This window comes from Trachypithecus francoisi, unplaced genomic scaffold (genome assembly GCF_009764315.1).
Source record: "Trachypithecus francoisi isolate TF-2019V2 unplaced genomic scaffold, Tfra_2.0 Lachesis_group1, whole genome shotgun sequence".
NCBI lineage: Eukaryota > Metazoa > Chordata > Mammalia > Primates > Cercopithecidae > Trachypithecus > Trachypithecus francoisi.
The window spans coordinates 175,135,189-175,207,277 of NW_022681454.1; positions in this window are offsets into that span (position 1 = coordinate 175,135,189).

Consider the following 72,089-nt stretch of genomic DNA (forward strand, 5'->3'; position numbering starts at 1 on the left):
TTCTGTGTCGCTCACGCTGGGAGTTGGAGACTGGAGCTGTTCCTATTCGGCCATCTTGCTCCGCCCATTAACTGAACTTTTTACTCACCTTTAAAGGATGAGAGTGTCAACTTATTGAGTCCCACCCTTTAACCATGTCATTGCATATAGTTCATTGGTTGTCACGGTTGAGTACTCTTCCATTATATAGTTCAACTTATTTATTCATGTATCTGTTATTGGACATCTGAGATGTTTCCAGTTTTTGGCTATTATGAATAAAGCTGCTGTGAAAATTCTATAACAAGCATTTCTTTGGGTATAGGTGAATTCACTCTAGGGTGAATACGACGAGAGGAATTGCTTGGTCATGTGATAGATGTCCATTTAACTTTGTAAGAACTGCCAGTTTTCCAATGTGGTTGTTGCATTTTACTTCTGCACTACAGCTAGGATATATATTGACCAAGGTGTGTATAGGTGTGTGTGTATGTGTATACACAAATATTTATATTTATATAAAACATAAATTGGATATATGTTATGTAGATTCGCCAAAGGTACGGAATAAAAAGTTATCACTGTCAACATTTTCAGAAAGTTATTCTCAACTGAGTATCGTTACCTTTTACTCTTTGAAACTTAGTCCAAACATGTTTGAAACATATTACCATCACTTAAAAAGAGAGAGAAATTTATATAATCCAAAACTCTATATTGGTTTGGCTAAAATGGAAGCATCTTCAAAATGATTTTTCCAATGGAGGATTAAATTAGCTTAGGCACAGTATTTTTTTACCCAGTAAGAATTTCATGTCTTTCTCTGTTGTAGGGAGAATACTGGAAAGAAATAGAGCCTGTCTCTAATTATATTTCTCTCTTGTCTATATGACTTTTGATTAAGTGACGTAACTTATCAGGCATTTGTTTCATTATTGTTGAACAAAGACAATGTCCAATCATTTAGCCTCTCTGCCCTTCAGTACCAAAGTACAGGATAAGAGTACCTCTTTAACTGTGTTAAGATACAGGGTTCTCCTTAAATACATTTGTTTTAATTTTTTATAGATTCCAAGTTTCTTTCTTCTCTAATTCAGATTAGTTATTTATTTTTTATTTTTTTGAAACTGAGTCTCGTTCTGTCCCCAGGCTGGTGTGCAGTGGCGCGATCTCGGCTCACTGCAAGCTCCGCCTCCCGAATTCACACCATTCTCCTGCCTCACCCTGGGAAGTAGCTGGGACTACAGGCGCCGCCACCACGCCTAGCTCATTTTTTGTATTTTTAGTAGAGACACGGTTTCACCGTGTTAACCAGGATAATCTCGATCTCCTGACTTCGTGACCCTCCCACCTCAGCCTCCCAAAGTGCTGGGATTACAGGCGTGAGCCACCGTGCCCGGCCCAGATTAGTTATTTTTAATTGACTCTTATTTTTATTGCTTGAGAAGAAAAATCAAATGGAGTTTCAAACAAATATATCCTTTTAGTAATCTCATGCCCCAAGTAGAAGACCGCGCAAACAAACAACTGAGTGAGATCATGCATATTTGTAAATTTCGGTTTCCAATTTGTACAAGTAAAGCAGAAATCACAGCATAAACTTCTGAACAGTATTTTTCTTAGGTTTTCTATCTTTTTCTAACAAACTTTGAGACTGTTTTTCTCCTTTCAGTTATTTGAAACTAGCAAGTAGAACAATATAAGTTGCAATATGCTCATAAAAACATACAGAAAAATTAGCCTTCTCTGATTTGATTTCTGCTATTGTGTAGTTCTTCTGGGTCTAAGAATGGTGCTATAAATAATCTGTATAAATTTGATGATGGATTTTCCATTAGCTCCTATGTCTTTCTTTGTATTTCTTGGAAATGTCTGTCTTTCACTTTAGAGGCTAAGGACACTAGAACCATAATTAACATACAGACACAAAGATGCATCCAAGATAACAGTCCCATTTACCACTACTAAGTTAGTAAGTGGATTGTGAATAAAGAATCAAAAAAGTAAACTAATGAAAAATTTGTTTAGATGGAAGGAAAGAATAGTGGAAGATTAAAATAGGTTTCCTATAAATAATATAAACCAAGAGAGAAACATTGTTTTATGCATTTTTGTATTTTCTGTATGAATTCAGACAATTACCTACTCTGCATTTCTGGTGTTCTACTTATAAATAGATTTATTATACTTCATACATAAAGATGCTCTAATGATTAACATGTGATGATATAATTATAGTATCTAATAAAGTACCTAGAGTAATTATAGGAACGGTATGAAATTTAGGTCCCATGCATTGTAGTCCAACTGTGTATCTGTTGCTGGGAATCCCTCTCACCTGTCACACTGATGTGGTTCTATTATCCAAGGCTAACATACTCCTCGAGAGAATAGTCAGGCCCTCCAGAGGTCTACCTGTTTAATTTTAAGATAGGATTTGCTTTGTGTTTAATAGCAAAGGGATACAAAAGAATTGTTAAAGTCTGAGGTACTGTCAAATTTCTTACCATCTGCTTGAGGATACAAGAGTAACACACATGGAGGAAGTAGAAAATATCAGATTATAGAAGTAAACAGATGCTACATCTTCTGGTAAAACACTAGACATAGTAAGAATTTAAGAGGGGATAGTATGAGGGTCAAATCAGGAGGCTTTGCAAGGGAGGTAGGCAGGAGGCATGCCATAAAGGAAGCTGAAAGAAAAGTTAGAGAGGCAGAGATTAGCAGGGTAAATACAGTAAAAAATATCAAGAATATTGACTGAAATATTCTTGGTATTTTTATGTTGGCAAAAAGATGAAAATCAAGTTGCATGGTTAGAGCGGGACTAAACTGGAACCCTGGAAAATATGTCGACAGGTGCTTTCAGCCCTTAAGAATTCTTAAGCCAATGGGCGTTTCCCAGCCAGAGGGAATTTCTTCAGGCTTAGCAACTCTAAGACTTGTTTAAATGGCCTATCGCAAGGTATAGCATCTATCTTCCAAAGGTTACTCTGTTCAAAATAGTCTTAAGGGTGAATACTGCCTGTTTTTCATAGTACATATGAATCTTCATCTTTTTAATAAAGCCTTCCCAAAAGATAGCAATATTTATGCCATGCTATCATTTATTTCTATACACACAAAGTGAATATTTTTATAAAATGAAAGGCTGCAGAATAAGCCATTCAACGAGATTACATTCAAACTGATATATATGGTTAAGGAGTGATGAATCACCCTAAACAAGAACTTCTGTAGAATGATAAAGCTCCGAAGCTTCAGAGTGGTCAGTGTATTAAACATTCAAGAAGAACGTAAGGTGGGTAGATACGTGTTATAAGAGAACAAGAATGTCAAGGTGATTTTTTTCCCTTGTTTTTCTTGGTTTGTTTTCGTGGATATATGTTGGTAACTAACTGGAGACAGAGCCAAACAACTCCAATTAATTCAGCACAGTTTGGCACAATTGGCACCCCCTGCTGAGAAGAGGCAATATCTGAGCTAAGCAAAAGGTGTGAATCTTCCTACTTAAAAAGCTGCCCCTCCCCAGATGAGTATTAGCAAGGTTACCTGCAGTGTTTTCTCGGGGCAGCTAACACTGCAGGTCGCTGGTGTCATACCCAGCTAGGCAGTGAGAAAAGACCAATGTGCACCCTTGCCCCTAAATTTGAGAAGAATCTGGCCATCCTGGAGTTGAGATTGCTGTGAGTGTTTGTGTGTGTAATCGTGTGTACATGTGTGTTTAGGTATGAGGTTGATTTGCTAAAGTTGCTGAATCTGGTAAAGAAAAAATTCCATGAATCTTCAGTTTTACTTTTGAGTGGGAATGTGCACACTCTTAAATGTTTGTGGCCAAGGGCAGGGTTTTTCACCATCCATTTGTATTAAAATCTATCAAGTTTGCCATCACATCTCTTAAAGTCTTTCTCCCTATCTTTTGTCAACACAGTGTCAATTATTTTGAAACCAAACCTATGAGGAATTTTTGGAAAAAAACTCTTGCATTTTATTCAAAGAAAAGCAAATTTATTAATGAGAATCTGAGAAGTCAGTGGGTCTGGATCCTATTTGAAGATGAGGATAACAGCTCATTTTGTTTGTACTATCATAGGGAAATAATGACATGATGGAATAGATAGTAAAAACTGGATTTTCATTAGTAATTAGGATTCCTAATAGATTGCTCTTCTTGGTGGGACATTCAACAAGCTTTGCAAGCTCTTCATCTTTTTGTCACTAGAGGTAACTTACAAACAATATTTGTAAGTTGTTTAAGAAGTTTTCGGTAAAAAGGTAAAGAAGTTTTAGAGTAAATGAGGTTTTTGTAGAGAATGAGGAAAAATTGTCTTTAACTAAATTCTAGCACTACATGCTTTAGTAATCTTAAGAATTATTGTGTACCTGGGAAGTGTTAGAACTTTACCTGAATTATTTTTAGTGCTATAAAATGGAGTGCTCCATTTTCCAATTCCTACAATTGAATGTTGGATTGGATGATGCTTCCTCAGCTCTTCCATCACCCTCCAGGCAACATATGTTATTAAACCACAGACAGTCACCAGGGAGAGCTGTGAGCATGTGGGAAATTAGGGTTCCTAAGTAGAGAGAAGTTGGTAAATCTATAAAACTGTGGATAATCTCTCTCATGGGCCATCTCTCTGCTTTAAATTATCCCTGTAAACCAAAATAAACTCAAGGAATCATTCCATGGTTAATGTGCTTTGATATATTTTGCTCAGTTGTGGACAGGAGGCCTGTCTTACATTTCTAGAACAAATGTTTTCTCTAGGTACTCAATGCTATTGATTTTGTGGCCACAGGGACGTGATCAATGACGTGACAGTTGCGGTCTAAAAATGATTGGGGCAGGAAACTTAGTAATGATGAGCTAACCTCAAAAGGCTTCACATCGAGATGCTTATCTGGACCTCTTGCCTTCTCAAAATTAGGAAGGAATCCTGAGAGAGCTACTTTTTGCAAGGGTTCTGTTGACACATACTTCATGTCAGGTCAAAAACACCATAAGAGAATCTTCCCGACTGTATTTTAGCTGAAAGGCAGTAAACCCATAGAAGGCACCATTAAAAAAATAAAGTTGTGTTTGTTATATAATAGAGGTGACAGTGAGAGTTTATGACTTTGACTTCTGTAAAAAGGATCAAGTTATATTCCTTATTCATTTTCAAGCACAAATGAGGTCATCCAAAAATTAAATTTTCTCTTCTTGCAGAAACATCGGTTGAAAAATATACTTCATCTGTACCTATACTTATAAAATGCTTTTACAGGATCCATCTTATGCTCACAGAATTCTTTACTATGTCTGCTTTATGTTCATAGAATTCTTAAACTATGATATTATTCATCTAGCAGGTACTGACATGTTACTATGCCGTAGGTACCATGCTAGAGGCTGAGGATTAAAAGATAATGCTTTATGTGTAATCCTTTCCTTTAAGATATCCTACAGTCTATTTATCCGTACATGTTACATTGCAATGTGTTAATCACAACAAGTGTAAGCCATGCAAGAAGAGGGAGAACAAATGTATATACATGAAGAGGGCCGTTAGGAAAGCCTTCTGGAAGAAGCACTGAGATTAGCATGAAAATTTGCACAGAAACTTGTTAGAGATAAAATACAAAGGCAGCACCTTATGCAAAGACCTAAGGAAGAGAAATCTCATGGCCATTTTACCATATGGAGTTTAAATAATCCTAGATCATGGAGGGTGGCTTGAGAAAGAAAAAGCAGAGAGAAATTAGGCTAAAACTGGGCCCAAGTAAACTCATGAATGGCAATAAATAACCTGCTAAGGAACTCGACTTTACCTGTAGGCAATGAACCATCACTGAAAGGTTTTAAGCAGAGAAGAAAGACAGAGCTAGACTTATAACGGTAGGTGAGCTGACCGAGTATATATAATGCACTTGTCAACCAAAGAGGCAAGGATGGTCCTGATTGTGTATCTCTCTCTGTACCAGTTTGCCCAAAAGTATAACTGCAATAGTTCCAAGAGGTGATACACTTCCAAGGGAACTGAAATAGTAATAACAATCTTCCTTCTAGTGATATTTTTGCATATTTTGTGAAAAATGTGAGCAATTTGGCAAATTATACATATGCCCCCTAAGCATGCCCACTGAATTAAAAATGATATCATGAAAAAGTTTACATATTTTTCACACTAGTCTTGTTTACTTGTTTTAAAAATAGTGGACGTTTGCATTTTTAAGATGATACCATGATGCCATGAAAAGATACTACATAGCATATTACCAGAGTGCGTTGAATGCACTGGAGAGTTAGGCTTGTTATAGACAAAGGGATATGTACATGGTCTCTATTTTACAGCATTAAAAGATACAGTAGAAAAGAAGGAATATTTGAATCTAATACATGTAGTTAATACTATGAAATGTTCCTCTGGATAGGTGTCTTACAAACTGACTTTTCTCGTAAATAAAATATAGTAGCACTTTTTAAAAACAGCCTATTGATTAATTTAAAAGAAACTTCCACTCATAAACTGAGTGTCTGATACCTTGTTTCAAAACTAAGGATTTTTTTAGTATTATTTAGATATTTCATTGATATGAAAACGGAACACTTGAGACTACAGACAGCAGAATGCCTGAGGCAACCAAGCATACCAGAATATACTGCACAGAGAGACTTTTACTACTCCTGCTATTTAAAGACCTATTTTCATGAGCTTATTAGCTACTAGTGATCCCGAAGGAGAAATACAATTAAAACTTAATCATACCAAAAGCTGGGATTCTTCTGATTCAGCGAACTTGTAATCTATTATATTTAGTAGTTTACTTGTAAATGTCTGAAGGCTGAGAATGAGAATCATATAAATGGACTTCATTCCGCAGTGATACAACTGCTTTGAACTCACACCACAGGACTTGCCTTTTCTGCATGTACTTCACTGTATTGGGCCCTCCCTTTTTCTGTACACTTTTCAGGTTTTCTAGTGTGGCATCTCTCTTTTCTTTTGTGAAAGCACAATAGCTCCCATTCCCTTTAACTATCATATTACACCATTCCCAGATTTCAGATATGAAATTAAATCCTTACAAAACAGATGATGCTGAAGAATTTGAGCCCACATTAGCAAGTCAAGTTAAGAGTTGAGAGATATAGAGAAACCACGCTCAGGTGATCCTATATTTGCCCAGGAGCTCGGGTGAACTGGGGGATTCTATTACTGAGAATACTAAGAGGACAATGCTGTTTCATTTACAAATATTGATTCTCATGCGTATCCCTATCCTCACCCCTACCATCACCACCGCCTTCTGTTATGGGATAGTGTGAGCTTCCTTAAGGCCACGTCAAACAGAAAGAAGCGATGAGAGAAGAAGGGAGGGTGGACGTTGCTTTCCATGAAGTTTTCACTCCAGATATCATTCAGGGGCCACTCCACGTGGTTGTTGCAGAAGGCAGCCTGGTAAGAGTGTAACAGGCACAGCAGGAGACACTGGGAAACCAGGGATTCTGCTGGTCTTGCAGCCACTTGCCAAGTCAAGTCTTCTCTGTGCAACTTCTGTGGGGACATTGACAATCAGCTTTGCCGCAGCTGGTGCCACAGAGGTGATCTTCTTATCCAGCAGAGGATCAAAGGCTTTCAGAAGGAAATGGAAGAATTGAAATGGTTTGTGTGTCACTTGGGAGCAGAACTTGATACGCTAATGGGTACTTTCGTTCCATATTTCTTTAGAGTCTACTAGTTTTAGAAACTGAATTTATTTCAAAATAAGGCTATGCAAGTGTTTTTAACTTTGACTCAAATTGTAATTATTTCCGCATTCATTTCTGTCTTTCTAAGGGGGAAAAGCACAAAGAACACTGTACTCGAGGTTCTCACTATCAAATTAAGGTTCACTTATAATTTTGACTAAATTAAACGAAAGAACAAAGATAGCAGCCCCAAAAGAAGAATTATAGATGACTATAGGCCGGGTATGGTGACTCACGCCTGTAATCCTAGCACTTTGGGAGGCCGAGGCGGACGGATTACCTGAGGTCAGGAGTTCAAAACCACTCTGGTCAACATGGCGAAACCCTGATTCTACTAAAAATGCAGAAGAATTAGCAGGCATGGTGGCAGGTGCCTGTAATCCCAGCTACGTTGGAGGCTGAGGCAGGAGAATCGCTTGAACCCGGGAGACGGAGGTTGCAGTGAGCGGAGATTACACCACTGCACTCCAGCCTGCGCGACAGAGTGAGACTCCATCTCAAATAAATAAATAAATAAAAATAAAGAAAGACTATATAGGCCACATTATTAATGGCCTAAAGGATCTCATTAGTACTTGGGTTTTGGGTAGGGTCTACCAGTAGCTCTCCTGTTAAGGAGGTTTTCTTAGGGAGAATCCAGTACCAATATCTTTACTAGGATTCTCTTGCTTTAGTCTTGCGCCTAATTTCCACTTCCCTATGACGTTTTTATTCTTTTTCTTTTTTTTTAAGACAGAGTCTCAAAAAACCATACTGGCTCACTGCAACCTCTGTCTCCTGGGTTCAAGCAATTCTCCTGCCTCAGCCTCCTGAGTAGCCCACTACCATGCCTGGTTAATTATTTTATATTTTAGTAGAGACGGGGTTTCACTGTGTTGGCCAGGCTGGTCTCGAAGCATTGAAGTTAAACTGCATGTTCTCGATAACAGAAATTACTATTTTCTCTTTCTCATATTTAAAACGAGACTATTTTCCTCCTTATGAGGACCAAGTGAAATTCCTTATTTACATGAACTGACATTGCCTGAACCATGATTTTTGTCCTCCCAAATTCATTCCCTTTATCCCTTTCTGGAATATTCGGGTTACGTGAGAGAATTCGACTTCTTTTTCTTCTGTGCTTATTGATAACAAATTCCAGTTTATCTTGCATGTAATTTTATTCCAACTTCCCTTAATTAATGATCCAGGAAACAATACTCCGGTTTATGTAATATAAAAAATAATAGCAAATATTCACACAGCATTTCCTATATTTTAAGTTCTTTTTAAAAATGTTTACCTATATTAACTCACCTTAATCTTTTTGACAGGCAATATTATTATCATCCCCATTATGCAGACAAGGAAACTGAGGCACAGAAGAATCAGATACTTTGACTGGGATCCACATGTGATGAATGTGGAGTCCAGATTCAAATGGAGACATCTGGGTCCGAGGGCTTCTGCTCCTAAGTCCTGCACGGACATGCTTGTACATATTTATACCATTGAAAGAGTCAGTTTCAAAAACCGAGTTTCATTATGGGGAAAATTTGAAGATCTATTCCATAGCTTTGGATATTTGGGCTTTTTAGACATTCAAACAACACTGAGGTCAGGAATCAGTGTCAGACACTCAAAGATAAATCTCTCTTTATGGGCTAACACTTCCTTCCAATCCAAAATGCTGACCACTGGGTGCCTTTCTGTCTGGTGTCACGTTTTCACCAGCCACATGTCAAGAATTGCCTTATAATCTCTCAAGTTGGCAGGGTCACAGTCCCGCAAACATGCTAATTAGCAGCATTTCAGCTCCAACGCCTGCAAAGCTAAGCACAAATTATAAACCTATTTGTGTGTGTGTGTGTGTGTGTGTGTGTGTGTGTGTGTTTTATAAACCAAACCCAACTAGCTAAATCATATTAACTTTGTGAAAAATTTAATCCCAGGTTATGATTTGTGACATACTATGAATTTGAAAATCACACCAAACTGCTTCTGGAAAGAAGAAGTATAATTAAAAGGCTTGGAAACCCTTTTGACTTTTAGTAATTTTAATCAGTGATACGTTTCTAGCAGCACATTTTTTTCCTACAAGCTGTTTACAAAGGAATTGTACTGCGACGCACTTCATTCTGTTTGTTTTTCTCTTTTAATGCTGTTGAAACAGAATTTGTTCTCAGCCAGTGAAGGATAATCTAACATTAGGCTTTTACAGATATAAAAGATTGGCTATCATCTCTTTTTGCCTTCAGACACTTAAAAGGTACATCAATATTGAAAATGTTCAAGTACCCATTTGTATATTATTACTGAAAACTAAGTATTGGCAGGTATTTCATGCACTGTATCTTGCATTTCGCAAAATTCTTAAATTTCAAATTTGCCGGTAATCTTGGAAGATGGAGGAGAAGTTGGCATTTTTCTCAGCTTGCCTCATTTTAAGTGAAAATCATAAGGGGAAATGATATGCCCAGGAGTTTTATTAACCACCACAAATATAGAACCTAACGCTTATTTGTAAGATTTATCTATTCTAAAAGTATCAATACTACCTGAAAGCAAATTATGATGAAAAATGGTTGCTATTTTAGCTATCTGCTCATCTTTTCTCTTGGAATCTTTGTTCAGAGCCATGGATATAACATTCCAGAAAATAACAACAGATATTTCTTGCTAATCTTTCATGGACCTTGGTTATCCTCCGCCATCATCAGAGCTTTTCGTTGACCTTGACATCAGATCTACCTACGGACATTGTTGTTCGGAGCAATGATCATAAAGCTGTTTACTGAGTGCCTAATATGTCCCAGGCATTTTGGTAAGCACCATACAAATGTTGTCTCAATCCTGTCAACAAACATATAAAATAAATACTATTCATATCCTCATTTTAAAAGTGCGGAAACTGCCAGGTGGCTCATGCCTGTAATCCCAGCACTTTGGGAGGCCGAGGCAGTGGATCACCTGAGATTATGAGTTCAAGACAGGCCTGGTCAGCATGGTGAAACCCTGTCCCTACAAAGACACAAAATTTAGCCGGGCATGGTGGAGGGTGCCTGTAATCCCAGCTACTAGGGAGGCTGAGGCGGGAGAATCACTTGAACCCATGAGGCAGAGGTTACAGTGAGCCAAGATTGTGCCACTGCACTCCAGTCTGGGTGACAAAGTGAGACTCCATTTCACAAAAAAAAGAAAAAAGAAAAAAAAAAAAGTAAGTGAACTAAGATTTAGAGAGGCAAGGAACATTTGCCAAGGTCACATGGCAAATGTCACCTGTGAATATAATTTTAGTTGATTTGACTTCAGAAGCTGCGTCTTAACCCACTAGGCTATTTTGATGAGAATGTTCTTAAAGCCATCAAGGTTATGCGTTCGCGGGCTTATTTCTGTAGTGCCACTTATATAAAATGATCGCTGAGAAATCTCCCAATTTTTATTTTCTTGAAAGTTGAAATAAAATTAGAGACATATTTCTAATCAATCACAAAAAGTAACTTCAGTAGATTGTGTTTCCATGAAGTAATTAGAGGTCTTTGATAAATTAGCTAGTGAGCTATATTTTGTTTATTGTTTTCTCTCTAAAGTTTGTTACCTCTGCTCCAATATGGTATGAGCTATTGTACACAAGAGCCTATCTGAGAATAATAGCCTAAACCATACTGGGAATATGTATATCTCATTGCAAACTAGATTGATTTACTGATTGGCTGCTAGTAGTGGGCAGAAGTTATTCATTCCTTCGGCTGTCCTGATACATCACTAAAAGCCTGCCGGCTTAAAACAACAGAATAGTCTCTCCCACCTTTGGAGACCAAAAGTTTGAAATCAGTGTACCAGTAGGGCCACACTTCCTCCAAAGACTGTGGGAAGGAATCCTTTGCCACTTTCAGACTCTGGTGGCTGCAGGAGTTTCCTTGGCTTGTGGCCACATTACTTCACTTCCTGCCTCCATTTTCACATGGCCGCCTTCTTCTTCTTTGCGTCTTATCTTCTTCTCTGTATGCCTCTAGTAACAACACTTACCATGGGCTTTAGAACACACTCCAGTGGTCTCATCTTGAGATCCTTAAATTAGTTACATCTACGGAGACCTTTTCTCCTAAGTCACATCCACAGGTTTTGGGAACTAGAACATGTATGTTAGAACACATAAATATATTGTGGTGTGGTGGGGGCTATTATTTTCCAACAGCAGTGGAACATGAAATATGAAATGATTCTTAGATTTCTGTAGACTGCAGACTAGACGTTGAGTTGGACCATTAGTTGAAGTAAGGCAAACGTAAAGAACGAAGTGCAGAGAGATGAAGAAAGAGAGGATATAATGTATTTTGTTGTGGACCTATTAAGACTGGAATACTAGTGTTTAGTTTGTAGCTTCCGAAAGAGGTCAGGATTGGGAAGAGAGATTTTTGTAACTCCTTAACATTCATCGAAAGTAAAGGCAGGAGACTGTTTAAATTTGACTAAGGAGAGATAATAAGTAAGCAAAGTGGGATAAGAAAGAAATGAAAAAGAATATCACAGGTCATTGCTTTCATTTGATATGATGCATTATGGCAGAAGAGGAGCTATCAAGAGAGACTGAAAAAGAGTGTTCAGTTTGGGGCAGCCAGAAATAATGTATTATGTTAAGTACATGGATCATACAAGAGGAGAATCCAGGAAATGCAACAGAGGAAAGGTGAATTCAGGAAGATGCCAAACAAACAGCCTATTTCATAATGGTATCAGAAATCACATCTGTGTGTTGCTAACACCTCACTTCTATCTTCTTGACCCAGTGGTTATTCATTGAATATTAACTGTCAGATGGATTCCATACCTTTTAATTTCTCTCTATCTGTTGATTTGGCTCCAAGCATGTGGACCAGAATGCAGTATAATTTTACTCTGTAGCAAACTGACCAGTATGATAAATATCTGTGGTTGTCACTGTTAGACCTGACCCATGGTCCCCGTAGACCAGAAAGTTCTGAGTGACTGATTTTCCTCTCCCTTTGTGCACATGAGGATAGTTAGTGATTCTGTCTATTAGACTAAGCAAGTCAACAACCTTGGCCCTTTGAGCCACAAGGATGACGGTGGCAGTAGGCTCAAGTTGCCTCCTGTCATTTTGTCGGCTTTTTTCTTCCCACCTATTGTTTTGTTTGGTTTTGATGAAAACACAACTTTGAATTCATAGCTTAAGAAAACTTATGTGTATGAAGCGTGCACCTAAACCTAGTATTGGCAGGGGTTTCTCGAACTTGTATCATTTTATGGTCCCCCAGATGAGCCTTTTTAGATATCTCCTATTCTTCATTACCACATACCCGTTAGATTTTCACACGAAAGATACATGTGCTATTTGGAGAAACAAAAACCATGGTAATATACGTTTTTTTTTTTTTTTTTTTTTTTGGTAACCTTCCCCTTCCAAACCAATGTTTTGCCCCTATAAGCAATACTTATAAGCTTCTTGCTCCCAAGAAGGCCCGGATGAGGGTCTTCCTGTTAAAGTTTGTTTTAGTCCCTGCAATGGTGAATGACGTTCTAGTCCTCAGAAGCATTATTTTGTTTCAAATTAGGGATCACTTTATGTCAGGGAGAGCATATTTTACTTGCTTTTCCTCCACTGTAGACGTGGGCACATTATTAATAAAGCTAATGAAAATTTAACTTCATAGATACTTATTGCTGAAATTAAATTTTTATCACTATTACTTATGATTTAATTTTAATCAAGTGCCACACTGCAGTGGGTACCTCCTTCCGTCCATGCCTTGACAAAATGTATTGCTCTGGAATGACCTGTGTTAGTCACCTACTGAAATTAGTCACACAGAAAGGAAATTCAAAAGCATTCCCACCTCTTAATATCAATCTTTACTTTTTTAGCTGCAATCATGGAACCCCATTTGGGACTATATTCTCAGTACATTAATTGAAGATTATGTACCAATTTTCCACCCCATAAACTTGCTTCTTCAGAAGTATTCAGTAAATAAAAACTACTTTTTTGTGTGGTAGCTCAGGTCAAAATCTTTGGAGTTATTCTGTCAGCCTAACTCAGTCTGTACAACGAATTACCAGTAAACCCTGTAACTCTGCCTTCAAAGCAAAGCCAGAATCTTGCCACTTCTCACCCTCATCATAGCCCAAGCCACAACTGTCTCCCACCTCAATGATCATAAAGTTCTCTTTTCTGTAACCCTGATTCCATCCTTGCTCTTTACAATCTGATTGCAGTAGCAGCCAGAGACTCTGTTAAAACTGACTTTGTATCATGTCGTCCCTCTGCTCACAACCATCCAATAACTCCCATCTCGTTCAGTGTAAAAGCCGAGTCCTTACCGTGGCCTCTGAGGCCCTGGGTGATAGGTCTTCACTGCATCTTCTTCCCTCCTCCTGCTTACTCGGCTCTGGCCACATGGATCTCTTGATTCTTTCTTGCATGGTCTAAAACCATTCCCACCTCACGGCCTCTGTATTATTATTTAATCCTCTTGTGTCCTCATGGTTTGCTTCCTCACCTTCTTCTTACCCCAATTCAAATATCTGCACATTAGTGAGGTCTTCCCTGGCCACCACATTTGTAAACATCCAAAATGAAAATAGAAACCTTTTGGGGATGCCTTATACTCTGCTTTATTTTTCTCTCAACATTTGAACTAACAACATGTTACAAATTTGTAAAATATTCATCTATCTCCACCCACCATAAAGTCCAGCTAGGGCACAAATTTTATCTTCTTGTTCATTTCTAGATGTCTAATGTCCAGCAAATAGTAGGTGCTCAGAAATATTTATTGAGTGCAAATCTTCAATTACATTTTCTCATGGATTCTATCTACTACTTAATTGATATGAATTAAATATTGTTTTCAATGAACTTCAAATCACTCTATCATATAGGATCTAGTGTTAGCTCTCTTTTATTCAAACCCAAATAGCTGTTGCCGGGAGCTGTTGTAGTCAAAAGATAGGAGAGTGAGGAAAACAGACAAGGTCTCTGCCCTGTAGCTTACAGTCTTTTGTTCTGTTTGCCTCTGTCCCTCTTGTATTTTATTAACATTTTTAGTCATTAAGTCTCAACGTATGTACATCTAATTATCTTATATGGACTAATATCCCAGCATAAATAAAAATATGAATTTTCTTATTAAATATTACTTAGTAAACATGTTATATTCAAATGATCAGTAATGACTATTTTGTTTTATAATAATATATCCCTATTTGACATGATAAAATGCACTGGATTATGGAGGAAACATGCACTTGCGTAATTGGGGTCAATTGTGTTTTTCAAGCATTGTTAACTAACCTTTCGAAACTTGAACACTGAAGTGGTAAAGGTTCAGATCAGAGTAATATTTTTATCCTCTCTTGCTATTTATTTCTGATACCTAAACACAGAGAATCATTGCCTGAGCCTAGGGTTTTCAGAAGTATGATTTATTGAAAACACAAGCATATGAATTACTCACTTTTCTATTAAATATAGAGCTTGATTATAAGTGTACAGGCAGTGTCTTCATTTTTTATTTTTGGTACTATGATATAAGCATTACAAGTAAAGTTTCCAGGTTAAGTGAATTTTTCTTTCAAATCAACTGTTTCTGTATAATTATCTCTGAAATCATGAGACAACAGATCATATATGAAATGCATAGAAGAGTAATATCCAAAAAAGTCAGGTAGCGTTCCACCTTCACTCATTCCACCACAACCCACTATGTGTGGCTCAGTTTTTTTTGTCTCGTGTCTTCTTGTGAATGTGAATCAAATTCCCAATTATACAAACAGTTATTCATTTTATTTCTGCAAAGCAAATGTGGAACATAATAGAAAGTATAGTTGGCACTACTTTCAGAGGTACCTGTCCATTACTGGATTTCTGTAACAGTAAAACAGTGTTTTTCATATTTGCATTGAAGATCTGGGTTAAACCTGCCTTTCCATAACTTGTGTTCACTGTGATGCTTATTTTCTTGCTATTATAATCATATAGCTTCTTTGTCTCTTCTTTTACTCTTAAAACAAAATAAGAAGCAAATATTAAATAATTGAAAGTATCCCTGAACAAATGGTATCACCTATAATAATCTGCCATAATAAAAAGAGATTTTTAGAAAAATAAAAATTGATATTTTAAAAATATGCTATTTGAGAGAAACATCCCACCAAGAATTTAACAAATATATTTATTCTCAGAAAACTTAAACATGTTAAAGTACAACCACAAGATGATATAATCATTTACATAGAAATGACTGCATTCATTTAGAAAACCCCAAGCAAGAAAATACAAAAATTAATTAGACCCACACTAATTTTTTTCTATTGTTTTATATGCACATCTTATTTTGCCCAAATCTGGTCATTTAATATAGTAAATGTACTGTTTACATGTTAGAGACTGGGGGCTAAGAAACCTGAATTACTTCTCTAAAGGTTCTTTTCATGTTGACAGCATAATACAAGAAATGATCCTATTGGTATAATTGATGTAATTAATTTTTAAAGCATTAAAGATTTAAAATTACTCAAGTAAAATAACACAAGAAATGCACTTCCTTTTCCCAGAGTTAAGTCCTGTATTCCTGATTGTAATTTTGTGTTGAATTTAGAAATGTTAACTTACCTTGTTAATTACCTCTCCAATGACCACTGATTTGGCTAACCTTAAATGCAATATTAATTACCTGATCTAATATCTTGCAGGTGCATATTATTAAAGAAGGCTATCACCGTGCTCTACCTTATCTTTTCTGTAGCAAGTATCTTACTATTTTGTGTGATATTAAAATGGAGATTTTGCAGTTTTGAAGTTTGTGTCTGAGCAAATATTAATAATGACATGCTGCTAGAAGCTCTCATGAAATGCACACAAATCTAGAAGCTCTCATGAAGTGCACACAAATTGTGACTGCTAATCTTTCTGAGATATTACACCACAAGCAGCAAGGCAGATATTGTCTATTTCTTCATTTTAAGGCACATTTAAAGGATGTATGTCAGTTTTACTGGGAACTGCCCTTGTTTAGGCTCCAGATCAAAGAAAACCTGTTCTCATCCTTAGGCCATTAGGAAAGATTGCTAGAGAAAGTTAAATGTGAATGAGGAATCAACGTTTGAGCCAGGACTATAGAGATATTTCAAATGTTAAAAAAAAAAAATGATTTAGAAGATGCAGGACTTTGAGACCAGAAGTTTTAAAAATATTAAGTGAAGATAAATTTATTGGTATGACAGATTAGTTAGTAGGAAATAAAAAGAAAACATAAGCAATAACTGAAAGTAAACAAAAATAGCTCAAATATGTGTACAATTGATTTCATGTAACCTTCTTGATGAACTACATACTAGAATTAATTTGGGGAAGTTTTCAAATAATGCATAAACACAAACAGAGGCTGACTGGGTCAATGCATACATATACTCAGATACATATGAGTCAGATTATTTGGGGGAAAAAAACATCCAAAGAGATGACACAACAATGATTTAAAAAAAAAAAATACATAGCCAGGATTTGGAGTCTTCGTGGGAACCACCTGGGCAGTTTGGGATGAAGGTTAAAGGGCTTATTTTACTCTTCTTTTAGTCTTATCTAAACTTTACTGAAAAGGACATTTACAGTGACATTGGAGGCCAATCCCTTTTATCCCTTTGAACCACTTGAACAGTGGCTGTAACTTCTAGAATCATTCTTAGTGTAGTGATGACACTGGAGATCATGGGCCCCCTGCACAGTGGCCATGGGGTTGGCTGCAGCACTTTTTATCAGCCAGGGGGTCCAGCTGAGGATCAGAGACAGCGTTCCAGAAACCAATATCCAGGGCCACGCATCACAGGCGAAGGCATAACCCTTTGCAGTTACCTACCGAGGGCTTCCTCAGAGCCATCTGCTGAAGCTGGGTGCTCTCTGCATCTCATTGTTCCAAATGCTTACTCTATTAATAGCATCTAGTGTAGCTCTTTGTTGGAATAAGTTATTGTGAAGCATCTAAAGTAGTATGAAATTGATGAATAAAAGTTTTCCAGGTTTTGAATTTTATTCCCTATAATGCTAAATAAGAGAGATGCTAGCTCCCCTAAGATTACAGAGTGGGATAGGAGTATCTGGAAAAGCTATAGATAGGATTTTCAATGAAAGATATTTAACTACAATTAAATAGATACGTTGGTCAGGGAATGGCAAGGCAGACTATACTATAACAGAAGCTATGTGCATCGTCTTCACCTCACCCTTGGGACCTGCTTGGCATGTGATGTAATCACCTTCTTAGCCCCAGTATCTTATTTGTTTAAATGTAGGGATCAGAATCAGGTGATATGTTTAGCTCAACTTGTGAAGATTTTATAATCCTGTTTCCTAGATTATGATCCTATGATCTTATCAGGACTACCAAATAGTTTCTGCCTTCAAAGAATTACCATCTAGTTAGGGAACAAAATTATTACAATAATCAAGAACTACACTGGATGGCAAATACATTTAGAACGATGAAAATTTCAATGTTAATTGATGTAAAATTGAAGATGTCAGAATCGGGAAAGTTGAGCTAAGGAGAGAGAAAAGTGTCCTAGACAGGGGAACGGACACAGGAAGGTTTTTGAAGAGAATGTTAGAACTCGGAGGAAACAGGCCAGATTACAAATAAACTGAAATAAAGGAGTTTAGATTTTAGGAAGCAACCTAAAAGAGAAGTTTCTTAAACAAAAAGTAACACATGGAATGCAATATTTAAAAAATAGTAGTCTGATAGTGGCTAAGGATTCATTCATTCAACAAATATTTATTGGATGCAAATTATGTATCATGCACCCTGCCAAGCACTGGAAATTCAAATATGAAACAAGCAGACACCCATTTTTCACCATAAGGAAGGCCCACAGCCCAGCAGTGATAAGGAAGAGATGTAATAACCCTGTGTTTTGGAATGGCACCTAACCTAGCCTGGAAGGCAGAGTAAGAGAAGGCTTCCAGGAGTTAGTGATCTTTGCTTTGAAAGCAGAAAAGTTGGAATCAGCCAAGAAAGGCAGGTGATATGCATAGGATGGTTGATACGGGAGTGTTCCAGAGAGAACAACTATAAGTGATACATTTCCAAGGAGAAAGGGAGTCAGTGCAGGAAGATAAACTAGAGCACTGTTATAATTATTCAAGCCTGGGCGGATAATAGTCTAGGGCAAACTGGTAGCAATACAAAGCAAAAGTAAGACACAAATATGAGAGGTATTTCATTATAATAACAGGTTCCAAATATAGAGAGAGTCAGATACTAAAATTTAAGTAGTGTAAATTATGAAATGTAAATTTCATCATTTTGTTATCCAAATATACCAATAAAAGACATGCAAAATGCCTTTTCTTTTGCCTTTACTTAGTTAATTATTATTATTTTTTTTAGAGACACAGTCTTGCTATGTTGCCCAGGCTCCTCTCAAACTCCTGGTCTAAAGTGATCCTCCCTCTTCAGTCTCCTGGGTAGCTAGGATTACAGGTGCAAGCCACTGAGCCTAGCTTTGCCTTTATTTTAATAAGCACACCAGGATGAATTGTAGATTACACAATTCTTGCCATCTTGAAGATACAGAAAAAGCTTTTAATTTGGGCCACTGAATGGGTAGAATTTTAGAAATATAATATCCAAATTACTTTGTTAACTTATATCTTAGGTCATTGTTGAAATGCCATTTGCCAGAGTTGGAAAATTCATTATGGTTTTCTGTATATTTATCTCTTAGGTAATTATTTGAAATCACTGATTTCACTTTTGTTATACTTTGCCTTTCTCATGTCCATGTAGCAGATATAATACAGTTGGCCCTCAGTATCTGCAAGTTCCTCATCCCCGCAGTTAATCAACTATGGACCAAAAATATTGCAAAAAAAATAAAATAACCACAATAAAAATACTTCCAATTTTAAAACAACACATATGATAATTATTTACATAGCATTTACACTGTATTTGACATTATAAATAATCCAGAGATAATTTAAAGTATACAGGATGATGTGCATAGGTTTTATAAAAGGGACTTACCTAGGGTATGGATTTTGGTATGCAGGGGAGATGTTCTGTAACCAGTTCCCCTGAGGACACTGTGGGGCAACTATATACGTAAATGGGTCCTTTCACATCCTAGGATGAATGCCCCAAGTAAAATGTCCTAGATCTTATACATGCCTCTGTTATCTATGTATCAAATGACTACTTCCTAAATCTGGAAAAAGTTTAGTTTAACTCATGAGTTAAAAAAAAAAAAAAAAAAAAAGTTCATTTATGGACTTCTGCAGTGAGTTCAAAAACAAAGAAGTTAATTTTAAAAGCTCATTATATTGAGTTAACAGTGAATTTAAAAAAACCAATGAAATTAATTTTAGAGCCATTTAATTTAGTTCAGGAAAGAGTGAGACTCTTTTATTAACTTAATTATTTTGGAATTCACTGTTTTAAAGTCCAATAAATGTTGTGTATTTTATTTCCAATTAACTTCATTTGTGCTTGGAATCATATTTACTTTCTCCATGTGGCTAAATTTCACCTCTCATTTTGCATATAGGCCGACTGTTCACAAACGGGCTTGTCTCCCTTTCTTAGATATAAGTATATTGCATCTTGAAAGTGACAGTAGAAACCGAATTTAGCATTTTGTTGACTATTACTTTAGTTACCAGAATTGACTTATTCGTGTACAACAGAAGGGTAGCAAACCAGCAATTTTCTAACTGTGCCTTTTGTCAACGATATAAACTACTGTGTGGTCTTTATCAGTGATCCTCTACCTGATCCATTTGCCAAAGTATAGACATTAGTGTAAAATAAAAAATTTAGGAAATTGGGTTGTACAAAGGGAGTCATACGTCAGTCCTTTTAATCAGATTTTAACAAATGAAACTCCAAATGAGACACAATAATTTGAGTAAAAAATTGTGTTTAACTTTGAATTGTATAAATCCAAAAGGGAGTTTCTACCTTTACTTTTAGAGAAATTTTGGAGAGGATTAAAAGGAACTGCTAAGTGCCTCAGAATGTGCAGATCTTAAATTTTACATTTTCCCATTTCCCATTTCTTCATCTGTTATATTAAAACGGGGGGAGAATTCTCTATACTATGTCCAGTGAAAGAAATAATCTGTTAGCTGACATTTATTCAAAGATTAGCTAAACCTCAAAATCCACATATTATTTTCTTATTTTTGGTCACGTGTTATGTTGTGTCATGTTGTTTTGGGTGAGCAATCGTCTGAAAAAACTCAACATCTTTTATCTGCTGATTTGACTTCTGTGTAAAATGAAAAAAAAATAAAGTTTTACCTCCCTGGTTGAGGCTGAGAATGGAGCTGTCAGACAGGAAGCCTGGTTAGGGCAGCAGCCATGGAAAACTTCTCCACTAATTGGCTGACATTCAGAGCTTGAGGATCAGCAGCTGTTGAAGCAAATTTAGTCTGGATATAAGGCAGATTTTTCATTTATTTCAATTAATTACCACACACATCAAAACTTCTTCTAAAAAATTCTCAAATGAATACCTATAAGGAAGAAAGAATGCTTAGGTATGCACAGACTTACTTACTCTTTCAGAGCTTTCAAGATATGACCAACTTGATTTTACTCATCTAGAAACGTGACCTTTTGTAGAAGTATGGAAATAATGTATCTGTACATCAAAAAGAATTTCAATTTGATTCAAAGGACCAATTGCTAATGGTGAAATATAGGTATTGTAAAGCACGTCAAGTATGCGGACAATTGCATGCATTTAGTGTATACGTCTCTGTATGTGGAAATAATGCTACTATAAAACAATGGAAAATTGTCACTGCTGCATGCTGATAATAGCTATAAAGCATACAGCATGCATATTGCAATATCTGTGCACTTTACGAAAAGTTCTTTATCTGGAAGTAATGTAATTCTGCATGATGCAGTGCTCTAATTAGAATAGTGTTTTATTGGACAGAAAATAGGCCACCCAAACCTACACACTGGAACGGGTGACTATAGAATGTGTGATGTGTATCACATGTGCCTAAAATGTATATGCTTTTTCATTTTACTCTAACACTGTTCTTTGTATATATTTCTTTGTAGATATGAATTCAAGGCACTCACTTATTGTGTGCCTAACAGATGCTTTGAAAGAATATGAGAGGGACATGTTAATGAAATACAAAAACATTTGTATGTACAAAGTTTAGTTTAAGAAAATGTGACTACATTATTATTGCAATTAGGTCATTATTTACTGTTGCAACTCATAAATCAACCTACATCACATTCTTGTCCAGGCTACCTTTGTGGATTACAAAATAGCTTTATATCATGAAGGGATGAAGAAAATGAATTCCATAATATATGCAAATAAAACACTCAGGGTGTATATGTATGTTACCATATATTTTAGGCAAAGAAAAATAGAACACTCAAACATTTACCCATATAATCCAGAATATCTTTGTTCTCTGTTTGAATCCCAGAAAATTCTAAATTACTTCAGTAAGGGAGAAAATTAGGATATTAACAATTACCCCCACCCCCCCAAAATTTTTCTCTTCATAACACTTTTTACTATAGCCCGTTAAACATTTTAAAATTTTAATATTATACGGCATTTTGGACATACAAAAAATAAAGTGCAATGATGCTCATATACCTATTTCTCTGCTTAGAAAATCAAATTTTGCCGATAATTCTATCCCCTTTTGAACCCCTTCTATTCATTTCCTCTATTCTCCACCATGGAACTGAAGTAGTTACTATAAAAACATGTTTAAATGACTAAATTTCATTTTCTTTGAAAATAATGATCTAATTAGCTACATTAAATGGCTAATAAGAAATCCAGATATTTTCAAATAAGCAAAGTTGAACCATCTCAGTTCCAGAATGTTTTACTTGTACAACTACAACGCAGTAGAAGTCTAACAAAACCCAGCCTCCGGCAATTATTTGTTTATTTATTTATTTTAAGAAGGGAAAGGAGGGGAGAAATATCCCAAGGGTGGCCTGAATTACCTAGGAATATGCTTTCAGTTCCCTCCCCTCAAGTCTTCACAGGGGGATTTTTGCAAGTGTAGTTCTTTGAAACAATGTTTAGCTAATGACTCAAGAGGACTACTCAGAACCATTGAAGAGCACCTCAAAAACAGATGCTAAATGGACTTTTGTCAGGTTGCACTAGCAGAGCCATCAGCAGCACATCAAGTTGGAATAAATTGAATTGAGATCAACAAAGGAGCATGCTGTTTACGGATGGTATCAAATCAACTTTCCCTTCCCGCTGGAATTCAGAGACAGCATGCATATCATAGGATAGTGAGTATTCCTGGAAATCCAGTGCATTTCCTAAGCTAAAGGAGTGTTTAAGCATTACACGGTGCAGGTTTTTTATTCCTTTTAAAATTTTATTTCTTGAATATAACACAATCATTGTTTTAGTGGATTAATCCTCATCATGATCTCATAATTTGCATTGCCTAAACCAATAATTTATGTTCTATGAAACAAATCTATAAACAGAGATGTTTTTATTGGGGGTGGTGGTGATGAAACGTGAGCATCTGGCAACTACACCTTGATTCATTTTAGCCCCTAGAGTCGTGGTATGGCGCATTAATTTCTCAGTTTGTAATTTACCAGCTGCATTTAATGGAACCAATTTTCATTACATCTGTTCTATGGTTCAAAGAGCTCTTTTAGTTGCCAAAGGGGGCCAGCGTCACACAGATTCTGAGAGGGGCTAATACGCTGTTTCTTGAAGTGTTAGAGAACCAAGGATGATTCCTAGTTTTACAGCAAACAAATTATTTTGACAGAGGCAAGTTTTATATTCATGACTTAGCCACTGGTAGATTTCAAATTAAAAGTATAGTATGCCCTTTTCCCAGGAATTACGTATTGATTTTCATGTCATTTTCTTCATAATACCCACTGATCGCCTGTCTTTACAATCAGTGGTAGATTTATTGTTTACTAGTTAAAGGAAACATAATTATGCTTAAGTAAACCCTCTTTGTAAATTGCAGGTGGTTAGAAGATGGGTATTTCTTAGGCAAATATGGATTTTATAAATGATTCTTACATTTATTATAGTAAGCATTATTTATGGCCAAGAAAAGGTCATAGCTCTTCACAGTGTATAGTGGGAACATTTTTAATAGTAGAAATGGTTTTGCTTGAGCAACTTTACATTCTTGGTGTGTAATTTTAATCTCGTAAAAATATGTCACTGTTATGTAATTCCAACTGTAGGATTCCAGTTGAAAGCAACTTTCAATGCAAAGGGTTTTCTCATGGGCAGGAGAGAAATTTGAAATGTTCTACAGTGCTTTGAAGTTCTAAAGCTGCAGCTGGGAGAATTATAAAGCATTAAACCTGAAAAGTTTTCACCTGATGGTCATGAAATAGCATGCCAATATGAAAACTGACTGTTTTACTTCCTCAGGCAATCTTTTTTTCCTTTTCAAGAGTTTCAAAAATATCATGGATCATGTTACATTGAGAAGATCATCTTAGAAATACTTTATTCTTTTGAAATCATTAAAGTGCATAACATAATTGTATTTACACATGAAGGTTCAATGACATAATCTGTTTGTACTGGAGTTTCACCACAGTTGGAGAAGTCAAGTTTGTACCAAAATTAGAGGTAACTTTACATTTTGTAACCACGTTCAAATTATCATTTTTATACCTAAGAGAAAAATAAGCAGTTTGCCACTATTAAATCCAAATATATAGTTGTGTGTTACAACTTACAGCTTACCTAACAAATTTACATGCATCTCACTTGAGTCTCATGACAAGTTGAATGACCTGGTCCATGTCACAACGGGAGAAGGTGATGAAAATCAAACTCAAGATTTGTGACCCCAAATAAAAAACCTTTTATCCCTAAACTATCCTCTGTTATTACTGACTTATGGTTAGGTTATAATTTCAAATTGTTTAATTCTAGCATTGGAAAACACAGGTAAGGCCATATGAATAATTTTCCAACACAGTCATTTGGCATTACAAGAATATATTCCTTCCATCAAGCTGAAAATATAATTATGACAACTAGTATTACTAAAGACTATTTACTGGCCCCTGAAAATCGAGCAGGCTTTCACAGTATGGCTACACAAAATGTTGAAGACAAAGCCACTGCTTCCTAGGAAACCAGATAAAAAGAAGACATTCAGCATTATTTCAGGGGGATGCTTAGGCAATGCTTGATATCATGTCTGGCTCTCAGTAGACACAGAGGCATATTCTAAAGTCAAAATCATTTATTCATCCACAAAAAAACCCCACTTATTGTGTTTCTCTAATCACCAAGTGTTGCATTTATCTGAGTAAATAAATATCAATAGGATCTGGGGTCTGTCACCAAATTCAAGTCTAGGAAGAAATATCAATTGTCTCATGTATGGTACAATGTTTAATAAATTCAAATAAGCAAAAACAAAAACACCAACATGAGACAATTGAATCACTGTTAAACGACTATAATTTTAGTGACTATGAAGATACTTTCATAAACCAATTAAAATATGTATGGAATGTCTACTATAAATTAAGTGTAGGTGCTGAATGATAGAGATGTTATATAGCAATTTGTGATAAGATCCTTGCCCTTAAAGAATTTACTTCTACTTGGGAGAATGAAGTAAGCAAATGTGTGACCCGATTAACATCGTAGTGGGATTGAACCATTTCTATAAAAATTACAATATAATCATGTACACTTTTTAATATTTTAGACATAAAACAGAACACGTCTTCATGTAGAACTTTAATAAGAACTCAATGTCAACTATATGTTAAAATGTATGCTACATATAATTTAAAATAAGAACTCTAGAACTCTATATGTAATCATTTTAAGATGCATGCTTTTCAAATTCCAGCACTTTTGAAATTTGGATTTATCTTACAAATGGTGGCATCTGAGTATTTTGTCATAGTTTGAATGACAGTTATTATTTTTCTTAGTGATATAAAAAATAACAGTGCATCATTAAATCAATGATAACTTAGATGTGATAAAATAAGAGTATATAATATAAGAATACACCCCAGGTCACCTAATGTAGGATGAATGTATAATTTTAACTGTTTGTAAAATTACACATACAGTATTAAAATACTTATCACCTGCTTTTATCACTCTGCTGACCACTTTGTAGACACCATTTTAATTAATCTTCCAAACATTTCTACAAAACAAATCTTGTTGTTGCTTTATAGATAAGGAAACTGAGGTCAGAGAGCTTAAATTACTTGCCCAAGATTATGGAGGAGACAGGATATATTAAAACTCATGGGTTTTGTTTTTTTTTTTCTATTTAAAATAAAATATTTCAACACATCAACCATAATGAGATGGTTAATTTCATGATTTATTTACCTTCTTAAAATTTAGAGCTTTTTGGAAATGATTTAGATGATATAGGTCTCTTTAAAAAGGTTTTTAAGGTGAGTGTGAAATCCTGCTTTCTTTTTCTCTATCTCATGGAATTTCTTGTAGTAGGCAGGAATACTCAAAATCACCCCACTGACTTCTGATGTCATGAACTTCAGTTACAATAGAGCTGAAAGGTCCTCAAAAATCATCTACTCCACCACCATTAAAGAGCTGATGCTCAACACGTTTCCATCAAGGTGAACAATGGTTACAGTCACGGCTGGAGCCGTGCCTGAACTCTGCTTATGGGTGCTGCTCTATTTCACGTGCACGTTGATTGGCACTGGAGTGGGTTATCTCAACTGTCTTTCAAGAAAGAGGTCTTTGGTCAGTACTTGTCACCAATGAAACAATGCTGTTACTCCTTCTCATTCAAAATTACATTTACAACAACAGTGTATATGGATACTGCCTTTGTTTCTTTTGTCTTCTAATTCCTCCTTAGTTCCTTCAAACCAACAAAGCCGCACAGCATTCATCCTGCAAAACGACACCAAGAAAGAAAAAAAAATTCCTTTTAGTCTCCTTGTCCATCTCTCATAGCCATAGCCATGGTTCTTCCAGCCACTATTCAATCTGGCTTCTTGTCCCAGAGTTTTGCGTGGACCTGATGGATTCCCAGTATATAAGATGCTAGACTAGGACCTTTATGAAAAACTTATCCTAGGAAATCTCCCTTCCACCCCTTCATTTTACCATAAATTTTCATTCAAAACTCTATTTAAAACCATTTATAACAGTTCTTGTTTATACCAAAAGTGCCTCCTACAACCTACCTTTTCATACAGTAACCCTAATTCTTGTTGTGCAAAACCAGAGACGCAAGGCACAGAGTCTACCACAGTACTCAAATGGCACTTGACAGTGTGTTGACATGCTTTGAGTACTTCACCCTTCATTGAGAAGTCAGGTCAATTATAAGGTCATTAGCACCAACATTGCAAAATACACAGAAAAGCAAGCCCAACTGTGCCCCAAGCACCCTGGACACACATATGCCATTGCCTTTGTAGACACAGACAGAAGCAGCCTGGGGAGTCAAGGAGATGATACATCACAGAGAATGGAAAGGCAAGGACCATCACTCGGACAGGCAGAGGGGGAGGACAGCTGAGGAGCAGGAGGGGAACCTGGGAGCTCCTGGCCCTCATTGCACTGACCCACTTTTCAGTGGGCATTTGTTCTTTTGTTCCTAGTTTCCATTAGGCTTGCCTGGTTTCGTTGAGCATCAGAACTGTGATCCCTTACTAATTTGCTTTGCTGAGGTAAAGCTACCTGTATGATTGGAGCCCAAGCAGGAAGCCAGATGCTAGCACACTGATTGCACCTGTCTCCAGCCAGCCCTGCACATTTATCTGTGGAGAAGACCTAGAAATGCCACACACACACATAAGGAGAAACTTGGACCATATGCTTAAATCTGCACAAATCACTATAAAACATTTTTCCTCCTTTATAATAAGCCTCCTCAAGATTTGCTGAAGGACAAAAGAATGCAGGTATTGACCTGTATATATCCACTCTCATGCTGCTAATGAAGACATACGCAAGACTGGGTCATTTATAAAGGAAAGAGGTTTAATTGACTCATGGTTCAGCATGGCTGAGGAGGCCGCAGGAAACTTAGAACCATGGCAGAAGGGGAAGCAAACACATCCTTCTTCACCTGACGGCAGGAAGGAGAAGTGCTAAGCAAAATGGGGGAAAGCCCCTTATAAAACCATCAGATCTCGTGAGAACTCACTATCATGAGAACAGTATGAGAGTAACTGCCCCCATGATTCAGTGACCTCCCACTGCGTCCCTCCCATGACACATGGGGATTATGGAAACTACAATTCAAGATGGGATTTGGGTGGGGACACAGCCAAACCATATCAGACCCCTTTACCCTTAACATATACATCCCCGTATTCTTTTAAATCATGATGATGTGAGGGAACTTTTCTAGAAACTAGAAAACAATGCAGCAGTTCAACCACCTAAGGAAACCCCAAAACGACAAAAGTAACTTTTCACCCTAGTCTCCAGAGAATTTAGTTTGCCTCCTAAACAAAAACCAGCAAGATAATTCATCTAATTCCTCTTCACATCAGAAAACAAGGTAGAACACCACTCTGAAGTAATTGCATGAATATGAACAGAGAGAAGTTCTGCTTATGCATTTTTAGCACCATTCTTAGAGCAGCCTGAAGTTTTCCCTAGTATGAGCAAGATCAATCCCGGGGCTGCAGGGGAGCCTCCCTCTGGGCTTTAAGTTGGTCATTTTATTCATAATGAACTGGGGTCCATATTGTCAGCTTTCTAATCTGTCAGTTTGGGTGCAAGAAATGTAGCTCCTTCTCCCAAAAAAGCAGAGAGAGAGAGAGAAAAAAGCATATCACAATCCTCTGAGTCTTCTAATGTCTTGGCCTTTTTCATTACAAGGAATCTATAGAAGAAAGGAGACTCTAGAAGTTTCTAAACATTTGGCAGGACACTCATGGGCTGGGTTGTTTGTTTGGTTTTTTTTTTTTTTTGGATTACTATTTATGGTAAGCTAATGATTACATTTATATTTTTTCCAGGAGTAAAAATACATAAATTAACAGGAGAAATAGTCTCTTAAACTATTTTTCTACGGTAATTTTAAACAAGATATAATGTCCCAAAAGGAGCAATGCTTGGAGACTGGTATTCAGGTTTAGTAATTCCCTTTGTTTGATTTTAAGACCCAGGAACACAAGCTAAGACAATGGGGTTTTTCAAATGATTTTGAAATGTACAAGTGTCATAAAAGGAACAAATGGAAATGCATAATAAGCAACAAACTGTAGGAATCTGAAACAGAAAGGAAAAGCATCAGTTTCACGATTAGTTGGTTTAAAGCTGTAATTGTTCCAGGGAACAATGGAATCCTAGAACTGCCCTTTTGAAAGGTAACTACATTGTCTTGCTTAAACAATTCTGAATAGTTTGTAGCCCTCAATGTTGATTTCTAAGACAGTACTCAAATTCTGCCTCCCAATATCTTATATAATGTTAGTATTTTTATAACTAATAATTAATGTTGAGTTATGTTAAGTAAGTGTTCATATAAAAATTAGAGCACTTTCACTAATATTCTAGAATAATAGAGAAAAAAATTTTAGAATCTTCAGGGCATGACTCATGAGAGAATAATATTTCCCTTGACATCACTATATTGTAACACAGTATGTTTACCTTGCAATAAGATGTTTTAATTCACTCAACTTACTTCAATTAAACCTGTTGTATGTACTGTACTATTTTAGGTACTGCACATTATGTAAAAGTATTATGAAACATGACACCTGCTCTTAGGTAACTGACCACCTGCTCAGTAGAAAAAAATCATATATAGGAAGCATTTAATATAACACAGTAAATCTTAGATTGTCTGTAATATACTGTAAAAAATGTTTAAATGGGAGTCAGAAGCTAAAGTTTTTTAGGCCCAGCTCCACTACAACTCTGTAAATAACGTACATTCTCTTGGACTCAATTTAATTATTGGTAAAATGAAGAAGGTGGATTTGAATGATAGCTAAATGTCCTTCAGTGACGGCATTTTAAAAATGCCAAAAACCAAAGTATCTAAAAATTTTCATAAAGAGGAGAAAAAGATGAATGCAAAAAAAGAGGACATCAATTGGGGCTGGGATGCTGGAGAGGACTTTATGGAAGAAGGGAGTCAATCTGACTTCTTGAAACAGTGGGGTTCATATTATTGCATCCTTTTTCACTGACTCACTGACCATGTGCCCTTGTAGCAGGCGAAGTGGCTGCTGCAATATCTAGAGAGTTGAAGGTGTTTCTAAAAGTTTAAGTAGAAAGTAATTAAAGATGAAAGGTTTTCATGTTTTTAAAAAAGGTGTCCATCTTAGTACTTTGCTTTATTTCCATGACATCATCAAAAGGTGTATGTAAAAACTGACAATGTTAGGTAAAGATAGGCTGATAGACAACATGTGGAGAAATGTCAGGGCAGAAACACATTTATACTACTAAAAAATATTGTTCTTATAAAGTTCATTCATGTGTGTGCTCATTTCTTTAAGCCTCTTCTTATCATTTTTATTTAATGTTTTTTTTTTGCTTTGTTTTTTTTTGTCATGAGTTCCCCAGTATATATTATTCCTACTATATAAGTATAATGTCTTGGAAAATTTCTATGACGTTCTAACCATCAAAACACTGTATGATAAACTACCATCCAAAGTGGATATAGAGTTATACATACTAGTGGACAGGTAAAGTTAACAGTGTATTTCTTTGCTCCAGAAGAATAGCCTAAATACTAAGAAACTTTGACAAATTAGTCAACCCCACCAACCGGTGTGACTGTTGCCAAGACATTTCATGATTTCTTGGGCAAGTCCCTCAAGTCATGACTGGAGCACTTGGTAACTTTATGTTGTTTTTACCATCCTCCTTGAGGCTCAATGACCTCAGTATCTGGGAGAAAAAGTTTTAAAAAGGCTGCCATCAACAAGTGTCCAGCATCTCCCAAGAACGTATTATTATCCTAGAGATATACTTTCCTACTTTCTTTAGTCTTTTTACCTTCATAGTACCAAAGTGAGGAATATAGTCAAGACACCTGAGGAAATGCATTGCCTAAAAGAGTATCAGTTTAAACACACATGCTTGGAAAACCCAAACATACAGGAATAAATATAAGACCTTAGACATACATATATTTTAAAATATTAATAACCATTTCTACCTTATCAAGAATATTTTATCAAAACTCCAAGGGCTATCAGTGGATTTGATACTTCCGTTGATATCTCCAATTCTTTGAGAAACATTGCATTATGCTCTGCAAAGACAAGGGTGTTTCAAGTATGAAAGTATGAAGGTATACTTTTTTTTTTTTGGGGGGGGGGAGGGGGACAGAGTCTCACTATGTCGCCCAGGCTGGAGTGCAGTGGCGCGATCTCAGCTCACTGCAAGCTCGGCCTCCCGGGTTCCCGCCATTCTCCTGCCTCAGCCTCCGGAGTAGCTGGGACTACAGGCGCCGCCACCACGCCCGGCTAATTTTTTGTATTTTTAGTAGAGACGGGATTTCACCGTGTTAGCCAGGATAGTCTCGATCTCCTGACCTCATGATCCACCTGCCTCGGCCTCCCAAAGTGCTGGGATTACAGGCGTGAGCCACTGTACCTGGCGAAGGTATTCTTTAATATAATCCATTCTCTTTCCTCCTGAGGCTTTTCATATTTTCTTATTACTATTATATTAAATGTTACTTTCTGTCAGTTATTAGTGACTGAAAAAGTATAAGAGCCATTGATCAATTTGAGCATTTTCCCCGTTGTGGAAAATAGTTAAATGGATAAAAAAAAGTTTTGTTCTCTGTTTTATTATTTATGGAGAATATCTCAATGTTTTAGATGTTTTATGTCCCACAGCAATCATTGTTTTAAACTTTTGTCCTCAACACCACTATTTCTTTTTGTAAAAATTATACTTTACAATTTTATTGACTATTCAGATTTACATACTACATTCATCTATTAATACTTTCTCTGCATCCATTGATCCTAATATTCCGTGTTTTGGAATATTATATATTTTATGTAATCACATATATCTATGTAAAACTATTCTGCGATTTGATGTGATGCTGTAATGTTCAAAAACTTCAACTTTATCACCTCTATTTTTCTAAGGAAATAAGCCATTCTTAATAGCACTATGTTCCTCTAAGAAGTCTAATATTGAGTACATATACATAGATAGATGGATGAATTTAGAACATCTAAACATTAAATAAATAACTCTGATTTCTAATTTAGAGGAGAGAAAAAGTTTTAAATGAGAAATTTAATAAGATAAAAATTAACTTTTTATTTTTTACGAAAGAGAATTTGGTGTTGACTTCCTTTTTCTTCCCTACTTTAGGATAGAAAATTTTCTAGAAAACTTTAAACACTAATTTTCTAATATACCATAAGGACACTACCCATGGTATGAAAGTGACAGCAAATTGATATCTTGCAGTACTTCCTTTTGACAGTAGGACATACATAGAAGAAGTCAATGGACAGAAAGTATCTTGTTTATAACCAAATTCTATTTGTTTTGTAAAATGAAAAATATAATTATTGATACCAATATTTTTTTCTTATCACTAAAACTTTAGCAGTGCATAACATATCTTGAGTATAAGTCGTTTTTTTTTTTTCTTTTTTTCTTGAGACGGAGTTTTGCTCTTGTTGCCAAGCCTGGAGTGCAATGGCGCGACCTTGGCTCGCTGCAACCTCCGCATCCCAGGTTCAAGTGATTCTCCTGCCTCAGCCTCCCGAGTAGCTGGGATTACAGGTGCCCGCCACCACGCCTGGCTAATTTTTGTATTTTTAGTAGAGATGGAGTTTTGCTATGTTGGTCAGGATGGTCTTGAGCTCTTGACCTCAGGTGATCCATGAGCCTCAGCCTCCCAAATACTGGGATTACAGGCATGAGCCACCGCACCTGGCCCAAGTAGTTCTTTTTTCTCTGTTATAGAAATAAGTCAAATACTGTATGTTTAAGGCAATAATTTCCATAAAGAAAACATTAGTCAAAGAGAGTTGAGACAAATGCCTGATGTGTTTTCTTGGTTGAAAATAACAATACAGTGGGAAATACACTGAACCATATGTAGCTTGTATATTTCAACATCTTGCAAAATCAGCTACTCTTTCCATGCACAAATGTGCTACAGCTGATTTTACAAAATAGGCAGCAATGTTTGTCCAAGTACCTGATTCAGCAGCTGCCCACATTTTTTATTATGAAAAATGAGGATTAATTGATGAGGTTGACCTTCCTTCTAAAGAATCACACTTTTAAAATTTAACATCTTTGTTTTGGTTGGCAACTTAGTATTGCTGAACTTAAATGTTGGTATTTTCAAGTTAGAGAGTAGATGGAGAAGGTAATGTATATCAATTTAAACAACCAAAACAAGAATCAGAATCATATAGCTAACTTTTCACTACTTTTTACAGCTGCTGTTTACTGTTCTGTTTTCAGTTATGAATTGCAAAATAATTTTAGCAAACTACAAATGTTTGATTTGAAAGTTATTTGACCTTATTTGCTTTTTTTCATTGAGGGAAACTAGGTACTACTGGAGTTGTGAGAAGAGGGTCACTGTCCTCCAGACCCCAGAATGGTAGATCCACCGACAGCTTGCACTGTGCATGTAGAAAAGCCACAGGCACTCACTCACAGCCTGTGAAAGCTTTGTCATAGAAAGAACACTTTCTATGACAATGATTTGGAAAACAGATAAAATTATTCTATAAACAAACTATTGATGTATTTTAAATCCAATGGATATGTTCTGGGGACTGAAAAGATGACAGAGATTAATTAGATATGAATCTCATTTTCAAGGAAATATTGGACATCAGGAGAAAAGGACATATATTCAAATCACTATTGTGTCTGCAAATAAATTGCATTGTCAGTTTAGGCAACTCAGTTCAATTCTGTGATCCTTGATTTCTCTACATGTGAGTCCTTATAGTTTGCAAATTCTATGATTCTGTGATATTTTTTGAATCTCATAAATGCAAATATATATACACACACACACACATACATATGTAAGAAATATTTTTATAATTAAAAAAAGTTCCACTAAGTGATTCTGGGTCCATGTAACTTTTTAAACTTTGCTTTAGAACAGTTTTCAAATATGCACAAAGATGCAGGGGATAGGATAATGAATAGCATATATCTTTTAAGTTAGATGTACTACATATTGTTTCTTTTCCTGAACTATTTTTGTGTAAACGACAGACATCATGACACTTCGCTCCTAAATACTTCATTATGCAATGGTGTATTAGTCCATTTTCGCACCGCTATAAAGAACTGCCTGAGACTGGGTAATTTATAAATGGAAGATGTTTAATTGACTAATAGTTCTGCATGGCTAGGGGTGCCTGAGGAAACTTACAGTCATGGCAGAAGGCAAGGGGAAGCAGGTGGCCGTAGCGAAAGAGAGAGAGGGCAGGGGAAGCTGCCACTTTTAAACCATCAGATCTCATGAGGACCTCCTCACTTTCATGAGAACAGCATGGGGGAAACCATCCCCATGATCCAATCACCTCCCACCAGATCCCTCCCTCGACATGTGGGGATTACAATTCGAGATGAAATTTGGGTGGAGACACAGAGCCAAACCATATCATTCTGCCACTGATCCCTCCCAAGTTTCATGTCTTTTTCACATTTCAAAACCAATTACGCCTTTTCACCAGTCCCCCAAAGTCTTAACTCATTCCAGCATTAACTCAGAAGTCCAAGTACAAAGTCTCATCTGAGACAAGGCAAGTTCCTTCTGCCTATGAGCTGGTAAAATAAAAAACAAGTTAGTTACTTCCAAGAAACAATGGAGGTACAAGCATTGGGTCAATGTTCACATTCCAAATGGGAGAAATTGATCAAAACAAAGGGGCTCCATAGAAGTTCACAACTGAGTAGGGCAATCATTAGAGCTTCAAATTCCAAAGTGATTTCCTTTGGCTCCATGTCTCACATCCAGGGCATGCTGATGCAAAGGGTGGGCTCCCAAGGCGTTAGGCACCCATTTCTGTGGCTCTGCAGGGCGCAGTCCCTGGGGCTGCTTTCACAGGCTGTGAGTGAGTGCCTGTGGCTTTTCTACATGCACAGTGCAAGCTGTCGGTGGATCTGCCATTCTGGGGTCTGGAGGACAGTGACCCTCTTCTCACAACTCCAGTAGGTGGTGCCCCAGTAGGGACTCTGTGTAGGGCTCCAACCCCACATTTTCCTTCCACACTCCCCTAGTGGAGGTTCTCCATAAGGGCTCTGCCCCAGCAGCAGTCTTCTGCCTGAATATCCAGGCATCCATACATGCTCTGAAATCTAGGCAGAGGCTTCCAAGCCTCAACTCTTGACCTCTGGGCACCCACAGGTCTAATACCACATAAAAGCCACCAAGGCTTGGGGCTTGCACCCTTTGAAGCAACAGCAGAGCTGCATGTTGGACCCTTTTAGCCACAGCTGGGACTGGAGCACCTGAGACACAGGGCACCAAGTCCCAAAGCTGCACAGAGCAGCTGGGCCCTGGACCCAGGCCACGAAGCCCTTTTTTTTTTCTCCTAGGCCTCCAGGTCTGTGATGGTAGAAGCTGCTGCAAAGATCTCTTACATGTGCTGTGGACATTTTCCTTATTGTCTTGGCTGTTAGCATTTGGCTCCTCATAATTTATGAAAATTTCTGCAGCTGGCTTGAATTTCTCCCCAGAAAAATGGGTTTTTGTTTTCTACCACATGAGCAGGCTTCAAATTTTCCAAACTTTTATTCTCTGTTTCCCTTTTAAACATAAGTTCCAACTTCAAATCATCTTTTTGTGAATACATATGACTGAACACTTTCAGAATCAGCCAGGTCACATCTTGAATGATTTGCTGCTTAGAAATTTCTTCCCCCAGATACCTTAAATCATCTCTCTCAAGTTCAAAGTTCTACAGATTTCTAGGGTAGGGGCAAAATTTTGCTAGGCTCTTTGCTAGATCATAGCATGAGTGACCTTTACCCTAGTTCCCAAAAAGTTCCTCATCTCCATCTGGGACCATCTCAACCTGGACTTCACTGTCACTATCAGCATTTTGGTAACAACCATTCAACAAGTCTCTAGGAAGTTCTAAACTTCCCTACATCATTCTGTCTTTTTCTGAGCCCTCCAAATTGTTCCACCCTCTGCCCGTTACCCAGTTCCAAAGTCACTTGCACATTTTCAGGTTATCTCAGTTCTAATTTCCTGTATTGGTCCATTTTCACACGCTATAAAGAACTGCCTGAGACTGGTTAATTTATAAAGGAAAGAGGTTTAATTGACTCACAGTTCTGCATGGCTGGGGAGGCCTCAGGAAAGTTACAATTATGGTGGAAGGCAAAGGGGAAGCAAGTGTCTTCTTCACAAGGTGGCCGTAGAGAGAGAGGGAGAGAGGGAGAGAGAGAGAGAAAGAGAGACAGAGAGACAGAGACAGCAGGGGAAACTTCTACTTTTAAATCATCAGATCTCATGAGAACTTCCTCACTATCATGAGAACAGCATGGGGGAAACCGTCACCACGATCCAATCCCTCCCACCAGGTCCCTCCCTCAACATGTGAGGGTTGCAATTCAAAATGAGACTTGGGTGGGGACACATAGTCAAATCATATAAAACGCATCACAAATCCATCATCACACCTCACCAAGTTAATAAAGATTTTTTAATACCAGCTGAGAGTGAGTATATTTTAATAACTACTCAATTGTCCCCAATTATCTCTTACAGAAGGATCCAGTCACTGTCTAGGCATTGCATTTTGGTGTTATATCTTTTTCAGTCTAGACTGGTTTTTCAGTCTCTCTCATCTTGTTTTCTGAATGTCTGGATTATTTTTTCGTGTCATTGACATGTTCAAGACATAGATCTCTTGTGCTATAAAATGTCTCATATTATGGATTTAACCTATACTTTCTTTTTTAAATGTTTTAACTCTTTCTCCAGACTTTTCTATTCATACTCTTCACAGAAGCAACTTTTTGGAATGTTTGCTGGAAAATAGCATTTAATCATGTGGATGTTGACAGGTTTTTGCAAATGAATACTGGGTACAGGGTTACTATGGTTTAAATTCAGGATATATTTGAATTCCCCAAACAGCATGAATTAAAATACTTAAAAGTTTATACTATGGTTTCAGTTATATGTGATAGAAAATTGAGCTTCCTTCTATTTAAAATAGCGCTCTATGATTTGATCGATATCTTCAGTGGGTAGAGTCACAGAAATATGAAGTCAAACTATATGGAGTCACCATTCCTGTTTAATTTCTTCCGCCTCCTTCTACAATCATAACAGAGTCTGTCAGTGCCTTGTCCTAGCCCTCTGATCTTTCAGTGCATCATGCACAGTTTTGCACCATTTACCAGAATTTCTCCCACACGATTAAGCTGTTGTCACCCACTGTGGTAGCTGAGGTCATGAGGTCCCCTTATTAGCAAGCTTTACTTCCCTGTGTGATTTCCACAACTCCTTACCAGTGTTCTCACTGTGTCCAAATAAACTGTTTGGACTCAAATCCTTGTCTCAAATTTTGCTTCTAGAAAAATCCATCTCTATTCTAGACGTAGTGACTGTTGGCACAAATCTGAAAGACTAAGATCTGTTTTATCTTTAAATTTGCTCATATGCAAGTCAATCTGCAAAGAACACAGTCCCATGCCCCCTCTTCTCTCTGTGACTGACAGATATTCATCTTCGTTTTTGACATTTAGTTTTAGATATATTATATATGTATACAAAGAATAATTCCACAAAGCTCGTTAAAAAAAATTGTTCACCTTCACTTCTCCAATCTCCTGCTTTTTAGAAGCAACTATTTTTGATGTTTGCAGTAGATTCTTTTAGGATTTGTTGCAATAACTTTTTTTTGTTTGTTTTTTTTGAGACGGAGTTTCACTCTGTTTCCCAGGCTGGAGTGCAGTGGCATGATCTTGGCTCATGGCAACCTCTGCCTCCTGAGTTCAAGCGATTCTCCTGCCTCAAGGCTCCCAAGTAGCTAGGATTACAGGCATCCGCCACCACACTGGCTAATTTTTGTATTTTTAGTAGAGACGGGGTTTTACCGTGTTGGTCAGGCTGGTCTTGAATTCCTGACCTCGTGATCCACCCACTTTGGCCTCCCAAAGTGCTGGGATTACAGGCGTGAGCCACTGTGCCTGGCCAGTAACTTTTAATCATATGATTATACTGCTTTTTCTTGATTATTCGATTTTGGGCATTGTCTCTTCAGTTTTCAAAATGGAAGAAGATGATTTAGTGTCTTTCACTGGCATTAATATCACACAAATACACAAACATTCCTGTTCCCCAATTCTTCTAATATAATTATATCATAATTTGGTTAAATAAATATATTGTTCATGTTAATTAAATTATAGAAACACTACAAAGAGCGGTGGTGTATTATGAGTATTTTTCTTTTTTCCACAAAGCTTGGTTTTCTTTTGAAATTGTAAGTTATCCCATATTTTTAAAAATTTGGTTGTATTCAATCAATAACTTCTCTGAATAAAAAACTGCTAAGAGAATGAAAATACCTGCTGCAGACCACAAGAAAATGTTAGCAAAACACATATCTGATAAAGAATATTGGACTGGCATCCAAAATACACACACAAAAGAACCTTTTAAAACTCGACAATAAGAAAACAACAACCCAATTAACAAATGGGTAAAATACCTGAACAGATGCCTCACCGAAGAAGATATACGCTGATGGCAAATACCCATTTAAAGAGAAGCTTAACATAATAGGTCATGAGGGAATTGGGAGTTAAAACAGGAATAAGATGCCGCTACATATGTAGCAGAATGACTACAATTCAAACACACCACCAAATGCTGGCAAGGATGTGTAGCGGCAGGAAGTCTCATTTATTATCAGTGGGAATGCAAGATAGTACAGTTAGCAGTTTCTTATAAAAGTAAACATACTCTAACCATATAAAAATTTGGTTAATTTTCTATTTACATATCATTAATTCAACCTCAAACCCTCCCCCACTGGGTAAATTTCTCTCATTGTGCTCTAATAATAAGATGTTCTGTCACTTTCATCTTGAAGAAATCTATCTCTCCACATTCTCAGACCTGATTGACAGTTTGAGTGTGTATAGGATCTGGGTTAGAAATAATATTTTTCCCCAAAACTTTGAAGATGTTGCTCCAATTTTTTTTTTTTTTTAATTCTCTTTGGAAGTTTGTAGGACCTTCTTGTTTTCTTCCTGGTTTGCTGAAATTTTGACATTTCATAATGATGAATCAAATGGTTATGAATCTATTTCTATGCATTGTGTTGAGTATGCGTAAGGTACTTCAGTCTGTAAGATCAATTCTTTAGTTTGATAGAAATTGTTTGAATTTATCCTTCGAAAATTCTCCCATCTCAATTTTCTGAAATCTTCCTTTATGAAATTCTTACTCTTTAGATGGTGTGCCTCCTGAATAAGTCCTCTAAATTTTTTTAATAGTTTCTATTTTGTCTCCATTTTTCCATGTCTTGTCTTTTCAACTTTCTTATAACATTTTGTTTGCCAAGCCTCCTCCTACCTTGTACATTTAATTTCAAAGCAATTTTAAAATGTCTGTTTTTCTTTTTTATAATATTCTATTATTTTATCACAAATGCATATATTTTCTTATTTCTCTGAAGCTACTGTTATTAATTGATGAGTCTCGTTTTTCTTTTTTTCTGGCATGACTTCTTTTGCTTGCATGACTTCTAATATGCTGGCTTTCTTGTTTTCATCTTTGCCTTTCATTTTACATATTCTCCTCAAAGACTAGAAACCTTTGTTGTCAACGTATACCTACAAATGCAGAAAGGGAGAACTGTATGCAAGCTCTCTGTGCTTTGCTAGGTCTGTTTGCTATGGTTCCCACACTGGGTTGGCCAGATTCTCTAGGGCTGGCCAGATTCCCCAGAGAAGGTTCTCTGTGTCCTGCCTGGAACGTTAAAATCTTGCTGCCAGCATACTGAGTTTAGTGAATTTAAAAAAATTGGAATTGCACTCAACATTCATCATGTAAACATGTATTTCCAGTAAGTCATCTCCTTTCTCAATCACTCTAGTGTTTCAGTCCAGAACCCTTTGTTTTGTCATCTCAAGAGATTAAACCTCTGTTCCTGTGCTAGGGAAAAATGAGAGGAAGTAACCTGGTTGTGGACCAGGATCTGCAGGCCTAACTGCTACTTAAACAGATTTCAGCCAATGCTCTGTGTACCAACTCCAGGGCTGCTTGGTGTAACCAATACATGTGCCCTTTGGTGACTCCATGGTATAAATCAGGCCACTTCCAGCTTTCTCCACTGCTGATGGAAGATCCAGCCTTCCTAGATCTGCTAAGTCAGTTCCCAATTATCTCAATCTATATGAGTTTATGAACAAAACCGTCCATTTTTCTTACTTCAGTTGTGAATGCCTGTGGTTAATTCTCCATCCCAAACCAGAATGACTTCTACATAACCTGTAAGAAGATTTAACTTGCCAAGTTCTCTGGTAGGCCATTCCTGCCATCACCTGCTTCCACTTTGTCCCCTTCTGTATGGTGGAGAATCCTGGGCATCTCTGAATCTAACTTAATGCTTTCCAAACCACATGTCAACTATTGCTTTGTTTGTGTATCTGTCTTTATCCCCAGTGAATACAAAAACCTGGAAATGACGATCAGAGATCATCTTTTTGCTTAGCCGGTGTTCAGCTCATGGCAAGCCTCTATTATGTTTATTGAACACATTGATGAAGGAATGAAGTTTTAAGAAATTGAGCAAGGGGCTAAAATGAGAAGGGGGATTCAGCTATATTTTAACTCTTACAACTCACTAGTAAAATTTGCTTTCCTGGCTTATTTATGGATGGTTTCACCAGTAGGTAGATGAAAACAGTGGGAATGGAAGAATAAATAATTCAGTTGCTTGTTATCTACTTATGCTAATGAAAGTAAATACAAAGCCAGAGCACTTTCTGAATTGTTTTGTGAGGCCACAAATTGCTGCATCTATGTCATCTTGCTAAATTTTATTTTTTACTTTTTTTTATCCCCCCATCTAAGCAGAAAAATGCCCGAAAGAAGAGTTGCCAAATTACAATGTCTATTTCATCGTTGACTATTCCTCATCAATATAACATTTTATTTGTTTTAACTAAAGTTCCAAGAAAAATGTGCAGAACCTCTAACATGTTCTTGCTTGAAGGTTAAAGAATATGTTCACTTCATAACCTTGAAATAATGTGCTCTGTTTTCGTATTCACCCTATCAGAGCAGAATCTGTCTCCTGAACATCTATGAAAGGAAACTCCCCTAGGAAAAATATTTCATAAATATCTGACCACTCTAAACTTGATCTTTGATGTTTCAACTTCACAGGGAGCTGCTTTTGGTGATGGAGGTGTCGGAAAATTTGTAGTCAAGGTTCTCAGATTGTTCATTTGAGTTACACCAGTTCATCCCTTTTAGTCTTCATGTAGCGGAAGCACTCCACTTTTAGTACTAATTCTGGGAGGTATCCTTACCTGCTAAGCAGAGATAAAGGAAAAAATGATCTAGGATTTTCTTCATGAGAGCAGCACTTTTTTTAGTTGATTCTGCTCAGGAAGAATAAAGTCAGGACACTGTTAGAAAAAATGCCTCTGCCCAGGCTGTAAATTTTCCAGGGAAAAGTTTTGCCTGACATCACTTGGAGTGACTCCAGGTCGGGGCTACAGGCTTAGAACATTCTATGTGCACTCTGAATGGTCCCAGAAAGGGACTCTTGATTTGGGAACTCTGGGAACAAAGTAATTATTATGGAATAAGCAACTACACTTGAGATAAATTATATAAAGATTTACTAAACAATAAAAGTGGCGTTTCAACTAACGTGGATTCCTCAACAAAAACGTGATTTTGTCTCTCCCAGGAGTAGCTCAACTCTTGCTCTTACACTTGAACACTTTGTCTTCCCCTTTGTTTATTTTGTCTATTTCTTGCTCCCTGAAAACCACTGATGTCTGATCGGATTTCAAGGGTGAAAAAAAAAAAAAAACCGCTCTGGAGGGGTTTGCTTCTCCCACCTCTTCTCTCTGGTCAGGGGTCATCAGGACTTGCTTTTTCTTCTCCGAACTCTGCCTGGTCGGACACCTCAGACACTGTCTTGTCTCCTTCCTATCAGCTCCATTGCCACGCTGTGTTCTTCTTCTATTGTTCCTACTGTCTTTTTATTTCATCTTTAACAGACTTAAAAAAAATTCTTAATTACAATTCAAATTTTCTGTAGGATGAAAGATAATACCAATTTACATTGAAAGAGTATTTGTTGCCTACCAGACACTGTGGAAAGCACTTTACAAACGTGATTTTAAATCATTTCCAAAATAATCCTGTGTGCAAACATTGTTTCTCATTTTAGAAATGGGAAAAAAAAATGAGATTCAGCAAAGTTAAGTCTATTCCTCAAGGTTATACAGCTTGAAAGCTCAGGAGCTGGAATTTGACCCTAACTCCACTAAACTTCCAAGTACTTGATGTTAGATATTTAAGAAAAAAAAAAAAAGTGAGGGTTACCCATAGTTCCACAATCTGAAAAAAACTATTTTCTAGGATATTTCTGTTGTGCTATTTTGTTTACTATAGTGTGCATAAATGTGTGCATGTTATGTCAGTTTATATATGCTCACACATATATTTATATAAAGGTCTTTCATTATATATATATTTAATAGAATAATTCTATGTCCGTTTTTTCGTTTGCCACAATTGTGAAACATTTTCATGTTATTATTTCTGAAAATAAAATGTGTCCATTTAAAATTTGCGAAAATAAAATGTGTCCATTTAAAATGCCATCTTCAAGGCTACATAATATCTCCCATTCAGAAATACCATATTTTAAACACTTTTTGACTGACATTTATGTTTTTTCTAATGTTTCATTGTGAAAGACGGTGGCGGTGTGGACATTTGCTTTAATCTTCTAAGGACATATATTAACCTACCCTCTACGTGCCCTCCTTGGCTATGTACTAGCCAAAATGGCCAGTTTTCCCTCGTATTAATTTCCCTGTCCATGTTATCTCACTGGTGAGACTGGCCCAGTATATTCAGCCTGCTCTAACTCTGATTGATCTTTATGCATGCATACGGAGAAAAAGACCAGTGACATTAGAAAGTCTGCTCCCGCAGAAGACAAACACGCTTCTCTCTGTCTGCCCTCTCCTATTTTTTTCATCCTCATTTCAGTTAGGCAACTGCAGCTGGGGAGGCCTGGGCTTTTCTTATGTTTGAGCACACCATTAATCAGGCTCTCACTCACTCACTCATGTGTGAAGTGGACTCTGGTGGACGAATGATAAACTGCTCAGCCCCTGAAATTTCTTGTTTGCCGCTGCTCCCAAGAATCCACTTCTTCAGAGTAGATTCTACCTGGATATTCTTACGAAAATTTGGATGATAAGATTAAATCAGAAATTATTCTGAAGTTTGAAAAGATTCAAGTCCTAAGATACCTATAAATACTTTGCTATGTTAAAGGTATAATCCTAGCCCAAAGTGTAGATTTAGTTCCTTCTTAAAATTATTTTGAAAAATTAAAAATGTCACCTGTGTCATGTAAACAAGACTAATTGGAGGGAAAGAAATTCCTTATAATATTTTCTTAAGACTTATACCGAACTCCTTATTCTCATTTTTATGATATTTAGGTCTCTGGCAAAGCTTCAGAAATTTGAACAAACATACTTACACTTTTGTAAACTGCCTGACTGTAATTCTTCAAATAGAATTGTGGAATGTTTTCTCTCAGAGCACCCAAGGAATATTCCGGTTTGGTACATTACTTCTTTTTTTTTGCCTGGAGTGCAGTGGTGTGGTCTTGGCTCATTGCAACCTCTGCCTCCTGGGTTCAAGCGATTCTCCCACTTCAGCCTCTCAAGTAGCTGAGATTACAGCTACCTGCCACCATGCCCAACTAACTTTTGTATTTTTAGTAGAAACAGAGTTTCTACTACTGTTGGTAGGCTGGTCTCGAACTCTGACCTCAGGTGATCCACCTGCCTCGGCCTCCCAGAGTGCTGGGATTATAGGCATGAGCCACCATGCCCAGCTAGTTTGGTACATTTCTAAGTTCTCTGAATATTACATTCAACTTCCTTATTCCTTATTTAGAATGTTTGTTTTGATACTGTGAGCAACAAGGAAAGATAATATTTGCATCCCAATATAAAAAAGTATTTTATTTCTTTCGTGTTCAAATATATTTTAAAGGTGACAGTTTTCTTAGTAGTGGGTGTTTGCTCCCTCAGTTTATAACTTCATTAATTTATTGTTAGTATTGATCCCTGTCAACTTCACACCCGATAAAAGTGGAGCTATTACATTAGGTCTGTTGAATGAAATAGCATTTATTAATAACAGTAATAATTCATTCCCAATACTTCCTGATCACCATGTGCTTCTCTGCATGCTTTGCATACTTATATCTTCTTAATTTAAAACAGTATTTTTCGGAGACGGGGTCTCACTATGTTGTCCAGTCTAGTCTCAAACTTTTGTACTCAAGCAACCCTCCAGCCTCGGCCTCCCACACAGCTGGGACTACACGCATAAGCAACCACGCCTGGGTCTGTACTTACCTTTAATCCTCCTGACAGCCCTTCAAAGTCATAAGTTGACCTTGCAAATCCAAAACAGAGCCAGGGAGGTTAAATGAATTGCCAAGTGTTGCCTGGTTTGGAAGAGATTATGATTTGAACCTTAAATGCAGACTAAGAATTTATGTTCTTTCCCTAACTTTCTCCAGACTGATGTAAATTATCACCTGAAAATTTAAATGCAAAAGTAAGTACAATGCTCTTACCAACAAGGCACAGTAGAGACATCAATTAAAATTAGTAAACTTGAAGTACAAGTGCCAGTTCCTGCTGGCAATCCATTCATTCATTCCACATATTATTTACTGAGCATCTATTATGGGCCAGGCGCTCTGTTGGTTGCTAAAAATATGATGGGGAGAACAAGAAGGCATGGTCTCTAGCCTCATGGGAATAAATGTCTTGTGTATAGATAGTGCTGCGATTCCCACATAACTTCTGTAATCTAGGTCCTTGTAATCTGAGGTCACATTAATAAACAGGAGTATACCTACCAGAGACTGCTGGGGTTTCCTCATTTCCTATGGTCTATGCTCCAGCTAAGGGCTCCAAATGACGGCATTGATTCTCATTCCTGGACAAAAAATTAGAATATTCATTAGAAATATTTTTGAATGTTTGTACTCAGCACTACCCCTCCTTTTGTACTCCATCCTGGTCATGACTTTGTTTTTGTAGGGCGGGTCCCAGGCTTCAGTACTATTGAAATACTTCTCAATGGCTTCTATAAGCAGCAATGGTTGAAGAGGCTCTTGGCATCCTTATAAGCTATGTTGCTTGTAATTTCCCATCAAGAATCTATGAAAGCTCTGTGACTGCAGCAGAAATGTAGCTTAGGATGCAAGCCCTGGCCACTGCAGCAGGCCTGTTTCTGTGGCCCGTTTTTTTCTAAGTTCCTGAACCATTGTTCACATTTCCTTTTCCGAATTTTCTTCATGGATTCCAGGTCTGAGTTGCCCTTCTGACTTGATGTTTTCTCCTTCTTTTCAGAATCTGTCATTGCTGAGTATGTGGATGTGATTCTGACTTTCAAAATGAGCTTGTGGTTCTCATCTGGACTGACCGCATGCTTGATACCACCATCTCCCTGGTGCTGTCCTTAACCCCAGTCCTTACTGGTTCCACATTCTCTGATTTAGTAGCTTGGCAGTCTCTAGCTCAATGCCAAAATGATCTGAGGCTATTTAAGATTTACTCTCTTAGCAAATTCAGTATACGATGCAGTATTATTTTGAGGCTATTTAAGACCTACTCTCTTAGCAAATTCAGTATACATTGCAGTGTTACTAACTAGAGTCACTACACTGTACATTAGATCCTCAGAACTTTTTGTCTTTTGTTAGGCTGGTGCAAAAGTAACTGCGGTTTTTGCCTTTGAAAGTACTGAAGCCTGGGTCTCACCCTTCAAAAACTAAGGCATGACCTGGGTGGGGTAGGGAAGGAGGGGCGATGCTGAATGCAAACATTTAAAAATATTTCTAATGGATTCTAATTTTTTATGCAGGAATAAAAATCAGTGCAGTCACTGAGAGCACTTAGCTGGAGCATAGGCCATAGCTGAAGGTTTGTACCCTTGACCACAATGCTCTCACCACAAAAATAAAACAAAAAAACAAAAATGTAACCAGGAGAGATGGTGTTAACTACCTGATTGTGGTAACCATTTTGTGATTAAACTATGTCAAATCATCACATTATGCATTTTAAATATATACAGTTTTATTGGTCAATTAAACCTCAAGGAGGCTGAGAAAAAAAAAAAGAAATACTATGATATTAATTCAAGCAAGCAAACAGAAAACATCAGAGGCTCACATAGACAGTCAGCCCACCACCCTCTCTCTTTTCAGTTTCTCAGCAAGACCACACAAGGAGGGACGAGCTTTCCTCTCTCCTGTCCACACCTATGGCCTGCATTTTTGTTTTACAACCTCTTTTCTTTCTAAGAGAACACCTGTAATCCCAGCACTTTGGGAGGACAACCGAGGTGTGCAGATAATGAGTTCAGAAGATCGAGACCATCCTGGCTAACACCGTGAAACCCCGTCTCTACTAAAAATACACAAAATTAGCGGGATGTGGTGGTGTCTGCCTGTAGTCCCAGCTACTCAGGAGGCTGAGACAGGAGAATCACTTGAACCAGGAGGTGGAGGTTGCAGAGCCGAGTTCGCACCATTGGACTCCAGCCTGGGCGACAGAGAAGGACTCCATCTCGGGGGGGGGCGGGGGAAGAAAAAAGAACACCTTGCTACTCATTTTGATCTGGCGGATTGTATGGTGAGATGCTATTTAATGGACTTCTAGGCTGAAGGCAGACCTAAGAGCACTGTGCATTTGGCTCCAGGTCTGGGATCGGAGTGCTATTAACCTTGATCTGGGCTGTTCTGGACACTGTTGTGTCTCCTTCAACTGTTGCATCTCCTTCAACTGTTGCCTTATCTCAGTTTCTCTGATCCTGACACCGTTCCTAAAATCCAAGGTTTAAAATACCACACTACACATAATGACATATAGTACTTATGATTGGATTGGGGAAATATTTTTTTTCTCTCCAGAACTTTTATACAAACAGGAAGAAGGAGACTTTCAACTATACAAGGGGTATATCAAGACATTGTTAAAGTAGCCATAGCATTTTGAAGAGCCCCAAACAAAGAGAAAGTCCTGGGTAGATTTGAGGGAATGATTTGTTCTAATGAACCAGAAATACAAAATTCCACTGAAACTGGAAAAGTTGACAGAATATAGTTGAACTTAATAAGACCTTCAAGGGAAATAAGGGTCAAACAAAGAAAACTAATGAATGGAAAAGCCCAAGACTGGTTTGGGATAAACTTGAGGATAGTCACATTTGAGCATCGGTATTGTCTGACCTCTCCCAGCAGTTCAGCCCCCATCATTCTCCCTTCTGACACACCTGCCAAACTCAGTGCCTTCTTCCTCTATTTTGTAGGTATAAACCAATCCAACAGTACCCCTTTGGGCATGATACAAAGCCAAGAAGAAACTTGGTAAATGTCATACATTTACAAGGGTAGAAAGTACAATGCAACCCAGTAGGCTGATTGATTATTTATGTGGTGTCAATGCACATGGTAGCAATTTCAATCAAATCGGAGCTGCTACCACAAGTGAGTAACTCTAACGCAGCCCTGACGTGATGTTGATGCTCTTAACTTACTAAATTATCAACGTTGCAGAATGCGTTTTTGAGCTCCAGATTTTCTAAACATTTTTAAGAGGTTATTAAAGAAGATGTAACAGAAACCTATGTCAGCAGCCTAGGCATTGGGGAGGAACCCTGACGAGTTCTTTTTGGGACCTTTCTATGGGGACAACAAAGATGAACAAAAGAAACGTTAGCATGTCAGAGCATAGGACAAGTGAGAGGAGGCTGTGGTAGGAAGAGGGTGTTCTAGCCGCAGACGAATACCATTGTGTTAGAGGAGAAGTCTGGGCAAAGGAGGGGAAAACATCCCCCCAAACAAAAACAAAAAACCAAATCAAAGGACAAAAGGGTTTCAGACAACACAGGATCAAAAAGGAAAAGGAACACACTAAATGCGTGAGCTAATGCAAGTCCGTCCACAGCCTATTGTGATAGGCCCATCCAGCATCAATCAGACTTCTGCTCCTCTGCTGTCCCTATATGTTTAATTGTTTGTTAGATAATTGACTGACAAAAGAAAATATAGAGAAAGATATCAGCCAGGCATGGTGGCTCAAGCCTGTAATCCCAGTGCTTTGAGAGGCCAAGGCAGGTCTATTGCTTGAGCCTGGGAGTTCAAGGCCAGCTTGGCCAACGAGGCAAAACTCCATCTCTACAAAAAATACAAAATTTGGCTGGGCATGGAGGCACATGCCTGTAGTCCCAGCTACTTGGGAGGCTGAGGCAGGAGGATGGCTTGAGCTCAGGAGGTGGAGGTTGCAGTGATTCGAGAATGCACCACTTCACTCCAGTCTGGGCAACAGAGCAAGACTCTGTAAAAAAAAAAAAAAAAAAAAAAAAAAAAAAAAAGAGAGAGAGAGAAAGAAAGAGAGAGAGAGAGAAAGGTTTTATAATGGTGGAGAGCAACTAACAATAAGGAAGCAGCATGGTAGAAAGAGAACTCGGGAGCCTGACAGATGAGCATAAATCTGGTTCCGCCATGTCCTAGCTTTTAGAGGCTAAACTTAATCCCCGAGTCTTGGGAATTCTTTTATTTTTCATGTACTCCCTTCCAAAATGAATAAAACTTTCTCATGGGCCTGTAGTAAGGATTGGCAGTGATATGAGCAAAGCATTTGATTCAGAGGATATATATATTAGGGTCTTACATGCAAAGAAATTAAGGCAAACTAAAATTATCTCAGTTAATAGGATGAGGGTAGGGGTTGACCTTATAGGAACACAATATTTTTTTAAATGAATTTACAAAGTTCTGAGCTCTCTTCACTTGGATACCCAATTTAATGTCATAGCAAAGATATAAAAATGAATTTAAAAATCTGTGGTAAATTAAAACTTTTATAAAATTTGAAGGTATTATTATAATTCTGCTATTAAAATAACTTGTCCATGAGTCCCATGAGTCACAAGGCTGCATATGCCCTTGGTGGTCAGCAGGCATAGAGAAAAATGTATCATGCATACATGAGAAAATCTAACCTGTACACTGTATTCAAAAGTAACAACATTATTACAAATACCACATGTACCAACTCTTGTGAAGTTTTATACATATTGTATTGGTTTCAGGTTTGAATTTTTTAGCTCTTTAGGCTTTAGGTTTTATATATTTTTTGTAGGCCCATACAGTCTTACAGGTCCCAGGTCAGCTGTTTGGAGTGTTCCGTGAGGAATATAGCTCAGCCTGCATGCAGGCCTGTCAGAGCCTGGAGCACTGATCAGGACAGAGCCAGCCGGGCTGCCTTGTCTCCTCTGCAAAGGCAATCTTCTCCTAATTCCAGGGCTCTACCTTTGCAGTAAATGGGCTATTCGCTGTTTCTGCTTCAGCTCCCTATTGTGTTAAATAATGCTTTTGTTTTTCATCTCTGAAGTTCAAAATTCCAGAGAAGGATCTGGTTGATTCCATTGGTCTAATATTCAACACCATGATAAACCGAATTCTACAGTCAGGACCAGTCTAGGCTGCTGGTCAGCCCACAGATTGGCTGCCCTCTGGACACTGGTACCCTCTAGGGAGGGAGTGTCACATGGAAAAAAGTAGAGAGAACCAAGAGTAAAGAAGCCCTTGGCAGAGGCCTGAAGCAAGGACCATACTATAACAGACAGTTTCTTGCTTGGCCCGTCCAATACAACATATGCTCAGTAAGTTGTTGAAATTATCCTAAATATTAAGTATTTCAGAAAGATTCCTGGGGAAAAATTATAAGGCAACCCAATAGTAAGCAAACTTATGATCAGGGAAACAATTAAACTGAGACTAAAAGGTAAGAATGTTATTTCGTAATTGTTCAATGAATAATGTATTTTGTAGGTGCCGTGAGTTTAAATGAGGAAAGAGTTTTATAGGCAAGAAAGGTCTTACTTAATGAAGGAGGGAAATGAGCTTTATCTTGAAAAATGAGTATGGTTATTAAGGCAATGAGAACACGTGAAAGAATTCTAGCCGAGGGGCAGTCTATGAGCAAAAGAACAGAAGTCGCAATGAATAAGTGCAACTGGTGAAACGCCATAGAGGAGTATTCAAGTGAAGACGGTTAAATTGGGAGACACGTGGAAGATGAAAGTAGAATGGAAGGTAAAGGCCATTTGTGGAGTTATTTATATAATTCAGTAAGGAGATTGAGTTTATATTGAAGGTAAGAGTTTTTGAAGGCCTTAGGGCAAAGAAATAGTGAGATGGTATTGTTTTAAGAATCTAGTTTTTGTTGTTTTGTTTTTAGAATTATTTGGGGGATAGATGAGAACTCAGAAAGATGAATTTTTAAACATAGAATGGGAGAAAAGAAATAAATGTGAAGGGCTTTGGATACTAGATCGGCTATGGGGAGCCAGGAAGACGAAGGGAGCCAGACGCAGTGGCTCACACCTATAATCCCAGCACTTTGGAAGGCTGAGATGGGTGGATCACTTGAGGTCAGGAGTTTGAGACCAGTCTGGACAACATGACGAAACTCCATCTCTACTTAAAATACAAAAATCAGCTGGGCTTGGTGGTGGGCGCCTGTAATCCTAGCTACTCTGGAGACCGAGGCAGGAGAATTACTTGAACCCAGGAGGCAGAGGTTGCAGTGAGCCAAGATCCAACCACTGCACTCCAGCCTGGGTAACAGAGTGAGACTCCATTTAAAAAAAAAAAAAAAAAAGAAGAGATGAAGGGGTCACATGATACTGGATATCTCAGAACAATGATGCCATCATCAACAGAATGGGCTGCATCCGGAGCAAGCAGCATTTGTCTGGCAAGTCCAGGTCAAGGAATATGTGTCAAAGCAGTCTTACTTATGATGTACAAAGGGCAAAACCATGATGAAATACTTGTTAGCATATGGAACTCAACTGCTTGAGGCAGTGACATATGAAACTGACACAAATAAAGTATGAGAAGTCCTCAGAAAATTGTGGAGTGGGCAAAAAGTGGCAGATGAATGATGCTGTGGTCAGATAAGATAATGCATTCAGGTGAAGGAGATAAAAACTGTAATTTTAGCATGGTGAGTTCGCTCATAAAAATGTCACTTCTGCTATATAAATTTGTAGTTTCAATATTCAGGGGGTTAATTGTACCAAGTCATTGTTGCCACCTAAGCAAAGGACATGGGGATTATTGCTGACTGCTTCATGAGGACCTGAAACCAATATGACATTGGTGAAAACACTAAAAAAAAAGTAAAGATTATAAGAAAAAAGTTTAAAGAACTACTGAATGTAAATATATTTATATATTTTATATATACTTATCTATATATATACACACACAGAGACACGCATATATACTATGATAGCTGTAGAAGATTTAGGTTTCTTTATTTTTAGAAAAATAGATGAGATGTTTTAAAGTTTCTTTAAAATAACTAATTCCCCTGATGGACTAAAAATGAGTCAGTCACAGCCCCAATCATTGAGAACATTACTATTTAGTAATAAGAGCAAAAGCCTGGACAATTCACTTATACTAAGCCGTGATACAAAATATATCAGAGGCATGCAAAGATTACTATGATAGACAACAGGATGGAGCAATTGACTTTGTCCCAGGAAGTCAGTAGAAAACAACCAGAAGATTAAATATTTGAGTTGAGACTCAAAGAATGAGCTGGAATTTTCTGGGTAAAAACATGTGTTAAGTCTTCCAAGCACAGAGAGTAGGATCTGCAAAGCTGTGATGTCATAAAGAAGCGTGGCAGATTGACTGAGCCGTGAATTTATTATTCTTTGTGCACGAACTATAGGAAAGGAGAATTACTGAATGGGGGCCAAGAACAAGAAAGTAAAGTGAATCATTGTGAATAGGCTAGGTTGTGCAGCAGGAACAGTTACCCTCAGTAACTTGAAACAAGGGTTTATTTCTCACTCCCATACATAGCCATCACAGTCAGCTCACACTTCTGCTGCTCATCATCCTCTCTCTAGGGCCCAGGCTAACAGACCCCCCACCACCTGAAGGCTGCTAGAGACGATGACAGGGAGAAAGAGACATGGCAAGTTGGTCACTGGTTATTTAAAAAACACTCACTGGCCAGGCACCGTGGCTCACGCCTGTAATCCCAGCACTTTGGGAGGCCGAGGCAGGTGGATCACCTGAAGTCGGGAGTTCAAGACCAGCCTGACCAACATGGAGAAACGCCATCTCTACTAAATATAAATAATTAGCTGGGCGTGGTGGCACATGCCTGTAATCCCAGCTACCGGAGAGATGGAGGCAGGAGAATCGTTTGAACTCGGGAGGTAGAGGTTGCAGTAAGCTGAGATCGCGCCATTGCACTCCAGCCTGGGCAACAAGAGTGAAACTCTGTCTCAAACAAGCAAACAAAACACTCTCTGAAAGTGAAAGAAATCTCTTACTTTAAATTTCATTAACCGAAACAATGTACATGGACATACCTAACTTTGAAGAGGAGCATGTGCCCTGAAGCTTGGTAAACAGCACTATTGACCACCACCGTAGCTTTTCACAAGAAACTGGCTAATCTTATTGGTTACAAGCAGATCTGTGCATGAGAGGAATGACACAGTTCGGTTTCTTGCATAAGGAATTATTCAACCAGCAGAGCAGAAATCAACTGCATCAGTGATTCACGAATTGAGCATTCCTCAGAATCACCTGAAGCACTGGTTAAAAACACAGACTGCCAGGCCCCTCACCCACTTTCTTACTCTACAGGTGTGCGTGGGACCTAGAGGTTTCTATTTCTAGCAAACGCGATGCTAATGCTGCCCTTCTTGGACCACATGGTGAGTACCATGAAATGGAAGAATCAGATACCAGAGTTATTGCAAATGTTTGATGGTAAGGCAATGGGTAGGATGAGAGTAGCTGCAAGGTGACAGGAGAGTCCATATCAGATCGGAGAGATGTGTTTCGGGTTGAATTAACAGACTCTTATGACCCTGAATGTTAGGGAAGAGGATGAGAGCTTTGAAAATGACTACAAGATAAACACTTTGGGTAGAAAATTGCCCCATTAACCAAGATGAAGACTAGAGTAGCAAGGACAAGCTTAGGCAGGCGTGGTAGGGAGGTGGAGGATGGAGTGGAAATAAAGAAAGGAGTCTAGTTTATGACATTTTAGCTTTCAAGTACTTAAAGGCATCCAGATTTGATATGTCCAGTTGGCCACGGAAATGCAGCTCTGGATCTCAGAAGAGGGCTAATACCTGAAGGTAGAGACAGAATCATCATGACTTGATGAGGCTGAAGTCATCGGATAAAATGAGGACATCCAAGAAGGGTGTTTGAGAAAGGCAAAGAACCAAGTGTAGAAGCCTGAAATGTCCCGATAATTGGATAACTCAAAAGGATGTTGAGAAACCAGAAAGGATAATAAAACTGAAAAGTCTGAAAGGTAGAAGAACTAGCAGAGAGCTAAATTTCAGGAAATAGGAGAGCAGAGAGATTTCAAAATCAGGGAGTCCTTGGTGGTGTCAGATATTTTAGAGATCAGACGTAGTGATGATCAAAAAAAAGACCTGCAATAATTGTGCAGTTCATTACTATTTCTACCGAGACCCTAATTCAGCTGTTGGATAGGATGTGGACTTCCCACCCACCATTACTTGGATTTTTTTTTCCTTATTCTCGAATTAATCAAGGAAGCCTCTATAGCCAGCAGGTTCATCCTTTAAAAGCCGAGGCCACCCCTGAGGAATAAGCCCTTTTACAATCACAGGCATCTGTGGAAAGTTGTCTCACCCTCTTGGCAAAGGGAGAGATGAGAAAAAAATGGGATCATTCTAAGTCTTTACTCAACAACACTGCAGAGGCTTCTAGAAACTGGAGCTGAAAGCGTGCTACACCTGGGGCCTATGGTTATGTGTGTGCAAATGGTGTCATTGTGCAGGCCTTCCTTTTGCTTCAAGATTCTGACACTATGAATATGAAGCATTGATATACCTACTTCTATTCCCAGGCCATATTTGATTCTTCAACCCTGAACTTCATCTCTGATATCTCTTCTTGCTTGGCTAAGATCTCTATGTATCTACTTGAGTCTGTATAGCTAGATAGATCTTCACTGGGCCTACCACTTGCCTTGACCAGTCAACATGGCTCTTCAGTTCAGGAGCAGAGAATTGCTAAGGTCATCTTGGGTCATCTGTGTACTACATCCCACCCACATGCCACTCAGGCACCTTTCCCTACGTGATCCAGCCTAGGCCTAACCCCTGCCTCTTCCTTACTCTGACTGAACTATGCCCCCTGTATCGCCCAGGCAGTTGAGCCAACCAGATACAAAAGCTGTGACTATGTCACACACTTTCATTGATGAAAGAGACCCAAATAGACCTTAACAGATCAAACTAAGCCTCAATGACCATGAATAAGATAAGTTGTGCCTTACTTGTTATATGTTTTTTAAAAACATATGTGTGGGCAACTTCTATTTCATTTCAATTGAAAGAGAAAAAACTATTATTTCTTGGACTTTCATCAAAATATTGCCAGTTTGAATCGCACTCTTTTTTTTTTTTTTTTTTGGTTTAAAATAGGGAAAAACACCCACAAATGATAAATAAGTAAGAATACATAGACTGTTGTTGTGAAATTATCTTAGTCCTTTATCTTTTTCAGTCAAAATGACATAAATGTAAGAGAAACAGCTCCCATAATAGTCACTAATTACAAAAGAGCAAAGAAAGAACACAAGATGTTAGGTCCAAGGCTTTTGTTCCAGATGTCTCAGGGACTCTGGGCTGCCTACACCTTTATTTTCTCATCTCTCCCAGGGAAATTCAGATATGATTATTTGATGTGATTCTTGCACCACCTTTTCATCTCTTACGTTCAATTACAATTTTTATGAAAGAATATGTAAAAATAAATTCTGAACTCTATTTTATCCTTGCATCTTATCTTACAGACTGAATGTGAGCAGTACCTGCTCCATAAATAACTCACTGAATCATTTGGACAAAAAAAGTTCAGCAAAATAGTTGACTGTTTTATGATACAGATGACATCTGTCTTTTAAATAACTTAAGTGTTTAAATTGAGTAGTGAAAATACCTGACAAATCTTTTTCAGACTAATACAGCAAAGAAACCTGGAATAACATCTAAGACATCAGAAGTTGTTTTTAGACCTTCAAGATTTTCTTTTATTTAGGGGGTAAACCATTGTGCCTGTCCCTCTCCTCTTTCTCTCTCTCTCTTATGAATTCCGTCTGCTTATAAGTGTCATTGCTGGAGCTTGCAAGGAAACACTTTTGATTAGCACTAAAAAGGTCTAATGTTTGAGACCTTGAATGCAAGACTTCTGATAAAAATAAACTTCAAGGTCTCAGAATACTCTTATCAGATCAACCGTATGGTCCCAGAGTAGGTTGCTTAAATCTTCTTGGCTCAGCTTGAGAGTGCCAAGCTTAATACCCACAGGCTTGCAATCTTTTTGAATGTCATTATAATTCAGCACCAGCTTTGCATCCTGGATAAAGGTTCCCCTTGAACACAAAGTATGTTACATGCTTGTGTGCTAGTGATCAAAATACTCAGAGGATTATGGCACTTGCTTTTCTTAAACCTCCAAAATGGTGTTAAAATGCTACATCCAATCAGCTAAGCTGTAAATTAAATTTTTGTAGATTGAAGACATAGTTTTATTTCATATGCCAGAAACTCATTTCAACCCTAGCATTTCTGTTAGCACATTGCATCTAGCAGCATAACTCAAGAGGTTTAATGAAAGTTTAAAAACAATCTGTTGCAGATTTTGTGCCTAATTTATTTTTAATTGCAAATTGTACAACACATTATTGCCTGTGAAAATAGAAATTTAATTTCCTTCCTGTTTTTTTTTCTTTTTTCTCTTTTTTTTAATAACTCTAATGCAACCTCAGAGAGGAAACAGGCTTCAACATGTAGTTTTCTGAGTCTTATTTCTTTGTTCTTAGATTCTTTGGAAAACATACCTCACACCATTGAGCATTATCCTTCAAACACACTCTCGTGCTTTTAGAATGTGCTGTGTGGAATCCCATAAGAAGGTTGCATTTACACAATTATTGCAAATGTATAGCACGCACCACGGTTACAGCTTCGCTCCATTGCATGTGAAAATCCTCCTGACTGTATCTGACAGTTGACTCCTGCTAAAAGTGTTCATATTCATACTTAGAGTTATTATAGATCGTGAAACTGTGCTGGTGATGGCGTAAAAGCACACATGAGATAACTTGAATTACAAGGAAAGCTGGAGAGTTGGTAAAAATTAAATGATCTGTCCCATGTTTTTGCACTGATAGAACAAAGTCATGTATTAGCATGAAGTTTGTTTTCTAATATGACCTTTAGTTTTTTTAATTAGTCTTCTCCGGAAAACCGTGGAGAAAAAAAAAAATCAAACAAAAACACCGACTCTGGTCTTTTCTTTTGGAAAGTTTTGTCACACTCTGCTGCTTCTGGTAGTTTGACTTTGGACGGGAATCTGAAATGAAGCTTGATATGAGTGCTATCAAGTGATTCTAGGAAAATGTCAAAATACAAGCGAAGAAAACAAAGGCCTTTTGTGCTGGATTTGCATTCCCTTCTGAAATCTTTGGCACTTTATATCGGAAAGGGAGTTGTATTATTTATTTTCAATTTCCCGACTCTCCATTCTTCCTCTGTCCTTAGAGAGTGGCCATCGGCGCACTCCCTGCAGCCTTTCCCTGTCCTTGCTGGGCAATGTGTCAGTGAAGCGAGCTGTCTTCGAAGCTAGCGACAAGTGCAGGGCTGCCTCTTGCCAGAGCGGGGTGTGCTTGCATGTCGCCACCAGGTCTTCCTTCCTGCAAGACAGTTCTCTCTGTCTCCATGAGGCCCAGCTTCCAGTGACGGCTCGATCAGTGTGATATCTTGTTTTGGGTTGCTGTTGCGAGCAGGTACATTAGACAACATCACAGTCTCCAGAAGGAACACTTGTAGTGAGTGAGTGCCTTGACCTCCTGTAAGACATGATAGTTCATATGCAGGTAGGACTTGGGTCTTGGGTAGAGGAGGTGAACTGAAACTGCAATATTTGAGCACCTGAACTGCACTGCCACTGAGAATTAAGCAGGCTAAAGATCAGGAAAACGATTTGGAAATAACCAGCATGTAAAAAACCTAATTCAAGTTGAGAGTTCTGATTGTTTTAAAGTGGTGTACTCACATTGAAAGATCTGATTCGTGTAAATGTTACCATCTATAACTGTTTCTCTAAGACGTTTTGTGTTTTTATTTTACATTTTTAGAAGATATAAGCCTGCTATGTGATGATTTTTTCCCTTCATGTACCATCCATTAAATTATTATTTCTTGAGATATTTGACACTTTGCAGCTTTGCCATATTGGTTTTGATTATAGCAAAACGTTGATACAAATTATTCTTAATGAGGGAAGTAAATATAGAAATTTCAAATATAAATTACATTTCTGGGTTATGCAAGAAAAAGTGCTGATTACCTATTGTGTTTGTATAGCAGAAGTAGATATATATTATTTCATGAAAGAAATTTGATGAAACCGGATACTTCTGAGAAACCAGATTAAGAGAATGGGACAGCCATGTCAAAGAAAGTTTAGGTGGATGCTATTGATGAAATGAATGAAGAATGCATGGATAGCGTCAGATGCCAGAAGCATTCAGGATCTAACACTATACAAACCATGCTGATACAAGCAGTATTTATTCATATATAGATCATTGTGGCAAAACTCAGTTGCCTTCGTAGGACATGAGCTTGCACCTGCTTTGTAAATTCCTGTCGGAGACTGAATGACAGGTTTCCAGAAAGAAGGTGCTTATCCTCCTTTCCTTCCTTCCTCCTTCATTTCCAGAGGTCAGAGAGCTGTACGTATAGGCAGGTAGTCATTTGAACAGAAACTTTGGAGGGAAGTTTTGCTGATGTGTGTGAAGGCAGCTTGAAGTTTCAACTCTCTCAGCCTTTTCCAGCTAGGTCGATGCTCTCTAATTCTCAATTTTTTTCTTATTAAAGGGACACTCATCTCTTTTCTCTATACCTCTCTCTAAACTCAGTTTAGCTTTGAAATACTTTCAATGCATGGACACGCACACACACACACATACACACACACACACAGTAACCCTCGCTGGAATGGAGATGCCAGAAGTGCATTTATAAGCTTTGAAGTTGCCACAGTCGGCTGAAGAGGAATATATCTTTCTTTTAATCAGAATATTCAGAATGGAATAGGTGCAAGCTTGTTCAGGTTGGAAGATGGACATGAATACACCTATCCCTTGCTTTATGAATTTACAAGTTTCACTCATTCCTGAAAACCTTCCATTAAGTTCAATTTCTAAAAAAGAGTTAAGTAAAAAATAGTAATGTCTTTTAATTTGCTTAGGTAAATTTATGATACATTTTATGCCAAGTAAAGATACTCCAAGATTGTTCACAGTTTTAAAAAATATATTAATTGAAAATAAAGGCAAGCAAACTTTTATAAGTAAAAATTTGGAACATAAATTTTCAAATTTTATTTATAATTTGTATACAAAAGGTATAACAAAAGTATATGATAATTATTTTTATTCACCAATTCTGAAACTATTTTAGAGCTCATGGATTTTTTACTCCTAAACTGAACTTTAAAAATAAAATTGTAGTCAAATAAAATAAGAAACACTATGTTAGTAAAGTATAGGAGCCCTTTGAAATACTTGGAAGTGGCACATGCATATCGGACTGAAAATCTGTGAGAATGTTACTCTTCACCTCTCTTACAGACATGATCTATGCAGAGCAAAAACATTTTGCATTCATCTAAACATGGCATATGATTCAAATGTATTCTACCTTTGCCTGAAACCCTAATGTCAAAATGTCACTTTTTAGAGTGTATTTACTTAGTGTAGAGCTTTGTTTTTGTTTTCTTAGGTGTTTTTATTTTTACTTTTGGTGGTGAAGCAGTTATAATGAAAAAAGATACCATCCAAAAGTGGGATGACTTTGCAAAAGCCATTATGGCAACAATAAAAAAGTAATTAACTGATGGCATTATATGTGGTGAGGTAAGTCTGTATTCTGAATCTCGTATGATCTAATTTGTCTCCTGACACAGTCTTTGAAGCAATCAGAGATTTCTGGGATCTTATGCCACAGTCGGAACCTCCCACAGTGGAATATTAGAACTGGAAGATATCTTGGAGACAACTGTCTAACATTCCAGTTTTACAAATGAGGAAACTAGTGTTTAGAGAAATCAAATGGTTTGGCCCATGTCATAAACCTCAAAGAGGCAAAGCCAGATTTTCTCATTTTGTCTTCTGCTGTAACTGAACTGACTCTCAGAAATGATGGCATCTGCATCCTGATCACCAGCTCCTGGGATCTAATAGGGGAGAATATAACGCATCATAGTTCAAGTCAGGCTTGACGTAGGTTGGAGAATGAATTGAACTTTACATCCTTGAAGGTGGAATATTGTTGACCCTTTGAACTATATTATCGCTAAAACATTGGGTATTTTTGACAAAAGTCAAAAACATGATTTGAAAATAATCTTTCAATACATCATTATAAAAAGCCTTCCCACTAGGCAACAAAATCAAATTAGCTTGTTTTGAAAAAATGAAACAACTCTAAGAACATGTCACATCAACTGTTGGGGTCTGGGTCATGGGTAATCACTCGGCTGTGATCACTACATTCTGCATTCTGAAAAGTAATGAGGACTAGGCACAGGAATCACATATGGATGTAAATAAGATATAAGTGGCAAGCTGGATACGAGAACATGGCTGGGACTTGAGCCTCTTGCTATATCCTCGCCCCATCTAGAGCTTCAGATAAATGCATGGGAACAGTTGCAACTACATAGCAAACCTTTGGCCAGATGTAGAGATTTCTGGCCTGGCCACAGGGCTGGAAAACCCTGCCCTCACCAGTAGGAGTCAGAAGAAATCTTGCAACCTGTGCACAGAGAGAATGTAACAGAACACATGAGGCTGGAATACAGGTGTGCCTAAGTGATGAGTGAGTAAGAGAAAAGGCAATGCTTCTTCCCTGGTATCTGCAGGAGGCTGGTCATCCTTTTTAAGAACTGAACCCAGAAATGGGGAAGACAGTGAAAAACATTTTCCGTATGCCTGCTGCCCTGGAGTACAGGCTGCTTGTGAGCAGGAAGCATTCATCAGTGCAAGAAACATGCACTGAATGTCTAACATGGTCCTAGTACTCTACCTGATGCCGAGTATATAGAGGTGAGATTCAGACAGAATCTGTGATCTCGCTAGGAAGCAGGTTCACTAATAACCAATCCCAAGGGAGGACTTCCACCATGTGGGTGATGGCAAAGGTTATGACTGTGCCAACCACTGGGAATAGGAGTTGAACACTTGTCCCCACTGGACCTGGGCTGCAGTTTTGCCAGTTGTCTGAGTCTGGTGAAGCATAATACACTCATATGCAACAGGTTTTATATAAAGCAGATTTATTAGTTACTGCTGGGCAGGAAGAGACAAAGACGCCCAGGATCCATTGTGAGCTGGTTTCCCAAGACTCATGAAAGCTGCCTGGGACAGATGGAGGGGCCGTTTTATATATCTCAGGGGCTGGCCACATGACTCATGGGGAAAGCCTTGAGAACATTCTGCTCCTAGGGGAGACAGGAACAAATCTCAGCTCCCCTAGCAGTTCCTCCCTATCTCAAGATGTTGCATTTCCTCGGAGGAAAACAAACAAGGCTTGGCTATTTCTGGAAGTTCTTCCCTATCTCAACATAGTGTATTCCTAGCACATTCTACAGTTATTCTTTTTTTTTTTTTTTTCTTTAGAGACAGGATCTCACTCTGTCACCCAGGCTGCAGTGCAGTGGCGTGATCAAGGCTCACTGCAGTCTCAAATTTCTGGGCTCAAATGATCCTCACACCTCAGCTTTCTGAGAAGCTGGGACTATAGGTGCACACCACCATGTCTGGCTTTTTTTTTTTTTTTTTTTTTTTGGAGAAACTGGGGTCCCACTATGTTTCCCAGGCTGGTCTCAAACTCCTGGTCTCAAGGAGGCCTCCTGCCTCAACCTCCCAAAGTGCTGGAATTATAGGCTTGAGCCATCATGACCAGCCTGAAGTTATTCTTAAGAACTACAAATGGGAAAGGAAAGAGAAGTGAGTCAGTCCAATGCCACCTGGAGAATTGTCCTGCACTCATGGAATATGGCTAAGAATGTGTGTTCCTCATAATTCCTTTCTCCATGTTACTATATCTTATACAATGGTCAGCTCAGCCACTGCAATGAAACTAACTACCTGGCCAATCATCATTCTTTATTCATTCAACAAACGTTACGTTGTTTGACCAACATATGCTATGTACTGTGATGCAATTGAACTTCATAGTTTTTCTGAGAATTATGTTTCACACTGAACAACAGTATGAGGAAGGCAGAAGGAAATAAAATGAGATTCGTAAATAGAAAGCTGATTTGAATGAGTACTTTCAAAATAAAATGTTATTTATAAACACATGCATGTACACAAACTCAGACCAATGAGAAAAATGCCATGTTTCCTACATGCAGCTCACTGATTTTTAGTTACAATAACCAGTAAATGTTTCTTCTTGTTCTAACGATGAATATTCAATATTGTGATAACTTGTTATTTAAAGAAGACTTTTTTTTTTTTTTTAACAATTTCACTTGTCCTCATGATATTACACTGATTATTTACTAAGTAAAAAAGCATCCTTCCAATTTCTGGAGATCTGTCCTTTTTTTTTTTGAGACTGAGTCTTGCTCTGTCGCCCAGGCTGGAGTGCAATGATACAATCTTGGCTCCCTCCAACATCTGCCTCCCAGATTCAAGCGATTCTCCTGCCTCAGCCTCCCGAGGAGCTGGGATTACAGGCACCTGCCACCACGCCTTGCTAGTTCTGTATTTTGGGTAGAGATGGAGTTTCACCATGTTGGCCAGGCTGGTCTCGAACTCCTGACCTCAGGCGATCCACCCGCCTCAGCCTCCCAAAGTGCTAGGATTACAGGCATGAGCCACTGCACCCAGCCTATACTTTTATATACATAACAAAAGTAGCACTTTGTTACAAACATTAGTTCATACAGAGGTACAGTGAAAAGAGATTTCCAAAGATGTGGTTTAACCTTGGCTTTGCTACTTCCTAGTCACAACTTGAGACACACCATTTTCAACTCTCTGAGTCTCAGGGATATAGAATAATATAATGAGTTCAAATTCAGACCCTTGAAATATCTCACCTAAGGAGGAATGTCCCAGGAATAAATAGGAATTTCTGAGATCACAGTACATGTCTGCAATTGCTTGAGAGATATAGTTGCTGGGTTAACAAATAAAAGTACAAGCAAAAACAGTCTCCTCTTACTTCCAGACCACCTTCAAATTCTAGGTATTTGTATTAATTTGACCTTTTATGCATAGCTTAAAAGTGTGTGTTCTAAGTGGTTCAAAGAAAATAAAACATGATTCTTTCTTTTAACCAAATGAAGACCTACACAGAGAAACAAGATGCCATCCTATGCATGAAATAGCTGATAACACAAGGCTATGTGTAATCACTGAACAAGTATTGCCAACTGAATTTGAGTTATAAGGGAAAAATGATGTCTCAGTGACTTCTAATCTCTAATCTAGCCTCTTTCACAAGCTGTTAACTAGACTCTATGAACTCCAGTTACGTCTTCTGTAAAATGTGGTTAAGTACATATACACCATAAGGAAGGTGTGAGAACTGAAAGGAAGAATTCAGTAAAATACTTAGAATCATGTTCCCAAGCAGTTGATGCTAAGTAAACGTCAATTTCTCTTCCATCCTTTCTCGGTACTCATTTGGCACAATAGGATAATCATATTTGTTCTGTCTACCTTAGAGAGCTACATTGAGAATGAAATGAGCTCATATTTGTGAAAACATTGGATGTTATAAGGGCTTCAACAAATGAGAGGTGTTATTACTGGTAATGGAATTCTTGAACTCACTGTGCCAAGAGACTTTACCTAAAAATATAATTATACTCCCAGAGATATTATATAGTCACATAAATGACAGGAGCATAATGAACTGCCGCCTAAACTGGGTTCCAGCTAGTATTAGTCTTTGTATCGGGAAGAACAAATGCCCCTCCACAACGACTTGCGGCTGGGGGTAAAGACTCCTGGGTCTGGATTCAGGAGAACAAGAGTTTAACACTTCCAGACTTTATATGCTCACACGCAGGTGACAACACGCCTTAGAAGGAAGGACGAGCGGTTGTGTCTAACAGAGATTCTGTGTTGATGATATGTAGGGTACTGATTTTAGAGTCATTCTGTCTGCGTCCAGGTTCTGGTACCACCACATGCTATATATTTTTGGTCAAGGGACCTCGTTTCTCTAAACCTTAGAGTCCTCATTTAGAGAGTGGGACTGATCATGATACTTGCTGCTGGAGTATTTGAAGGATAAAATGAACATCTGGCCCCTGATAGGTGTGGCAGGGGATTTTAGCTATTATTATTATTATTTCTAAATAAGTGGAAAATATAGGACAGTCTTTTGTGCATTTATAAGAGAGCTAAATAAGTAATCGCAACCAAAAGAATAGGAATGGTGGTACCTGCTCCCTGCCTCCCAGTGCCTTATGGAGGAGGTCAGTCTTTGAATAAACAGCCGACTAGACTTCCACAAGAAGATATAACCAATGTGAAAGTAGAAGGATACCCAGTGGACTGAAGCTAGACAAGAAAAGCTGTGTAAGATTTAGGGAAGCCAATACTAGAACTTCAGTAGTGAGCAGAAAAAGGTGACATGGCAATATGTAGACTATGTAAATACATGTTGGGACTCATATTTCTCTCTCAGATTATCTGCCCTGTCTATCCGAAGTAACTATCTTCCATCAAAATACATGAAATAAAACAGCGGCATAACACCTGAGTAACTCTGTTCTTTTAATCCACTGAGACGAGGTCTGCATATCACCTGTATTTGCCATCACCTCCTTCACTTACCCTTTGCTAAAACATGTAAGAACATCTTTTATTTACCTACAAAACTTGAGTAGGCAGCTCAGGGCAATTGAAATGAAATCCTTCTGTGAAGAATGTAATCTCATATCTTTTTCTTAAGGTATAAAATTAATAAAACAAACTCTATCTGTAAGAACATGTGATATATACATTCATGTAATGTGGACTGCTTAGAGAAAACAGAAAAGGCTTGGTTTTGTAAACATCTGTAAGAAAGCTTGCTATAGAAAAATATTGAGATAAATGTCTGGCTGGGCGCAGTGGCTCGTGCCTGTAATCCCAGCACTTTGGGAAGCCGAGGCGGGTGGATTACCTGAGGTCAGGAGTTCGAGAGCAGCCTGGCCAACATGGTGAAACCCCATCTCTACTAAAAATACAAAAATTAGCCGGGCATTGTGGTGGGTGCCCCTAATCCCAGCTACTAGGGAGGTTGGGACAAGAGACTCGCTTCAACCTGGGAAGTGGAGGTTACAGTGAGCCAAGATTGCGCCATTGCGCTCCAGCCTGGGAAACAAGAGTGAGACTCTGTCTCCAAATAAATAAGTAAATGAATGAATGAATAAAAATAAAGAAATAAATGTCTAAAGGAGCAGACAAATACTACAGTGGATATTTGGGAAAGAGCTGACTTTCTTTGGGGGTGGCAAATGGTGGTACTGGTTGTTGCTGGCCGTTGAAATGAAAGCCATCCTAACGAGGTTTTATCATCATGAACTGTATTTGTTTGTACTAAATTAGGCTCTCCACAGAAACAAACCAAATGATGACAACGAGTTGATTGATTTCCCTTTTAGATTTTGTAAGCTAGTTAAATATAGGTAGTTGCTGTAATTGCATATTTACTATTTCACTTTTGCAGCTTTTAGAGTGACAAAAATGCAGCCCCCTGTCATGAGTCTCAAATGCTAAACTGTCCTACACATTGGCGATGCTGTGAGAGATGAGAGTAACCAACAAACACTTCCTACATTGTCACACGGGGCTAATTTAGACTGCTGCAAATTAGTGGTTTGTAGAATAGAAACCAATGTGGTAAAAAGATGTGTGAGACTGCCTAGTGACAGTCACACTCTGATGTGACGCTGTTTTATTAGCATCTTCTAAGATCTAAGGCAGTGTCGCCTTGCGTGTGGATCTGCAGTCATCCTTTAACTATGCGAGCTGGCCAAGAGCAGGGCTGTGAGCAAGACCATGTTTTTGCATCGTATTTGTTCTGAAAACATGGATTAGTAATGAGCGTTACAAATAGAGAACCAGAGAGACATTTTGCTAAATCAAAGAAGATTCATTCCTTCACAAAAGATAGACTTATATTCTGTAGCTAATGATTTGTTGCAAGATCTGATGAGTATCCTTCAAATATACAATTGATTTGAAAGGAGAGCCATGGATAGAGATATCTGTCTGCACCTAAACACAAAGTACACAATGAAACCTGTACATGGGGTTCTCTACAATTTATTACCGAAAAATATTAGGAGACAGAAATATCGAGTAACTCTAAAATAAGTTATACTTTGATGTTCAATTTGTTCTATCTTTTCAAGCAAAATTAGTTTTGAGAAGTATTTTAGTTCATTTATTATTGGAAAAGACCTCACTAGCTTATTCAAGCAAGAAAATTACCCCCAAAGCTTACAAGATTTATAATGCTTGGGAAAAAAAGAAAAAAAGCAATTCAATACCTAATGAGACATTTTAGGCCTCATTTGCATCTCTAACCTGACCCATTTTCTGCAAAACGTTTTTGTTGGTAATTTACATACTAAAAGCTAGTTATATATCCATCCCTAACCAAAAAGTTGATGAGATTACTAATACCACAATGAAGTTAACATTACCCTGAAAGCTAACTACGAGCATTTCTGGAAGGTTGACTATTGAGTCATTTATTTAGCTATAATCTCCATTACATCCTGGCAAGGCACCCAAACTCTGAGAGAATGACGTGAAAGACCAAATATCTCATTTCCACACTCACTCTATGGGCAGGAATCCTTCCGGGAACACACTCGTTGGAAATGAAGCACATGAACATGCTCTGTGTGTGTACACACATGACTATCACCAAGAGAAAATAATGCAAGGAAACACATCATATGAAACAAGTTCACATGTCATGTATTTTTGAATACCATAGAGCTTTGCATCTATTTGGAGGTGATAATTGTATAGATGTACCGAAGCTGTTGTATTAAAAAAAAAAACTTTCCAATGTTTTGTGAAAAAAGATTACAATGAGGAATTGAAGTGTACAGTGGCACAGTGATATATTTCTCACTGTTTTAAGGAATATTTATATTTGTTCAAGATGAAAAAATATATATCCATAAATGTATATGTTAATATTGTAAGTGCATGTATTGATATATTTGTATTACCAATATATTTACATGTTTACTAAAATATATTTCTATTTTCTATTTTATATATTTACATTTTATGTTTTGTATATTTTTATTATAAAACATACAATCACCATCTGTTGATAATTGTTCAATAACTTACTCTCAAAAAGCCCTGAATTTATAGTAACTTAACGAGTGTCCTTCATAATGTAAGCGTCTATAAAATACAAACTGTTAACCGTCTACAGTTTAGTCGAACATTATTTGGGCACATGGTGAGAATTATACTCCAAGACCTTCAAGACTGTCTTAGAGGTGAAATGTCCCTGCCTCTTAGTATAAGCCGCCCCCTCACTGCCCTACATCAAATCCCCACAAAATTCAGAGATTGAGAAATGCATGGGACATGGCTGGGGCTCCTTGTTTAACCAGGCTGCATCGCGGGTCCCTTTGTTAAACTCTAGTCTTTGGGGGCAGTGTGCAATCTGATTTTAGTTTGTTCAGTATCTCCTGCACAGTTTCTTCCCTAGATGAGCCAGGTATTTCCTTCTGATCAGGGCCAGTCTGGTATCCAAGAAGGTCCAAAGTTCAACCCATGCCGGTGGCCCTGGAAAGCCCAGAATGTGGACAAATGTGACTCGATTCCTTTCCTATTCAGTCATAGTTTACTCGATGAGTTTCAGATTGTGTTTGCTTTCAGAAACCCTCTTTGCTATGAGTAGAGGACTTACAAGGCGATACAGATTGATTATCAGCAGAGAAAACACTCCTTGGTAAATGTAATTACCAAAAACTCATCTGCAAAGTAAACTGCCATTCACCAAAACCTATTATCTTATGGCATGTTACGAATTGTGATTTTAGTCCCTATTTTGCAGCTGTCAAATACTGTGGGTACTGCAGCCGTGGTCTTCATGTACTTCTCAATCTCTGGCTTTTGTTGGGATTTGATGTATGGCAGTGAGGGAGGGGGTTTATACTAAGAGGCAAGGAAATTTCACCTCTAAGACAATCTTGAAGGTCTTGGAATATAAATTCTCACTATGCACCGAAATCATGTTCAACTGCCTCCTTTTATATACAATTATATATTATATTATAATTAAATATAATGAATGTATTATATATAATTATATAAAATTATAATAAAATGTAATTTATAATGAAATTAATGGGAACAGCATTCCAAGCAGAGGATGTCAGTAGAAAGAGCCCAATGCAGTAGAGTGCAGCATGCTCCAGGAACTGGAAACGGCCACTCTTCCATGTGTGATGGTGTACATGAGCGTGGTGTGCACCAGATGAGGTTGGAGAGGTAGACAGGGATCAGGAATCCTGACTGCAGTGTCAGAGTGGGCCATCATCAGCACTCCCCTGAATTCAATTTACACAACCAACATGGCCACTACTCCCTCCGTTCCCCACATCCTGGATGGCACCTGACCCTCGATAAGATTATGGCATATAGGAAAACAACAAAGAACAAATGCTTTCTCAAAAGAGGCCAGCTCCCAAGAGAAAGAGAAAGGAATAATCTGGCCTCAAATCACCCAGAAATTTTTCATAAATTCACAATCAAACAAGTCATTTCTCCTTCCCTGTGGCAGATGATATGAGGGAGCAGAAGTTGCCTGGACTGTTGCACTAATGGAGTAGCCTTACAGTGGAGAGGAACACCAAGAGTGAGGAAAAGACTTCTCCCAACAGTTCTGCCCTCTCCCACACTCTCTGGAAGTAATGATATAATCTGTCCTTTTAGAAAGAAAAATCCTTACATACGTGAAATTTTTTTGTTTCTACCAGAATCCATAATGTGTGTTATTACAAAGTGAACAAGCTAGATATGCCCAAATACATTATTACACTGGACTTGAACGCTATAACTTGAATATCCTAGCAAAATTAAATCCAATGGCAGCAAGACAAGAAACAGGGTCTTGATGGATCTCCTACCTAACTATAGCCAACCATATGTTTTCAGTGTTTTCTCTATATCTTGAGTGGATATTGTATACCTACACATGCATGGTTATATCAAATCTAGTTTTTTTTTTTCTCTTTTCCAGAAAAATACTTTAAAACTGAAATAATTATAAATGTGTAAATAGAAGGATTACTGATAAAATGCAATTTATGTGAATTACCCACATGTAATTGTTAGGGATTTGTTGGCCTCTGTGTCAAAAATGCCCTTCTCTCGCCAGGTGAAGAGCTGCTTCCTTGGAAGAGCACCCTAAGACTGGGTGGCCACCATCCTTTGCCTTGGCAGAGTGAGCCAGAAGGTCTAGGCACAACCCACTGTGTTTGCTGACAGCCAGTCTACCCTGGAGTTCCGGAACGGCCTCCTAGGAAGACCAGGGAGCGGTGAGTGCCCATGTGAGGCCAGCAGTTTTGATAGCTCTGTCTTCTGGAAGAACTTATTTTCTGATATTCTAGTTATTCCTATCATTCTTTCAGACACACTTCTAAAAGACTGTCAAACAACTACTTTCTCTCTTTATACTTTTCTGCACCCTGCCTATAGCCATAGTACTTCTGTAAATCAATAACATCTTGCTATCTCTGTCTTTGTGCGCGTAAGTGTGCAATGCTACAAATGGAAACTCACAAGCAGAGAGAGACAGTGAAAGAGAGAGAGAAGGTGATTTTGTATGTCTTCAACCTTACCATCGTATTTCTTTTAACATCAGTTAAAAATCGCTGTTATCAAGTGTCCATCTGCCAGGAGTCTTTGAAATCCAGTAATTATTAATGAGAATTTTATACAGAAAAGGCAGAAAATGTAAAATAGCTTTGGTTCATAAAACAGGAAAGATAAATGTCGCCAGGAAAAAAATCTATAACAAGTGTGTAGTGAACTAGGTGAAGGAAAATCTGTTGTACACTAGTGAGATTGTTAAATGGAAATCAAGGACATTGGCTGTGTTGACGAGCAAATTCTATTCGTCTGCACAAAAGCAGTTTATTTCAGAACATAGGATATGTAGATCTAATTTTTATTTTTATGCTATTGTTGGTCATGGTGATTATGAATGTATTACAAAGTTTTATAAAGACTAGTTTCACATTTGTTTACTGTGGGCATTTAAAGTTTTTTTTTATTTGGAATTTTAAGTTTTTCTAAACATAATTATAATTTTATTGGCCACTTTATAAACAAGAATTATAAAATGTAGAAGAGCGTAAAATGTTCCTATTTGCTGTACCGTATACCCTCTGAGTATTCAACTATTTTAAGGTCTCTGACTAAATACCAGCATATGATACCGGCAAAGATTGAAAGTAGAAATTCTATAGAACGTCTAAATGTCACAGGTGTTATTGGAATGGAAATGAACTTTTTAATACATTTTATAGGTATTACATATAGCCAGAATTTTACACCATATTTTTACACTTTAGTTTTTGACTTTGTCACCTATCACCTTTTCCAAATTACTAAAAACTAAAAATACCCTTAAGAAATTAAGAGCATGAATGGTTTGGCAAATCAAGATGGTGCAGTTTTTCTCCTGTCATGAAGGTCTGTGATATGTATCATTTTTCAATATTGCTGGTGGGTTGAGCCGACCTGACTACACACTGTGATCCTGAGATGTGGCTCCTGTCTGTCAACTTGGAATAGATTTTACTTTGGAGTTACTACTTGGGCAATCTAATTATTTCAAAAAGGAAGGGGGAGAAAAATGAGTAATAAGAGTATTATAGAAAATTATATTTTAACAAAAGTGGTGTTGAATGTTAGAAAGAAGCATACAATTAGGGCCAGGTGCGGTGGCTCATGTCTGTAATCTCAACACTTTGGGAGGCTCAGGCAGGCAAGTCGCCTGAGGTCAGGAGTTCAAGACCAGTCTATCCAATGTAGTGAAACCACATCTCTACCAAAAATACAAAAAAAAATTACCCAGACATGGTGGTGGGTGCCTGTAATCACAGGTACTCAGGAGGCTGAGGCAGGAGAATTGCTTGAACCCAGGAAGCAAAGGTTGCGAGGAGCTGAGATTGCACCACTGCACTCCAGCCTGGGCACGACAGAGTAAGACTCCATCTCAAAAAAACAAACAAACAAACAAAAAACCATGTAATTAATAAAGTAGTTAATTTTGTTTGGTATTTGGACCCCCAAATCAGTCTTCATATTCTTTCATTGACAACATTCATGAAGTTCTGCAGAAATTAAACAGAATTAAGAAACAAATTCCTTTCAGAGCAAGATGATATGGTACATTCTTAGTTAAATGCTTATGTCATTCTGTATACTTTTAAGTAAACTATCATTAAACTACTATTTAATATGTAGGAGAAATGATGCATTTAAATGCTATCTTGATTTCCTTAGAAAATATTACATTAATGGGTTAAAGAATAGCATCCCTTAGCATGGAAAAACCTTAAGCCCTTGAAAGTTATGAATACCCAAATCAAGTTCAGGCGCATACCTGTGCTTTGTCCGATGATATCTCCATAGCAACATTTATAATCAAATGTGTCATTTTAATAAATAACGATAATTAATAATACAGTGGGTTCTATTCTTTATGATAATGCTTTTGGGATAACATCTGAGTATCTGCTCCATATTACTGGGGTGGATAATAAGGTCAATATTACATGCTTGAGTAATATTCTTTGCAAACGCTTTCGGTGTAGTTTTGCAGAAATAAAACCATTTCTGAAGGAACACAACCGCTTTCTTCCTAGGGACAGAAGGGCTTTTAAATGAAAAGAGCATCTGCTCCTTTTCCCCCTGACAATTGTATTGTCTTCTGGATCAAGGTAATTTGCTATGAAACATGCAGTGTGTGGTCGTTCAGTATCATTTTACTTATCTGAGTGTTTGTGCAACCGATTCAGAACGTGACCTCACTTGTTCAGATGACACCAGTTTCTCATACTCTTATGTCGTCATTTAAATTTCATTTCATATTTTGACAGCCTTCCTCAGTAGAATGCATAGGACACATCAGACTGCACCTCTTGAATCTTCATTCTTAAACCTAGATGCCTGATTCTAGAACTAATGTTTTTATAACATGTAGTGTCACTGAGGAGAATGAAAATCTCACTTTGAATATGCTGCTGTAATAATTTTCAGTTGTAAGCTATAATTGATCTGAATGATGACAACAAAAGAAACACTTAAGAAAAGTAATTTTAGTCCTCAGTTAACAAAGTTTAATGTAAGCAGCGTTCTTTCAGATTACGTATATTTGTGTGCCAGGGGTCGTGTTTCCAGGTGTTTGGGGATCATGGATCTTACACCTACACTGTGCTGTCATCGCTATTTGTTCTGAGTGATGGAAAAACTAAAGTCCAACATTTGACCTGAGTTTACATGTCACAGGCAAAGCAACCATCATTATAGAGGGTAAGGGTGGGGGTTGCATAGGGGATGTAATATTTGAGCAGACTTAAAGCTTGAATTAGCAATGTAAGGAGGAGTGGGTATTTTAGGCAGTGGAAAGAACATGGACAAAGTTCCTGAGCTGAGGAACTGCCTGGCATGCTCACGGAACTAAAAGGAACCCAGGTGTCTAGAGCACAGACCGCAAACAGAGAAAAAAACAGAAAGAGAACATACTGGTGCAGTGCGTGAAGGACAGGGCACACAGGGCCTTGCAGATACCATTAAAGAAATTTGATCTTTCCTCCAAGTGCAGTGAAAAACCATTAGGGGACTCTAGGTAGGAGAGTGATGAGGTCAGGTTTCCATTAAAAATAATCACGCTGGTTGATGTGTGAAGAATAGAACAGAT